Source organism: Heterocephalus glaber, unplaced genomic scaffold, assembly GCF_053883595.1.
Source record: "Heterocephalus glaber isolate CG9 unplaced genomic scaffold, H.glaber_assembly_v1.0 deba00001729, whole genome shotgun sequence".
Lineage (NCBI taxonomy): Eukaryota > Metazoa > Chordata > Mammalia > Rodentia > Bathyergidae > Heterocephalus > Heterocephalus glaber.
The window spans coordinates 15821000-15890554 of NW_028258440.1; the positions used below are offsets into that span (position 1 = coordinate 15821000).

The window sequence follows — 69555 nt, forward strand, 5'->3', positions numbered from 1 at the left end:
TGGGCTACAAGATGGCCTTGACCCCTGAGATTTCCAGCACAGTCTGTGAAGCTGGGTAGAGTCCCAGGCTTCGGTGGAGAGGCATCTCCTAGGGGAGCGGGCCTCTTCCTGGCTCTCTGTCTGGAGACTCTTTGGGCTGCAAAATGGCTTTCCTTGCTTTTTGTGAGGCCTTTCTGTTCTATGTCATCCTGTACCCCTCACGGAACTTCACAGCTGACTGCACCCAATCCTTGAGCCCCGCCTGACTGTGCTGTTCTAACTCTGTCTACCTCCTTCTTTGGGCATGATTTTCCTGGGGATAACTTGATCAGCCTCTCTGGCAAACTCAAGATCCCCCACACAGGCTTCTCTAAGATCTCTCCCTTCTCACTGGTTCTGCCCCTCCTTCCTTGCCTTCACTGGCCTTGTGTCCTTTAAGATGGGCCATGCAAGGGCCTCCCTCCTCCATCCCTTACTGTGTCCCTGCCAGACATTTCCCTTCCCACTTCAGCCCCTCTGCTGTCTACACTCACTTTCTCTTTGGGCCCTCTGACCCACTGGGGGCTCATAAGGGAGTGAGGGTCCCTCACCAGGCACTCTCAGATTCACAAATGGGAGAAGGCTCGTGGGAAGTAGACGGACTGTTCTACCACTTAGGTGGGCTGTGGAGCATTCCAATAGCTGCCAGATGGCAACTCAGTCCCTCCACTACAATGGAGTCCAGCACCTCTGCAAGATTATGGAACAGGGTAAAACAAAAGCTTGAAAGTGTTCTCCAAAAATGTTGCTAGGCAAAAAAAGAAGAACATATATAGATGCATGATCCACAGATATGATATATATTTTAATTTTTTAAAAAATGCTTATTCTAAAAGACACATTGCCAAGAATGAGAGGATGAGAATGGTGGAAGTGAGGGGATGATTTTGAGTATTGTGAGGAGGATTAATTACAATGCATCTTTTCCAATCCATTTTTTAATTCAACATTCTCACCTTCTTTTCTTTTAGGACAACTTTTTATTGCTACCAGAGGCTTTTGTCATCGCTCCATGGTTCTGAGTGCAATACCTTCCTCAGAAGGCAAAGGGAGCTCAGGATTCAAGTCATTAAAGGAAGTACGGGCAGGTTATAAGACATGGAATAATTTTTATCAGAAAACCCTAACAGCCTGACATAAAATGAGGGTTCTGAATTGCATGTTACAGACTCAAATCGTAGCGCTGCCCCAACATCTAGACAGACGCCTACTGATTACAAAGGAGTAAAAACAGATCAGTTACAAAAATCTAATGATGTGAAATATAGGTTTATTTGGTGAGGCCCTGGATATAGTAACTTTGTCACAAATTCTTTCATACAAATATCAAAAATGATTTCAACAAATCTAAGTGTTCTACTTACATGCCATTTTAAGGTTTAAGATAAAGCAGTAATTTTGCTTTTAAACTCTGAAAGTTGAAATGAGAAACAAAATCCATGTGGTAATGTGAGAACTTTGTCTATTATCACCTCTGACTCCTCTGCACAATTCCAAAGTACACTTTCCACACTAACTGGAATCTAAACCATGGATTAAATATGGCTGTCACACTAATTTTGCTCAAAAACAAACTCGGGGGATTCCTATTCCTTGGAAGTCAGAGAACATAGATCAACATGCATAAAATTTATTAAGTATTCAAAGAAGAAGCAGGCAAAAGCAAGAGGAAAATAAATCAGGATGCTGGGGAAACGAGTTGATAGCTGTGAATGTTGGAATTTTTTTTCAAATACTGTAATTTTTTGACATGGGGAAAGCTACATTTTATCAAAGAAAAGAACAGAACTGACATACTACAAAGAAATTTACTTTCAAAAATGTTTTGGTCGTTATTTTTTTGGCCTTTAAACTATGGTGAATTATAATTAACTGCACAAGTAAATGAGGGTGTATTTTTTTTCTAGCTCACTTCAAATCAGCCTGATAAGGTACATATCCCTCCATAGCCTTTCCTATTTTTACATTCTGTTCCCAAAGTAGCCAACCTTAGTTTGCACCGGAACGTAACACATGTTGAAACTACATGACAGAAACAGGCTGCAAAGGTGGACAAGGGCAAGCATGTCCCTCTTGTCTTGATAAATCAGTGCCGCACACAGAAGCCCCATTTTCGGCGCATCATCTTCATTACAGAGCCGTGTGATTCCATCATAGAAGTCATCCACCTCCATTTCCTCCACTTTGCGTTAAGCAGAGGTGTGCTTGCACCCACTGGCAGCTGAGAGATGATGGTAGAAGGCTGCTGGACCTCGGACTGGCACTTCTGGCTTGCTGTTGTCCTTGGAGAAATCCGGTCCTGTGCTTTCTGGAGCAGTTCCATAGTAAGAGGAAGCCAATCAGGAATGAGTTTCTCCATTTTCACACTAACCTTGGCCAGAGCAAACACGGAACCTTTGAATTGTAGAAGTTGGTTGCAGGCCATACAGTGAAGTAGCTGTTTGATAAGGACTGCCAAATGTAGAGACGGGCTCAAATTGGGCAAACTGAAAAGTAACTGTGGCCTAGTTGACACTGCAATGATGTGGAAAATGTGAAGAAAATCCAATGGTGTTGCTGTGTGAAGATCCCAATTCAACTTATCCAAAATAATTCTCTCCATTCTCAAAATTTCAGAAAAGGAACATCCACAGAAACTGTCTCTTGCCAATACCTTCAGAACCGGAATTTTCTCATCCTTTTCAACAGTCTTGGCAGCTAGGACAAAGCACCTCACTGCAATACACCTTAAGTATTTTGGGTGGGCCTCTACAGTAGCTAAAATCCTGTCCAAAAGACTGCTAGCCAGAGCAAATGTTTCTGGGTAAAGGTTGAATTGGTACTTGAGTTTGGCCAGCCACTGAATTACTTCATCTCTCTGGGATGGAAAAACACTCTGATTTGTAGGTATTTTCCACACATTCACCTTCCACATCTGGGCTTCCCTACAGATTGCCCTTTCCAGTAAGAAAGACAATCTCTGGTTTTCCGAAGGTCCTGGAAACTTCATGATATCCTTTGGATCTGCCTGCCACCCAACTTGATGGAACTACCTCCTCCTCTTCATCATCCTCCTCCTCCCCAGTGGAGCTGCAGGCCTCCCAGGGGCGATGGCGTGGGGTGTATCTGGGGCATCAACTCCTGCTTCCCTCCAAGCAAGGGCCAAGGACCTGACTAGCCAAGGAGGGAGAAGCGGGGCCAGGCCCATGGGCGCGGGGCGCTAGCAGGACACACCACTGAGGCCTGGGTCTTCAGTGACTCAGTTCCATGACGACCCCAGGCCTGAGGCTGCCGCCTCCACGGGTGCCCCAGTGAGGAGGGGAGTCCCTCTCCCCATAGGGCTGCAGGGGCATGGGAGGCATTAGGGGTGAGACTGGCTCTGCCCCTGCCCGGGGAAAGCGCCTCTGAGAGGAAATGCTGGAAGGCTGAAGGGGAAAAGAAAAGAAAAAGAAGGGAGAAGGGGGAAAAAATAAGAAAAGGCAAGAGCTAGGCGCCACAGGGTCCCCTGACCAGAAGGCTGGGGCCATTCTCGTGTTCTTGGATCACCCCTTGCGGATCCACTACGTGCATCAATTTTTGTCACGTACAAACTTACAATGTATCGTCACTCACGTTATTCGCGGGTGTGGGTCCATGTGACTTCTGCCTGGTCCTCAAAGTAAAAATGATGTGAAAATGTAAACATTTAAATGAATTCAGGACATCAAGGCAGCCACAACTGCACAACTAAAGAGACCAGAGAGAACTGTCAGAAATGCTCCAGAAAGCAGAAAGAATGATGATATGTGTGCTCAAAGCAAGGGGGAGTGCTCTGAGAGGGATTCATGGCAATGAGTACTTTGTGGCAATAAATTTTAAAATATACATACATACAAAATGCAGATATATATACCTAAGAGAAACAGGTGAATAAGTTTGGTATGACTGATTCATGATTAACATTTTAGAATAGGAGATATGTCTTTGTGTGTGTCTCCATCTCTCTACATAAATGGACATAATAGTATCTCACCTGTAGATAGCATTAATTAATAAATTTATAAAGCCCCTTCAGGGAATCCTCTTCACTTTATGGAAATATCACACAATTATGTAAATATTCCATAAACGCTAAGGACTAGACAAACACACCCAGGTATTTTTCAAGGTCTTGAAGATCTGTCGGTTCAGAGCTCTGTGCGCAAGGAAGAATGACAAGCAGAGTGAGTCCAGAGGTGAGTGGGAAGCTTCACTGTGCTCGGGTATTGTTTCGCTCCACTTCCTGGCCTCACAGGAGTGTTCTAGGTGACTCAGGGCCCGGGAAGGAGAGGTGCTCAGCTTCTGAGCTGGGGAAGCGGCCAGGATTTGCCTGCTGGCCCAGGGAAGGGACAGAAAGTCACAGCAGCCTGTCTCTGGCCTCCGTGGCATGCATTCTTAGGGTTGCTTTGAAGCAGCAGGACCTCTGCTCCAGAATCAGCCCTAGCCCGGGCTCTACTGCCCAGCCAGGAGGATCCTGAGGAGAACTGGGAGCACCGCAGATGACTGTGCGTCTGCCCCTTCCCACTGACCGGTGAGGACCTCTTGGGGAGCTGCTCTCAGAGTCCGGGGGGTTCCCACTGAGCTGCTCAGCATGACTGAAACCCAGCCCCGTCTGCGCAGGGTGTGCCCTCACCAGGGACTTTCCCTGGCCTTTCTGCACACAGTGGGGGCCCCCAAACCATGGAGGAGTGATGGGGAAGCCATGGCCGGGCATGGGAGCACAGGGACTTGAGTACTGAATAAGGGTCACTGACAGCCCACCGTGGCACTTAGCGGACTGATGTGCAGGGGCTCTTGATGGGGGTTCGGGGGAGCCCCCCATGACAGGAGTCCTCAACATCATTCCACCTGAATGGCATTTCCAGACCAATTCACATTCATATTGTACTAACCCCCAAAGGAACAGGAAAGCAAACACACTGAGAATTCAAGACTTCATTGCTAACATAGTGCTTTATTGCTAACTGGTGGTCCTGACATAATGCCAAGAGAAAAACTCATCTGCAACGGGGTCTCAGGAGAACGGTCACATGCCATTGCTGCTCCGGGATCTGCACATCATTCTGGTCCTAGAATTCCGGTGATACAGATGTGCTCCTTGCTTACTGCAGATTTTTCCTGTATTTGGCTCTCCTATACTTGAACCAAGCCTGTGATCAGAAGACAAAAGGGCCTGGGTTAGTGTACAGAAGAGTTGCTCTCATACTGAGGGAACACATCATGTGACTCCATGCCCCACCGCCATTTCATGTGCACATCAGAAGCTCATTTCTTGCTGTTCCTCCTGGACATGCAGAGCCCCACCCCTGTCCCCAAGGCACAAGGTGGAAGTGCTTTCCAGGAAGAGGGACCCCAGCAGTGAGGAGTGGGAGGGGTCAGGGAACAGCTCCTCTTTACACCTCTGCCAAGCATTACACTGCAGCCAGACCCAGACCTGTGTCAGATGCCACTGTGCTCTGGACAGGCTCTCCACCTCCCAGTTCCCGAGCATTCCCAGGACCTAAGCCCATGGGAAGCTCCCATCCTGCAAACTGTAATGACACCAGGGCCTTCTCTCCCTGCCTGATGCCCGCTGCCCGACGTGGATACCCCGGGTCACCCAGCCCAGAGCAGCAGGACTGCTGTGGAGAGGACTCACAGGTTCCCCTGGCGCCCCCTGGGTGAACACACAGGCCTGCACAGCACACCACTGGGGCGGGGGCTGACAGGAGGTCTGTTTCCCAAGCCTCATTTCCCACCAGCCCCTTACCTTTGCACAGGGGAGCAGAAACCGGGACTAAAGCTTCTTGGGAAATTCGTGCTGCAGAGATTGGAAATACTGAGGACTTTTCCCTGGTTCCTTGGTTTGCTGAGGCTCCTGTTGCCTTCGGGAGCCCAGTGAGAGACACCCACTCCCAAGGAAGGAGAAAGCACCTGGCCAACCTCGGGTCCTCTCTTCTTCTGACTTTGTCCAGCGGCCTGAGAGAATACTCCGCACCCCACCCCACATCTCCCAGCTGACTCAGCTGCGTGGAGCCTGGCCTGTGGCATTAGGAGGTCAGCACTCAGTGGCCTGCTTTGTTGGGCTGCTTTTCTGGACCCCACCAGCAGATGTGCAGCCCATGTTCGCCCTGCTCTCTCTCGTGCACTCTGCACCACAGCTGATGATGAGCTCCTCCTGGCTGTCTGACCGCATTCCTCCTTTTTATGGGGCACCTAGCGGGGTTTCTGCAGTCTCTTCTAGCTATCCTCTGATCCCATGATCTGCCCACCTGTTGCTCCTCCTGTCTGAAGGAATGGGAAGCCCTTGAAATTAAGGCAGGTACAAATCTACTCCCAAATGAGTGCCATGCCCCCAAAGTATATCCCAAAACCCATCTGCACAAAGTAGTACCACAGAAAAGGAAAAGTACCGCTCTCCATGAGAAAAAGTACACTCAAAGAAGCCTCCCTTGTGAAGTTAATTGGCAATCTTTACGGTGTTGTTTATTGTAATTTTTCTCTATCCTTTTCATGTCTCTTTTTGGTTAACCAAAGTTCATCGTGCACCACTGCTTTTGATTGTTTCCCTGTTTAAACTAATTTCCAAATCTGGCAATCCTATGCTCTTTTGCAACCAGATCCTTACTAGTTTGGAACTCTTTTGGGGGTGGACACATAAAGGTTATCAAAAATTTAAACTGAGGGCTGTCACAGTCTATAGCACTTTCCCCAAATTTACACAGCAAATGAGGAAGACTACTGCCCACTTGGGCTTTAAGATATCCTCCCACCTCCGCATCACCGAAAGTAGAGATGCATTCATTACTCAGATCGAGTATTCTTAGAGGTATTTATTCTCACATCCCAATATTTACCAATGTATTTGTTTAGCTACATGCTTTTACGTGATTTTAAGTAGTTGAGTACAACTGGAACTTCCTACAAGCCCGGGATTCCCTACATCAATCTGAATACTTCCACGGTCAGACTGTGGCCCAACATGACTGCACACAGAAGTCCTCCCCAAAAGATAGCCTTTTGGAGAACGTTGAATTTTATATACTGAATATATACACACGCATTACATATTTATATAATTATACACATCTACATTATATACATAGATTACTTTTTAGACTGAACATGCGAAGCAAAATAAGTTTGCCAAGGTGAAAAAAAGAGATAATAACAACACACCCACTTCAACTTGTCTAACACAAAGCTGTCTACATCTTGAAGTTTGTTTTAGCATAGTTGCCCTGCCAAATTACTTTTTTCAGATATACTGACCTTTATTCGACTTTCAGCCACATATATGCGTCCCGCAAGCTCCCTTCTGTGGAGAGAAAACAATCAGTGTTCAGTACTGAGCGTTATGGATGAAAGGAAATGTAGTATGTAAATTCTGTCCTTATTTTAAAATTAACAATCTCCCCTTACAACTCCAAAGTAGTCCAGGTCATTGAATAAAAGCATACAATGGTGGTTCTCAGGGCCTGGGGTAAAGGAGAGTGCAGAGTTAATGGGTATAGGTTCCAGTTTGCCCAGATGAGTATTCTGGAGATCTGTTAAACAACAACATGAAAATTTTCAACACTGCTGAAGTGTATACTTTAAAAGTGGTTTAGGGCCGGGGATTTAGCTCAGTGGTTTCGCCGCCTGCTGGACATGCGCAGGGTCCCGAGTTCGATCCCCGGTACCAAAAAGAAAAAAGGTGGTTTAGATTGTACACTTTATGTTTCTATATATTCGCCACAATTCAAAAACAAAACATCAGCGGCTACCAACCAGTTTCCAGACTTGATTCATACTACGTGACCATGTTGACCTTTCTCCCCACAAGATAACCGCCCCATTGCCTGCACAAAGGCAGGGTAAGTAAGACTTGTGTCGCTGGGGCCAATGAGGGAGGGGGGAAGTCACCTAGAAATGAGCCTGACTGACAGGTCTCCCACTACCCCAGCAGCTGTTATGTATAGTAGCTGCCCTCTTCCTATGGTGCCTTGCCCCCTCCCCTGTGTGACGTCACGCCAAGATGGTGGCTCCCACCAAAGAACAAACCCTTCTTCCCAGCATGCCCCTGTTCCCACTTAGGCTAACCTAATACTGGCTCACCTCCCACCACCTAGTGACCGCACCGGCTCCTCCATTCCCTAGCCACTGCCTCACTGAGCCCCACCTCAGCTCCGACAAGCCCCACCCCCGCTCCTATAAAAGGCACTTGCTGTCCTGGCCATATTGCTTTTGTCTCTCCTTTGCTCAGAGACAGCCCGGCAGATCTGTTCCCTTAATAAAGGCTTGCTGTGGCCTGGTCTGGCCTTGGTTTTCGGCCTTTGACCTGACACTGACCACCTGAGGGGTGGGTGTACACACGGCGCGGCGAGCCCCTTACCTTTTCCATATGTCGGGGTAGTGAATTTCTTGGAAAACACTTTCCAGTTCCTGCAGCTGCCTCTCCGTGAACTTGTACTGGATTCGAGGTCGTCTACGCCTGGGCTGTGGAGCTACAGCCTGCGAAAGGCCTGGCTCCTCCTGCTGCTGCTCCTCCTGCTGCTTGGGCTCTTGTTCGGTGTCATCAGCTTCGGCGTTCCCATCACCTCCTTGTCCTTGGCTCGCGGTAGCTTCTGGGTTCTCCTTACTCTCCTGCCGCTGGCGAAACATGAACCTCGCTGCTCCTCTGAGGTGACCGCCTTCTTCCCCTGGGGCGTCTAGCCCAGGCCCACGACTGAATCTTTCCATCTCCTAGAGCATCAACCTATAGTTGTCGAGCTCATAGCTGAGGTTCGGCCCGAGCCATGCCTGGAATTCTCCAGAAGCCGGGAGTGGCTAAAAGCGTCGCGGTATAGGGGTACCGAGGGAAGCGCTCCTCGTCTTCCTATTGGTTACTGGGATCAGCGGCAGTTAACGGTCACATTTTGACGGTTGGTATTGGCTATCGGCACACAGCCACCTGCAGTAGGTGGGGCTTCATTGCGAAGGCATTGAGGTACTGCCACGAAGGAAAAAAAAGAAAAGACAAGAAGAAAACAAAAGAAAGCGGGGGTGCGGTGGGGGTGGGGTGGGGCTTCAGGCCGAGGAAAGACCTGGGCGTGAAAATACAGGGCGTTGGCAGAATGGGGGCCAAGTTTGTCCCCAGCTAGCTGACTGCGCCCCCCGCCCCCACAAGGATAACTGAGGACAGGACTGAGTTGGCTGGCAAGCTGATTGGACGGGATGAAAACTCACACTGCCCCCAGGACCTCGTGTGGGGAGGATGGAGTCTGTCCCTTGCTCCAACTGCCACGCATCACTGTCTGCACAGAGCAAGCAAGGGCTCCGAATTCGGCCGGCCTGACCCCTTCGGGGCTGCTGGCTCCCATTCCCCCAGTGAGGCCGAAAGCAGGGCACGTTTCCCTGCCAGAATCCCCCACCCGGTGGGGACCTGTGGCGGAGTGGGTGCTGAGAGGCGCTCATCCCGGAACTCCCGATTCCCGAGGGCGAGTCTACCTGCTCCAGCTTTTGCCAAGGAATCCTCTGTGGAAATGTACAACCCTGCCCAGGGCGCCTCCCTCCGGGAACCCCCACTGTGCACGCAGTGCTCCCTGTTTCTGTTGTAGTGACGATAAAGGAGTTCACTCTCAGGAGGCATTAGAATAAAACATTTCCTAGAAGAAAATGAAACAAAGGAGAAGGGAAAAAGCGCCAAAGTTCAGGAAAACGTTTCTTGGTTACATGGGATATTAGCTTCCTAATGTCTCTGTTCCCATTCGCTAAGGTCCCCGACCCTTCCCCGCCTGTCAGCTTCCTCCTTGAGGCTCACAGGAGCAATCCGGGCGCCTGCTGATTACTCTGAGGACTCTTGTCCCAGACACTTGTGAGGCCTTGGTGCTCCGTGCTCAGGAGGGAGAAATCAGAGCCGAGGAGAGGAGCATGGGAGATAAAGGTGGAGAAACGTCAGGCAGGGAGAGAGCGAGGGCAGAAAGAAAAGCATGTGTGTCAGCAAGACCTGTGACAATGGCTCAGGAGAAAGCACTGGCAGTTTAGGAGTGCGGGAGATTGTGCTCCTCGTGTATATGGCACACGCAATGCATTTGTGCCCACCTTACAGACTGGCTTCATTAAGAGATTCCCTAATACAGTGGTACCTCAGTTCACAAACTGAACTCTTTCCATGATTCTGATCGCAAACCAAATTGGACAAGAACCGAATCAAATTTCCCCATAAGGTCACCATTGAACCTAACCATAGAATTTGTTTCAGTTCTCATCCAGTTGAGTTTGTGACCAGAATTCTGGAAAGAATTAGATTTGTGAACTAAGGTACCACTCATATATGTGTGTGTGCGCGCATGTGTATGTGTCTCTGTGTGCATGTGTATGTGTCTCTGTTCATGCACAAATATGTAGACCGTGCCTTACTTACTTGTATTTTATGGCACGTGTCATTGGCACAATAATGAGGTAGCACTCATACATACTCGTGTTGCATACAGGGAGAAGCAATAGTAGTTGAGTTCTATTCTCTTGGCTTTTTTGGTTTTGGGTATCAGGAACCCGCTGTGAAAGAGCAGTTTCCCAAAGCTGTTGCTTCCTTATGTCATTTTCCATTTACAAAGGCTGCAACGTCCAGACTGCTTTCCTGAACACGGAAAAGGGAAGAAAAGCACACCAACTTCAGAATACTTAGGACAAAGTTCTCCAACTCCTGAGCAGATTTAGAAAGGCAGCCCTGCCAATTACATTTTCAGGCAGTGACCCGCACACTAGTTTCAGGCCCAGTCATGCAATTTGCAAGCTTTCCCCTGTCTGAGCTGGGAAAACCATCAATGTGGAGTACTTGTAGTTGTGGGTGAAAAGTAAGATCTGCAGTATTACCTACAAACTTGCTATCATCATCATCATCATCACCATTAGTTTTTTGAGGCAGAGTCTTACTATGTAGCTCTAGCTGACCTCAAACTCACTATGTAGCCCATGCTGGCCTAAAACTCAAGGCGATCCTCCTGCCTCGGCGTCCTGAGTGCTGGGATTACAGGCATATGCCACCACGTTGGGCTCCAGGCTTGCTTTTAAATTCCTATCCAACATTACCTCTTCTTACCCAGAATATTGTCCTGTAATACCTAGATGATTATGGCTGCCTTTAGGGATGGTTTTCCTCCCACACTCAACTGAAAGGGGCATTTTCAACCCAGAATACCAGAAGAACACTATCTTCGGCACTGTTTGGAAAAGTCTAATTTGCTATGAATGTATCATCAAAACTGTAAATAAAAGCAGAATCAGACCCTCCACTTGCACTCCCACGCTGTACTCACTGCACCCTGCTCGGGGCCTGTTTCCAGTCTCATTGTCTTGTCAGAAACCCAGTCTGAGGCCAATGTTTCTCTGCTCGGTTCATTGAAATACTGGGAACATACTTACCTTGGGGCCCGGTGGACACTGTCTCCACCATAGTGCCCAGTGGGCACTGTCACAACTCAGCAGCCTCAGATCCGCTAGGTGTCCTTTGGCTCAGGAAGTGCAGAACGCGGCCTTAGGAGAGCGAATGAGGCCTGGGCCGAGCCCCTGCTCCCTGAGAACCATGTTGCCCCGGAAGTGGCACTGGGCCTGCAGCCTGGTTCGGGTGTGGGATGGCTTGCCCGATGCTCTGCCAGTACCGCAGAAGCAGGAGATGAAGGCAGTGAGGTGAGGGGGCTGCTGCTGTGCCCAGGCTGCCTGAGCTCATTGCCTCCCCTGCCCTCAAGGCCCTTGGTGCAAGGGGCCAGGAGACCTGAGGCCAGCATAGGCTGCTGATGCGGCTGCTGTTCCTTCCTGACCTTTGGACGGTATTTTGCCCTCCTTCCCTGCTCCCAATACATTCAGCGAGTTCTCAGGGGCCAGGAGCCCCAGTCTGCCCAGGAGGAAAGGCGGAGGGGGACCAGAGCTCTAGAGACCTGGCCTCAGGGGCAGAGCCAGCCAGAGGTCCTGCTCTCAGTGCAAGCAGCGGCCAGAAGACTGAGCTGCCCTGGGCCGAAGTCGTCCTGCAGCTCATGGAGCACCCCTGGCTGTCCTGGCACTGACGGTGGAGCTCTTCATTGTCCTCCTTGACTCCCAGGCTGTGGAGTCCAGTCCTCAACAGGTCCCTTCCGCTGAGGCTCCATGCCCTGGGTGCCTTCCGTGAAGCGGTGTGCCCTTGCAGATTCAGGGCTGGGATCCACAGCACCGAGTAGCTGCTCTGATCCCATGCCTGGTCAGGCTGCCACCATGCCTGCCTCTACCTAATGCGAAGTTACCAGTTTTTGCATTGCAGCTTTTGGCTTTCTCCAAGAGCCAGCTGCCAGGCACAGGAACTGCTGGGGTGCACTTGCCCAAAGCCATGGCCACTCATCAGAGGGATGGACGTGAGCAGAAGGCGGCCTGGGCCCATGCCTCCAGAAGAGGGACTCTGCTGTGCAGCAGCTGGCGACACTCCAAGCTGTGGGGCGCCTGCCCCGTGGGAAGAGCTTTGCTCCATTGTGCAGGGCCAAGTTGGCTGATATTTTTTAACCCAGCCTTCCAGGTCCAGCAGCCAATAATGCAGCACTGGTGAGTAAGCAGAGGGAAAGGATTTGTGAAGAGGTAGGTGGTTCTGATACTTGCAGTGATGCCAGCCTCAGAGCCCTCCACAGGGCCAGGAGCTGTGGGAGTGAAATCTTAGGCTGTGTGTGCCCAGCATGTAGGGTGCTCAGAAGCCCCATGCAAAAAGCCCGAGCACCTCTTGAGCAAGTCCAAGGACTGCAGACTTTGAGGAAGGAGCCCAACACCCCAGATTGCAAGCTTAGACCTCAGTTCAGAGCAACCCAATTCCTCCCGCTGCACAGGCTCCGGACCCACCAGTGGCTCCCACAGGCTGTGCAGGGCCCCATGTGGGCGCTGCTGGCTGCAGGGCCTCCACCCAGGCTCAGGGCTTGGGTGTGCTGCGCATCTGCTGTGAGCCTGGGCCAGTGTCCACCTTTTCCTGCTTCCTCCTCCATCCACACCCTCCTCTATGTCTGGAAATATGCACTGGATCTCTTACTGACAAATAAAACAATTTTATAGCCAATTATAGAACTCTGGGGCAGTTTATTGGCTCCAGTTCTCTTTTCAAGAAATACTTTGTGCTTGCTCTGAGAGGAGATACTATCCTGCATCCTAAATATAATATTTTTGGTTCTTTGTTTTTGTTTTGTTTTTCAGGCAGGGTCTCACTATGTACTTCAGGCTGACCCTGAACTCCCTGTGTAGCCCGGGCTGACTTCAAACTCATGGCAATCCTCCTGCCTCAGCTTCCCGAGTGCTGGGATTAGAGGTGTGTGCCACCATGCCTGGTTAAACAGAACTTTTAATAAGTGTGTCCTATGGGGTTTTCTTTCAAGGTATTGGAAAATCAATCCAGCATCTTGCACTGAGCTACATCCCCAAGCACTTTGGTTTTACACGGTAGACAGAGTCTCACTAAGTTGCCCAAGCTGCCCTTGAAATTGCAATCCTCCTGCCTCCGTCCCCCATGGAGCTTGGCTTACAGGCACAGGCCATTGGCAGGTTACAGACTGAAAGCAGTAGGCTCTTCAGACACCCTGCAGCAAAGATGAAGAAACAAAATAATCATTTCTGTCCAAAATGCACCCAGAATGTTTTAATAAGTATATAGCACCACTTCACAAAAACAATGTTTTGTGAGATGTCCACCCTCAGATATATCTCCACATTCCTCCTCCTCACAGTTCTCTGGGGTTCATTTATTTATTTATTTATTTATTTTTGTACCGGGGATGGAACTTGGGACCTTGCGCTTTCGAGGCAGGCAGCTGCACCACTGAGCTAAATCCCCAGGCCTCTCTGTGGTTTATTGCAGTGATTGAACTTGTTGAGGGGGCGGGGAGGTGGTTGGGAGACTGGCAGGTGAGCCCTTACCAGCACAGTCCTTGATAACCATCCCACACATCACTGCCCGGAGTTTTGTTTTATATTCGGGTTTTTTGTTTTGCTTCTGGTTTGTTGATGTTGTTGATGATGATATCATTTAATGACCTGGGCAATCCTGTCCTCAGTTTGAGATCCTCTTTGATTGTGCTTACACCATTCCATTTTTTATGAGTACAGGTCTCTCTTGTGGAATCAAATACATGCATTTTATTATTATTATTATTTTTTTTACTGGGGATCTAACTTGGGACTTTGCACTTTCGAGGCAGTTGGCAGAACCACTGAGGTAAATCCCCGGCCCTACATGCAATTTCTGACCTGCAGATTCAGACCAGTGAATAATTTCAGATATAATTCTTCTAATTTAATTCAAGGCCTCAAAGGCAAGCTTTTTGAGCAACAGCTGTGTGACTATGGGACAAGGCCTTTAGTAGTCTGGACATTCTGTCAGATGAACGTTTTGCACAGAAATATTCCCTGGGGCACTCTAGTGCTCTAGCACCAAATCACATGAAGAATATTTTTGCACTTATAGGCATCCCCACTCCCCCCCCAAAAAATGTTTGAGATCTCTCTAAGATTCTGTTAACACTGACCATCCCCAACCTCACTGAAAAGCCTTCTGTCCACACTGATCACACTTTCAAAGTACTTGGGAAAAATTTATGCATGCTTCCTTGTTCACTTCCCTCCTACTTGCACAGGGTTACTGAGGCCCAGCTATAGTTCTAACTTCTTTCTGAAGATGAATCATTTATGGTCACTACAACAGAAACAGGGAGCACAGCATGCACAGTGGGGGTTTCCGGATGGAGGAGCACTGGGTAGGGTTTTACATTTCCACAGAAGATTCCTTTGCAAAAGGTGGAGCAGGTAGACTTGCTCTCAGGAATCAGGAGTTCCGGGATGAGCGCCTCTCAGCAACCACAGCGCCACAGGTCCCCACTGCGTGAGGGATTCAGGGAGCGTGACCTGCTCTGCTTTCAGCCTCACTGTGGGACTGGAGCCAGCAGCCTTCTAAGGGCTCTGGCAGGGCAAATTCCTAGCCTTGCTCTGTCCAGACAGTGCCACACTGTGGTGAGCACCACAGAAGGGATCAAAGGGCCACGCAAACAGAGACACTCACACTGGGATCGGCTCAGGCACCACAAGGTTTATTTCACAATCTTTAAGGTCACATCACTCAAAGGGTTCACACAAAGACCTGTACCTCTGGAGCTGGGGATGTAGATCAGTGGCACTACATCTGCCTGGCAAGTGCAAGGTCCTGAGTTCAATTCCCAGCACCCATACACACACACACACACACACACACACACACACACACACACACACGAAGACCTGTACCTTAGCCCAGCAGGTCCAGCACAGGGTGTGTGGCTGCATCACCAGGTGGAGGCACAGGGCGAGCAGAGGAAGTACTGCCCAGGATTGGAGGATTGCTTGAAAACACAGTGTCAGGGATCCAGGATGAGAGCTGGTGCATCCCTAGAGGAACCGCCCGGCCACCAGGAATGTCCTTGCTCACTCAGCCGCACTCACTCCCGGCTTGATATCACAGTTGCCCAAGGAACTCATCTACATGGGCCGTGCTGCTCTGCAAGCTAATCACACGAGTGGCCCGCACATTTCCCAGGCTTTAGAGTCCCTCCCTGTTCAATCTTGCTGATATATCACCAGCTACCAGTGACACTCCCACACTTCGTGTCAGGGCCCTGGCTTCGTCCACGTGGGCGGCGCTGCTGGGAGAGCCCACACTCTTTCCCGAGGACAGAGTCCCTGTGGCCCACAGCCTTCCTGCCCAGGCTGCGCTGCTGTGCAAGTTAATCACACAGGCAGACAGCGCTTTTCCAGGCAGACCCGATGGGCCTATGTGTGCATCGCGCCGGCACAGCTACGGGAGCTAAGCACAGCGTGGCCAGTGGCCTTTTCCAGACCGAGCCCACGCCACTTCTGATGGTGTCAGGGTGGACACGAGCTGGAAAAGCTTGGGTTTGTATCTCCTTTCTCTTGGGTGAGCCTGCTTAAGGCAGGTGGTGATCTGCAACGCCATACATTGAGCTGGCTCAGGGTTAGAACATCTGGAGTTACCAGCTTTTGAGCGTTCGCAGTCATGTAGCAGCAGTGCAAGGGTCATGCTCATGACACACGTGATGTGACGTTTTGAGACGGAGGTACCTAAGCCGCGGCGCTGAAAACATTGTACTATGCTCGGCTACCGACAGCCAGCCTGGAGGGTGGGGCGAGGGCCGGTCTCCAAGGCTTCCCACAAGAGCGCCTGTGGGCAGTGTGAGTTCTCGCCCCCTCCCCTCCACCTCCTATCAGCTTGCCCTCCAACCCAGTCCCCTCCTTAATTATGTGTAGGCCGGACTGGGCAGTGTCAGAAAGCCCAGGGGCAAGCTCGGACCCCATTCTGCGCAGGACCAATCTCCAGGGTACCGTGTGTGCCGAAAGGGGCTCTTTCTCTGGCCACGCCCTATCACCTTTTCTGAACTGTAACCCCAGGCTCTGCAGCACGTTCTAAGCAGACAACCAATAGCAGGCGTCAGGAGAGTGCATGTGGACTGGACCCTGCCGAATGGGGTGCAGGATCCCTGTAACCAATTGCAGCCTCAGGCTCCACCTTTTGCCCCCACGCTATTCCCAAGAGACACTGCGTTTGCACTTGTTTTGCAGAGGAGGAGGCTTCGTGGCCTCTGGTGCATTGCAGCCTTGGAGGAGGAGCGCTACTACTATGATCCTGGCTACTTCGGCCTGGAGTTGTGGGAACTGGAAGCCAGCGCGGGTCCTGCACCAGGTGTCCCCGCTGCAGCTGCAGGTGGCCACTTCAGTGAAGGAGCTCCCGGCCTCACGGAGGACGACCGCCACGAGGGCCACCTGGACCACGGTGACGACCACAACCCGACCCAAGAGGTGTACGTGAGCCAGGGAGGTGACACTGACCGGCCTGCTGGTCTCCATGATGACAATGCAGGGCAGAGACCGCCTGCCGAGCAGGAGCTGTCTGATACCAGAGGTGGGTGGCAGGGCTGGCCCAGGAGGCCACGAATCCAGTTCAGCTTCACGCAGTGGCAGGTGCAGGAACTAGAAAGTGTCTTCCAAGAAACTCAAGACCCCGATGTCCTCACAAGGTCAGTTGCAGGCGCGGGGTGCACCCAGACTTTGGGGGGCGGGCTCATTTCCAGGTGCCTTTCTCTCTCTCTCCTGCCGCCCTCTTTCCCCTCTTGACCAGAGACCCCCTGGGGTCTTCGCCTGCCTGCCTGCCTTTGTGCCGGGGTGGGATGGCACCTTGCATGGACCAAGGTGGGGATTTTCTTGTGGTATTATTGGGATTCCTGTCTGGAAACTTGTTGATGGCCACTACTTTGTTTTGTTTGCCCAATGTGACATGAGACGCACAGGTAGAAACTCTGCTATCTGGACCATTTTCAAGCACAGACATCAGCAATGTCAGGGATTTTCATGGTGCTGTGCAACAGATCTCCAGGACTCGCTTCATCTTGGAAAATCACACTGTGCATGGGAAGCACCCCCCATTTCTTCATCCCCCCCAACTCCTGGCAATCATGATTCTACTTTTTTGGTCTGTGAGTTTGAGTTTTCTTGGAAATGGGTCTAAGTGAATTCACAGGCTGTCAGTGGTTTCGTGCCTGGCTCAGGTCGCTGCATTCATCCTGAAGGTGGATTCGTGCGGCAGCATGCATCAGAATTTCCTTCTTCTAGGCCGACTAATATTGTGTTGTACAGATAGCTTGTTGATCATTCATCTTCCGAGAGGTTGCATTTGTCAATAGTGCTGCTGTGAACATGGCTGAACAAAAAGGTCTGAACACCCGGGCTTTCAGTGCTTTGGGCACATCCTCAGAAACCGAATCATTGGCTCACATAATTCTATGTCTAGGCTTTGAGGCACCAGCAGATCCTTTGGTGTCCTGGCTTCACAATTTGACATTTCCCGGAACAGTACACAAGGGTTTTCCCTGTGCTCAGCAAGCTTGTTATTTCCCAGGCTGTGATAATGGTTCAGACGATGGGTGTGATTGCTAGCACTGTGGCTTTGATGTGCATTTTGAGGGTGTTTCCTCTGCTTCCTGGTCATCTCTATGCCTTCTGTGGAGAAATGTTTCCCTGAGTGCTTTCTGTTGCTTCAACCTGAGTGGTGTGTTCTGCTTATGGACTTGGGAGAGGTGTTCCTGTATCTCTGTATCAGGCAGGCATTGCAAATAACTTCCCCCATTCTGTGGCCTTCTTTTCAGTATCTTGACTGGCTCTGTTGATTCACAGAAGTGGTTACTTGTGACACAGTCCACTTGATCTGTTTTTCTTTTATTACCTGAATTGGTGAGTTTATTTGTAAATAAAACTTTCTGGACTCAGGGCTGGGAGGATGAGGTACTGTCATGCTATAGGCTTCCTGCATTTAAAATGTACAGGATTTTTTCATTGTAGATGTTTGCATTCATTTTTAGTTTTGGAAAATATACACTAAATACCTCTGAGTTGTTAATGCTATCTTAAATTTTGTGAGGTGGTCCAACATTGCTTATGTGAGACTTTTGCTCTGGGAGGTACACAAACATATACTTGGAGCACTTTGAGGGGGGATTATAAAGTTTAAAATCCAGCAGGGAATGTATAGTTACTTCATTCATCCAGAACACGGAATCCTTCATCCGCACCACTGAAATGGAACACTTGTGGTTTTCTCTCCACAGACTGCAGCTTGCAAGTGACATGAACATGCCTGAATGCAGAGTGCTGGTCAGTACAGCCTTGGGAAGCCAGGTGACAGGGCGGTCAGCCTCCATCCTGCTTCAGGACACAGCTCTGTCCTGGACATCGTGAAGCTGGGGTTGTTTCTTGTCCTTTGTTACTGTGACAAGCAAGAATGGAACTTAGGAGGATTCATACATAGATGATGGATAAGGAAACCTGAGCCTGACTTTCCTTCCCGTCAACAGAGGGAACATCATTTTCCAAAGGGGGGGGGGGCAGACGAACAAGCCGCTTCTCTCATTCTGTGTGCACAGTTAAATATACATGTGTGCATGTAACATAGAGATGTATAATTTTATACATGCATAATCCGTGGATATAAAGACTGTAAAGTTCACCTCCTTGGAGGGCTGGCATCCTCTCGGGTGGGCTTCTCTGTGTGCAGCCAGGCTGGGGCTCAATCTCACTTTAAAGGTATTCAAATGGGATCAGCGAGAAGCACGTTTATAAGAGGCTTCAGCTGTAGGAAATTAGTTGAAGCCAAACCTACAAACTTAGCTAGACAAATGAATTTATAAAAACTCATTTCATTGGTTTTTATCTTATATCTTGATTTCCTTTTTTGGTGCTGGGCATAAAACCAACGACATCACACACAAAAACCCAAGGGCTCTAACTCTAAGTTATATCCCCAATGCCAAATTCATAAATATGGAGAATCGGGAGTAAATTCCTAAGGAAAATATGCTATGAGCAAGTTATGGGCATCTATTAAGGTGAGATTGATGAAGGTAGCTGAAGAGATTAGTTGGTCTCCTCCCGCCCTCCTTGACTTTTGTAAGCTTGGTCAGGTAATAGATTGAGTAGAGGTCAGAATTTAAATGTTTCTGCATAGGGTGACATACCCATGTGAAACGTTCTCCAAATAGTCAAAATCTGGTTGTGTAAGACACAGGACTGCAGGCTTTGGAAGTTGGTTTAGAGAGAGAAATAAGCAAAAAGTGTAGTATGGAATGAATTTTAGTTAACCTAAGAAAATGAGGACAGAAAAAAGTTCCAAACAGCCAAAAGATGCCTTAAAGATGTAGCATTAAACACATAAGTAGGTCTTCTTTGATTATCTTTTTAAAGAAGAAAAGATGTAGATTTCTTTTTCAGTGGCAAGAGTTGAGGAAATGCAGTGAGCTGGCTTTGTTCTGAGCTTGGGAAGGCTCGAGGTGTGGCAGGTTGGGGAGAGCAGGAAGGACACTGGAAACCATGGCCAGGGTCTTGTCCCTGAACCCTTGGGCGGGCAATGGTTTGTGGAGTTTCAGTTCCCTGAGGATGAGTTGGCCTCAACCTCTCTTACACCACAGGCCACAAATCAAAGCAGAGTCTGGGCTCCCCTGCCCGACTGCCTTTAATTCTCAGGGGCTACAGAGGATGCAGGGTCCTCACCTATCCTTGGAGGGAGCCTCTGTCAAGGAGGCCCACATCCTCTGTCTTCCTGATTATTTACTTCTCACTCAAGTTAGGATTTGTATACTGAGAACTGTTCTTTCGCCATGGGACTTTAAATACAGATCGGGGTTGTCATGGCAATGCCCCCAAACTTGGTGAAACTATCCCTGGTGAGGAGGGGCAAGAGTCAGCTGGCCGGCCTGGGTCAGCAGTCCAGATGCTGTGTTGCTTCATCTGCTTAGAAGACACAGAGCTAACGGCGGGCACCTGGAGCGGCTTGTCACCTAGGCCTGCACCCCACACCTGGAAGCAACCATTAGAGAACAGTGAGTTGGGAGGACAGGCAACACCTTCTGTGCCTCTTCCTGAGCAGGGCAGAGACCTGCTGCTCACTAAGGGTGAGATGAAAGGTGAGGTGTGGTGATTAGTTTCCTATAGCTCTTTTTGCGTCCTGCTGCTTGGGCTGGAACTCAGGGCCGAGGGCAGGCTGGGCCTGTGCTCCTCCACTGACCTCACCCCCAGCCCTCTAAGGTATTTGAGCCCGAAGAAAATAGCTTCCCTGGTGCAATCTAAGTGTCAGAGGCATAGAAAGTTACGTGATGTGTTTTTTTCCGTTATGATAGCCCCTTCTGTCTACTAACCAAGCCTCTTTGCCCTCTGACCTCAGGTTTGGTCTAACAATCAGAGAGCCAAATACAGGAAAAATCAGAGGAAAGCAATGCTGAGGAATGCACCACCTGATTCTCAGGACCACATTCTCATGGAGGAGGAGGAAGAGCTGTTCTAGGAGGCCGGCCCCTTCCAAGATGCTGATTGTAGCTGGAGCTTTATGTTGACAGACACCTGGGTCAACCGTAGGTGCCCATGGAATAGTTATCTCCATAGAACTTATATTTGCAATGAAGTCTTGAGTTCTCAGTGTGTTTGCTTTCCTGTTCCTTCTGGGGTTAGTAAAATAGGACTGGGAATTGATCTGGAAATGCCATTCAGGTGGAATGATGATTAGGATTCCTATCGTGGGGGGCTCCCCCGAGCCCCCATCAAGAGCCCCTGCACATCAGTCCGCTAAGTGCCACAGTGGGCTGTCAGTGACCCTTACTCAGTACTCAAGTCCCTGTGCTCCCATGCCCGGCCATGGCTTCCCCATCACTACCCCATGGTTTAGGGGCCCTCGATGTTTGCAAAAAGGCCAGGGCAAGTCCCAGGTGAGAGCACACCCTGTGCAGACAGGGCTGGGTTTCACCCATGCTGAGCAGCTCAGTGGGAACCCCCTGGACTCTGAGAGCAGCTCCCCAAGATGTCCTCACCGGTCAGTGGGAAGGGGCAGACGCACAGTCATCTGGAGTGCTCCCAGTTCTGCTCAGGATCCTCTTGGCTGGGCAGCACAGCCCGGGCTAGGGCTGATTCTGGAGCAGAGGTCCTGCTGCTTCAAGGCAACCCTAAGAATGCATCCCACGGAGGCCAGAGACAGGCTCCTGTGCCTCTCTGTCCCTTCCCTGGGCCAGCAGGCAAATCCTGGCAGCTTCCCCAGCTCAGAAGCTGAGCACCTCTCCTTCCCGGGCCCTGAGTCACCTGGAACACTCCTGTGAGGCCAGGAAGTGGAGCGAAACAGTACCCGAGAACAGTGAGGCTTCCCACTCACCTCTGGACTCACTCTGCTTGTCATTCTTCCTTGTGCCCAGAGCTCAGAACCAACAGATCTTCAAGACCTTGAAAAACACCTGGGTTTATTTTTTCTTGTCCTTAGATTTTATGGAATATGTACATAATTGTGTGATATTTACATCATGTGATGAGAATTCCCTTAAGGGGCTTTATAAATTTATTAGTTAACACTGTCCACACTTAGGATAATATTATATCCACTTATACATGAATATGGAGACAGACACATAGACGTCTTATAGCTTTACTCTAAAATTTTGGTCCTGCAACAATAATACAATGCTCATTAGTTCATTTCCCTTTGAGACATATACAGAGTCCACGGAAAAATAGTACCCACACTTCAGATAAAGAAAAATAGTATGTTTCTTCCACAAATGCTGTTACCTTCATATGGGGGAATCCTAAAGAATGTTCTATATTGCAGAAAACCTACTACACTGCTGGCCCTTAGAGAAGAATTTGAAAATGCATGTGCAGCAATCTCAATGACCAAAGCTACCCAAGCAGCAGTTTGGCATAGTAATAAATGTCTGGAACCTAATGGCCACCACTTTGAGCACCTCTTGTAAATGTAGAGGCCAAAGGTACCTTGTATTAATCTCATGATGTCTCAATAAATTTAATATTAAAATATTGATAGGAGTTTTCCTTTTCCTTAATGTGCATACATTTTTGGGCTGACTTTGTATACACACACACACACAGACATATGTGTATATGTGTGTGTGGGGGGAAGGGGTCATGTATATAAATACTATCATAAAATTTATTCCAATGGAATACACATTGCCATTGATGTCCCTCAAAAATTTGCCCTATTACTTCAAACACACTTATAATGTCATTCTTGCCACTTTCTGAAACATTTCTGAATCTCTCCTTGTCTGAGTGTCTTTAGTTGTGCTGTTGTGGCTGTGTTGATGTCTTCAATACACTGAAATATTTATCGTCCTTACCATTTTGATTTTGCAGACAAATCAGAACTTGTGGTCCCAGATGTAAAGAATAACGTGGATGAGGATGGATTATAATTTTTTTTTCAAAGAAATTCCTGTAAATATTTCATCAAGGAATGATGACCAAAAAATCTGTGAAAGTTTAAATAAAAAATTTAGAGTAAAAGCCACACTGCAATTAATCCTTCTCAAAATCGTGCCATAATTTCCCACATGCTCATTCAATCATTCATAGCAATGAGTTTTTAGTATAATAAGTATTTTTTATTTAAGCTTTCACTGCATCTTTGCATCATCAGATCTATATTTATACATATTCTTTCTGAGGAATATTTATGGGACACACTTTTGAGGTTCTCTTTTATCCTGATATGCTATCTTTCAGAGATGGTGCACTGCATTGTAAAGGAGGGACTGAGTTGTCATCTTGCAGCTATTGGAATGCTCCACAGCCCACCTAAGTGGTAGAACAGTCCATTTACATCCTATGACCTTTTTGCCATTTGTGAGTCAGAGAGATCCTCTGACTGAGGGACCCCCATACCCTCATGAGCCCCCACTGGGTCAGAAGTCCCAAAGAGAAAGTGAGTGTAGAAAGCAGAGGGGCTGAAGTGGGAAGGGAAATGTCTGGCAGGGATACAGTAAGGGATGGAGGAGGGAGGCCCTTGCATGGCCCATCTTAAAGGCCACAAGGCCAGTGAAGGCAAGGAAGGAGGGGCAGAACCAGTGAGAAGGGAGAGATCTTAGAGAAGCCTGTGCAGGGGATCTTCAGTTTGCCAGAGAGGCTGATCAAGTTATCCCCAGGAAAATCATGCCCAAAGAAGGAGGCAGACAGAGTTGGCAGAGCACAGTCGGAGGGGTCTAAGGAGGGGGTGCAGTCAGCTGAGAAGTTCCATGAAGGGTACAGGATGACATAGAACAGAAAGGCCTCACAAAAAGCAAGGAAAGCCATTTTCCAGCCCAAAGAGTCTCCAGACAGAGAGCCAGGAAGAGGCCCGGTTCCCTAGGAGATGCCTCTCCACCAAAGCCTGGGACACTACCCAGCTTCAGAGACTGTGCTGGAAATCTCAGGGATCAAGGCCATCTTGTAGCCCAAGCTTGTCTGGAGCAAGTGTCGAGGCATGTGGCGAGTCAATGGATCCCAACTCAGTCTGTGAGAAAGGAGGGAAAGGACTCACACGTGTGCACTTGGGGTCCTGTGGGGAGAGGCCCTGGAGACTCACGATGAATCTGATTCTGTTCAAGTCACAGCACCCATAACTGCTCAAGTGAAAATGATAGCCACTGACTTGGTGGCACATGCACTGTGGGAGTCTGAGGCAGGACTCAAGTTTGAGGCCAGCCTGGGCAACTTTGTGACTGAGCCAGATGCTGTCTCAAAATAAAGAGTAAAACTTTATATGAGGGATAGAGCTCAGTGTGAGGGCCCAAGGTCAAACCCCAATACTCGAAAACTAGGAAAACTTTCATTGGTGAGAGTTGGTGAGAGAGACTGTCTTCCAGGGGGTGCTGTCCTGACAGGAGTATTCAGTGATGGGGGAATATGATCCACTTCTTGACCCTCTCCTGACTGTGCTCTGCTTTCTTCAATGGGGGACGATCGAAGCAGAGGACAGGAGAGGAGAGGAGAGGAGAGGAGAGGAGAGGAGAGGAGAGGAGAGGAGAGGAGAGGAGCACAGGAGCAGGGCTGGGCTGAGGGGAGAGCAGACCTGCAGCCCAGCCTCCCTTTGGCCCAGACGCCTTGAGCTTCCATGGTCTGTGCAGCCCCAGGGGAGAGGCTCAGAGGGTTGTGGGGATCAGAGAAACAGGGTCGTGCAGTGGTGCAGAGACTGAGGTCACCTGTGTGCAGTGTGCACAAGTGGGTATGCACAGCTCTGACCAGGGTGGGGCTCAGGACATGGAAATTATTAAGGCAAGTGTCCGGTGTAATGGAGGGTTCTGGCTAAGCGACCTAATGGGATCCTTGGCCAAGCTGGACCAGCTCGATAAGACATCCCCAGGGGGAGGGAACTGGTGAGCAACCGACCAGATACTAGCAGGGACCAGGGATAAGGAATGCTACACTCCCTCAGCGGGAGTTCTGCTAAAATGGGATCCTGCAAAAAAAAAAAAAAAAAAAAAAGCGTGACTGGTTCTGCTTTCAGCCTCACTGGGGGAATGGGAGCCAGCAGCCCAAAGGGTCAGGCCAGCTGAATTCAGAGCCCTTGCACTTTGCAGACAGTGCAGCATGGAGGATGGGCCAAAGGACGGTCTCCAAGCCTCCCCACAAGAGATCCTGGAGGCAGCATGAGTTCTCGTCCTCTCTGGTCCACTTGCTAACTAGCTTGGACTCCAACCCAGTCCCTTCAATTATCCCTGTGATTCAGGGGTGCAGTCCGCCAGCTGAGCAGCAAGTTCAGACCCCATTATGTGCATGCCCAGTCTCGGTACCTTCCTTGTTTGTGATCTGGTCTGCTTCTGCCAGCGCCTCATCATATCGCTACACTGTAACCGCATGTTCCGAGGCTGGCTGTATGTAGACGGCGAATCAGAATCATCAGGAGTGGGCCTGTGGACTCCACACTGGCAAATGGGGTGCAGGATCTCTGCAACCGTTTGCAACCCCGGGCTCCGCCATTTTGCCATCTCGCTGTTCCCAGCATACGCTGCTTTTGCACTTGCTTTTGTGACGGAGGCTTCATGGCCCACATTCATTGCCGCTACGGAGACAGAGTGCTACTACTATGATCCCCGCCACTTTAGCGAGGAGTACTGGATGCAGAAAACCACTGCCTGGCCTGCACTAGGTTTCCCTGCAGCAACCCAGCATGGCTGCTTTGGAGAAGGAGCTCTCGGCCTCATGGGGGCCTATAGGTGCAACGGGGGGCCCCTGGAGCACGCTGCCAGCTACCACCCGGCTCAAGTGGTGAACGTGAGCCAGAGAGGTGATGCTGACCTCCCCACCGATCAAGGTGACCTGGAGCCCCTGCAGCAGGTGCCGCTGGCCCAGCAGGATCCTTCAGATGCCAGGGATCGGCGTGGGGGCCGGGGCAGGGGCCCACGAATCCGCTTCAGGAAGTGGCAGGTGCAGACACTGGAAAGTGTTTTCCAAGATACTCAGTACCCAGATATGATCACAAGGTGAGCCGCTCTCCCGGTGCACGCAGGCTTTCGGGGACAGGCTCATTTCCAGGTGCCTTTCTCTCTTTCCTACTGCCCTCTTTCCCCTCTTGACCCGAGACCTCCTAGGGTGCCTGCCTTTGTGCCGAGTGTGCAATGAATGTGTGGAACAAGGTGGGGATTCTCTTTTGCTCTTGTTGTAAATTCAGTCTGGAAACTTGTTGGTGGCTACTACTTTTGTTTCATTTGGAAAGTGTGACTTCGGACCCACAGATAGAAATTCCGCTACCAGAACCACTTTCAAGTATAGATGTCAGAGATGTTAGGTACTTTCTTGTTGCTCTGCAACTGATCTCCAGAATGCTCTTCATCTTGCAAAATCAAACTATGAACATGAAGCACCTTCCATTTATACCATTCCTGGTACTTCTTGAAATCATGAGTCTACATTTTTACTTTATGAGTTTTAGTTGTCTAGGAACCGCAGCTAAATGAAATCTTAGCCTGTTAATGTTTTTCTGCTTGACTTACTTCACTTCACATATCTTCGTGGTGAATCCATGTTAGTGCATGTTTTAGAACTTCCTTCCTTTTCAAGGCTGAGTAATACTGCATGCATGGATACAGCCATGTTGATCATTTATCTGTGGAGAGGTTGCTCTGGTGAATAGTGGTGCTGTGAACATGCCTGACAAATGGCTCTGAACACCCAGGTTTTCAAAGTTTTGCGTGCATCCTCAGAAAGGAATCATTGGATCAGAGAATTCTATGTTTAGGCTTTGAGGCCCCAGCACACAGTTTGGAAAAGTGGCTGTGGAATTTGACCTTTCTTCTGACAGTGGTCAAATGCTCCAGTTTCTCCATGTGCTCAGCACACTTGTTATTTCCCAGGCTTTGATAGTGGTTCAGATGCTGGGTGTGATTGATAGCACTACGGCTTTGATGTGTGACAGTGATGAGTCATTTTGAGTGTGTTTTCTCTGCTTCCCGGTCATCTCTGTGCCTTCTGTGGAGAAATGTTTCACTGAGTGCTTTCTGATGCTTCAATCTGGGTCTTGTGTTCTGCTTATGGACGTGGGAGAGGTGTTCCTGTATCTCTGTATCACACATGCTTTGCAAACATTTTCCTCACTCTGTGGTTCCTTTTCAGTGTCTTGACTGGGTCTGTTGAAGCACAGAAACATTTACATTTGACACAGTCCACTTTATTATGATTGTGTTGCCTGAGTTACTATCTGCTTTTGTAAATAAAATTCCTGTGCATTGCAGTTCTGCAGAATTAGATATGTCATAATGTAATCTTCCTGTATTTTAAATTTCTACTCTTTTTTCAACATAGGTGTTTGTATTCATTTTCCTTTTTCAAAAATGTGTTAAAATTGCTGTGAATTTTTAATGCCACATTAAATTCTTGTGAGTACTTCACAACATTTCAATAGAGAGTCTTTTTTTCTTGGAAATACAGAAAGATGTACTTGGGTCACTCTGAGGGGTGATTTCAGATTAGAAAAGCAGTACAGAATGTATACATGATAGATAATTCATTCATCCAGGACACTGAATCCTTCATCCAATCACTGATTATGGAACACGTGTGGTTTTCTCTCCACAGACTGGAGCTTGCATGCAACCTGGATGTGGCTGAAAGCAGAGTGAAGGTCAGTACATCCAGGAACAGCCAGTTGGTAGGGCAGTCAGTCTCCATCCTGCTTCAGGACATAGCTTTGTCCTGCACATTGTGATACTGATGTTATTTCTCATCCTTTTTCATTGTGATGAGCAAGATTTCAAAGTAGAAAATGGGATAAGGAAAAGTGGGCATGCGGTTCCTTCCCATTTCCAGGGGGATCAAAGTTTCATAAAGGAAAAACAGAACAAATCGTGAAGCTACTTCTCCCATTCTAGGTGCACAAATGAGCATACATAAGTGTATAACCTACAGAGAGCTGGAATTGCATACATCCTGATACACGGATGTGCACCTGCCTAGATTCATTAAGTGAAGGTCACTCTCTGTAGAGCTGGTATCCTTTAGGCTGCACCTCTGTGTGCCCTCCTGTTGGGCCCCAGTCCTACTTGAAAGTATTCAGATGGGTGCTGTGAGATGCAAGGTTAAAAGGGTTCATTTGACGGAAATTATCTGAGACCAGGCCTAAGAATTTAGGTCAGCATGAGCTTACAAATATTTCTTCCCTTGGTTTTGTCTTCATCTCTTTTGTTTCTCTTTTTGGCCCTGGGCATAGCACCCAGAACTTCACACATAAAAGCCCAGGGCTCTACCACTGAGCTGTATCCCCAGCCCCAAATTCATAAATATTGGGAAGTGAGAGTAGACTCAGAAAGAAAATATTCTTAAGAGCAAGTCATGGATGTCTGGTTGAGCTGAGAGTGATGAAGGAAGTTCGTTTGAAAGGGCAGTTGCCGGGTCTTTTTTTCTTTCTAAGTTTTGGTAAGGTAATGCAGAGAGTGGAAGCCCACAATGTAAATTTCTCCTCGTACAGCACATTCTCCCTGGGAAATAATTCCCCAAATAGTCACAATCCTACTGCCAGAGGGCATATGATTGCAGGCTTTGGTAATTGGTCCAAAGAGTGAAACAAGCAAAAAGAGGGTATGCAATTGATTTTGGTTAACCTAAGAAAGACAAAAGGATAGAGCAAAATTACAAAGAGTCAAAAGATGCCTTAAATTTTCATCATTAAATTCATAAGCAAGTCGTCTTTGAGCATATATTTTTATTATGGAGAGATATACTTTTCCTCTTCAGTGGAACTCTTTTGTGGAGGTGGGTTTTGTGGAACAATTTGGTGATGTTGCCCTCATTTTGGGGTAGATTTGTACCTGTCTTAATTTCAAGTACTTTCCATTCCTTCAGGCAGTGAGGAGCAACATGTGGGTAGGTCATGTAACAGGTACCTGCCAAGCCCCTCAGCTGCCTGTTTGAGGGGTATGGTGGAGGATAAAAGACAAAGACAGTTTCTCAGATAAACCGGGAGCTGGGAGGTCAGTGCTTCATGTTAGATTAAAGACAAAAGACTCTCCAGCCCTGCCAATATTTATTGAGTACACATAAGGAGATGGGGTGGGGAGTGACTCAAGTAACAGTGATGGTGTGTGCCACTGGCTAGTAAAAGAAGAACAAAGCATTTTTTAAGAGTTGAATATAAGTTAATAGAGAACCAGAGTCTTCCCCTAAAGTGGGACTTTAACCTCTACCTCAGTGTTCCGAAGAATCCCGTCCTCAGCAAATGTTACCTTGCCCTGTGAGTGTCAGGGCTTTATTTGTCTTCCTGCAGTGACTGGGAGTAAGTGCGGCCTCTCATACCAACTCGGCCACAAGGCAAAGAATGCATGGGTCTCAAACTCCCCTAGCATCAATTCACTGACTGTGGGCCCAGACAGTTCCCTCTTTCTGTTTATTTGATTGCAGAACTTGGATCAGGGTGAGCTATAGTGTCGGGGCCTCTAGGCGTCAGTTGGTTTGAGTTCCTCTGTGGCAGACTAAAAATAAGACCAGAAGACATAAGCAAATTATCACAAGTATTCCAATATAAAACCAGAAGTGAGCCCTGAGGTAGTTGAAGGGATTAAGTTGATCAAGGACATCCGAAAATTTGTCTCAATTTTGAATTTCTTCATCAAAATTATGAGTTTGTTGAGACATAGATAAAACTTCCTTTTGAAGAGCATCTGCATCAAAGGTTAAATTTCTATATGTTGCTCCTTGGATGTGTTTGTTAATATGTTCCCAGGGATGAGCAGATTGATTATAAGGTAAAGGAGTTATACAGAATTGAGTGACATGACATTTGTGGCCTTGTTGTAACTTTAAGCTGTCAATTTGATTCTCCATCTATAGCACAGTGGCCTCTAAGATACTAATTTGAGAAAGTAACTTTGCATCTGTAGCATGTTGTGTTTTCCTGGCTTCATCAGCAGTTTTTGGCCAATTATCTACAAAGTGTGCTGTCTGTGCAGAATGGGTGAGAGCAACAGAATAAACAGCCACACTGGAAATCAGCAGAAGTAGAGAAACTGTTCTAGTGGGACTCGGTACTATCATTCTTCTTCCCCCACCCCCATGGCACCGGGGATCGAACTCAGGACCTTGCGGTTGCCAGGCAGGCACGGTGCCAGTGAGCTACATCCCTGGCCCAGTCCTATCATCCTTTTAGCTGTATGTATAAGGTGATCAAGCAGGGACTGCAAAAGATATACTAGCGGTGTGTGGGAGCAAGGTGCTGTTAAATTTGCAGGCATCCATACACTGGGTATGCATCTTAGGATTCATGAGGTCTTATTAAGGACATCCCCAGCCTTCATAGAATGACTTAAGATATGTTTTCCTCAACGAAGGGAGATTTGATTCCACTCTGCAGTTCCACGGAGAAAGACATAAGGATTGTAAATATATTCTAAAATTCTGCTAGTGTTATTTTGTCTAATAAGCAAGGCAACCGTGCCTGAAGCAGGATTTACATCATAACCTGTTCATTTTTCAGCAACAAAGCAAGGTAAGGCAAGTTTCCAAATAGTCTTTTCTATAGATCAGGGTTTGCCATTAATAATAACCTCTTGGGCCGGGGATTTAGCTCAGTGGTTTCGTCGCCTGCTGCGCAAGCGCAAGGACCCGAGTTCGATCCCCTGTACCAAAAAATAATAATAATAATAATAATAACCTCTAGTAGGCAGGCCCATCAGCTAGCAGCCCGCCCACCTCACCTTCAGAGATCTGGCCATATTTAGAGAAGACCTGCTCCAGCGACTGCTCGTTGGTATGGAAACTCAGCCCTTCAACGAAAAGCTTGCCTTCATCCAATGCCATAGTGGCCTGCGGCAAACAGCACTGGACCTCTTAATGTGTTCGCAACAGGACCGTAACTCCTGTCTCACTGCCAGGCAGCTCGAACTGGCAGTAGAGCATGCACGACTGTCCCATGCATGACTGCTCTACTTCTATACCAGTGGTACCAGCCACCCAGTAGGAGAGTCATGAGTTACCACTGCTGGTTCAGCTGGTGGGAACCCGTTAAGCAGCACAAAGCTCTCAACATCACCCTTCCTATTTTACACAAGTGCTAAATTCTTTCTGGGAAAAATCAAGGAATAAAAAAATAATAATAATAGTAATCTCTGGTATTGGCTGTTGCTCAGAAGAAGAGAGGATCCGAGGTTGGCTAGGTGCTTTCTCCTTCCCTGGGTGTGGGCATCTCTCACTGGGCTCCCGAAGGCAACAGGAGCCTCAGCAAACCAATGAACGAGGGAAAAGTCCTCAGTATTTCCAATCTCTGCAGCACGAATTTCCCAAGAAGCTTTAGTCCCGGTTTCTGCTCCCCTGTGCAAAGGTAAGGGGCTGGTGGGAAACAGACCTCCTGTCAGCCCCCGCCCCAGTGGTGTGCTGTGCAGGCCTGTGTGTTCACCCAGGGGGCGCCAGGGGAACCTGTGTGTCCTCTCCACAGCAGTCCTGCTGCTCTGGGCTGGGTGACCCGGGGTATCCACGTCGGCCAGCGGGCATCAGGCAGGGAGAGAAGGCCCTGGTGTCATTACAGTTTGCAGGATGGGAGCTTCCCATGGGGTTAGGTCCTGGGAATGCTCGGGAACTGGGAGGCAGAGAGCCTGTCCAGAGCACAGTGGCATCTGACACAGGTCTGGGTCTGGCTGCAGTGTAATGCTTGGCAGAGGGGTAGGAGGAGCTGTTCCATGACCCCTCCCACTCCTCACTGCTGAGGTCCCTCTTCCTGGAAAGCACTTCCACTTTTGTGCTCTGGGAACAAGGGCAGGACTGGACATGTCCAGGTGCAGCACAGGAACTCAGTGCCCTGCCAGGCTGGTCCAGGACCTGCAAGAGTTGAGGAAATGCAGTGAGCTGGCTTTGTCCTGAGCCTGGGAAGGCTCAGAGGTGTGGCAGGTTGGGGAGAGCAGGAAGGACACTGGAAACCATGGCCAGGGACTTGCCCTTGAACCCTGGGGTGGGCAATGATTTGTGGAGTTTCAGTTCATCGGGATGAGTTGGCGTCAACCTCTCTTACACCACAGGCCCCCAACCAAAGCAGAGTCCGGGCTCCCCTGCCTGACTGCCTTTAATTCTCAGGGGCTACAGAGGATGCAGGGTCCTCACGCATCCTTGGAGGGAGCCTCTGTCAAGGAGGCCCACATCCTCCGTCTTCCTGATCATTTACTTCTCACTCAAGTTAGGATGTGTATACTGAGAACTGTTCTCCTTGCATAGGACTTTAAATACAGATCGGGTTGTCATGGCAATGCCCCCAAACTTGGTGAAACTATCCCTGGGGAAGAGGGGCAAGAGTCAGCTGGCCGGCCTGGGTCAGCAGTCCAGATGCTGTGTTGCTTCATCTGCTTAGAAGACACAGAGCTAACGGCGGGCACCTGGAGCGGCTTGTCACCTAGACCTGCACCCCACACCTGGAAGCAACCATTAGAGAACAGTGAGTTGGGAGGACAGGCAACACCTTCTGTGCCTCTTCCTGAGCAGGGCAGAGACCTGCTGCTCACTAAGGGTGAGATGAAAGGTGAGGTGTGGTGATTAGTTTCCTATAGCTCTTTTCGTGTCCTGCTGCTTGGGCTGGAACTCAGGGCCGAGGGCAGGCTGGGCCTGTGCTCCTCCACTGACCTCACCCCCAGCCCTCTAAGGTATTTGAGCCTGAAGAAAGTAGCTTCTCTCTTGCAATCTAAGTGTCAGGGGCATATAAGTTACATGATTTGTTTTACTGGTTATGATAGCACCTTCTATCTACTAACCAAGTCCTTTTTCCTTCAGGTTTGGTTTAACCATCGGAGAGCCAAATATGGGAAAAGCCAGAGAGAAATGCTCATGAATGCACCACCTGATTCCCAGGACCACCGTCCTAGTGAGGAGGTGGGAGAGCTGTTCTAGGATGCCATCCCTTGTCAAATGCAGATCGTGCTTGGAGTTTTTGTTCCCACAGTCACCTGTGCCACCAATGGGAGCCCATGCTACAGTTATCTGCACAGCACTTACATTTACAATAAAGAAGTGAATTCCAGTGTGTTTGTTTTCCTGGTCTTTATGGAGTTAGTTAAATGTGGATGTAATGTATTTAAGAAATGTCATTTAAACAAAATAACCAAGACAACTCATTTTATGAGAGGACTCTTGAGTCACTATCAAGAGGCCTTGCACACCAATCTTCTAAGTGCCATGGGCAGTGGCCAATGACACTTATTTAATAGTGACGTCGCTGTACCCTGAAGCCCAATGCACCATGGCTTCCTCACCACCACTCTGTCATTTGGGGGCCCCCGCTGTGTGCAAAAAGGCCAGGGCAAGTCCCTGGTGAGGGCACACCCTGCGCAGACGGGGCCGGGTTTCACCCATGCTGAGCAGCTCAGTGGGAACCCCTGGTCTCTGAGAGCAGCTCCCCAAGAGGGCCTCACCTGTCAGCGGGAAGGGGCAGACATGCAGTCATCTACAGTGCTTCCAGTTCTGCACAGTGTCGTCCTCGCTGAGGTGCACGTAGGGTGCAAGGGATGATTCTGGTCCTGAGGAAAAGAAAAGGAAAACTAGGAAGATTAAAATCCTAGAGCAAAATTTAGAGAAAAAAGAAACAAAAACAAAAATAGTCAAACAAAAAATAGCAATGCAGAAAAGAAATAGAAATGTGTCCAAAACTTTCTCCACAGTTTTGCATCGTCGGTTTCTTTCAGGGGTCTATAGTATTGGAATTCACCGGATAATGGGGTAGGGATAATGAACAGAACTGTGTCTCATTTGGTTTCCATGCCTGCTTACTGCTGAGTCCTGCCCTGCCTTTCTTGCTCGCCATGGTCAATGAGGTGGTGTGTGTCTCAGGGCTCCAATCACTGCAGCAACTTTTACTGTTTGTGCCCTGCTGTATGCCCCAAGTCACTCCTGTCTCCAGAGGCTTCATGGCCTGAGGGCTACTGGGATACGTCCTATGCTCCAGAGTGCCCTCAAGTTTGTAAAATTCCTGAAGTGGCTCTTGTCTAAACCAAGATGTGTCCTTAACCGCATTGGCAAATGGGAAAAGCAAACTGATAGTTGAACTCTGTGATGGAAGTAGACGGGGGAGCATGCAGTCTGCTGGCCTTAATGCCATCACTTTCAGACCAAGCCTCTTCAGAAAATACCATGACCCTGGACAGGTTTCCCACCACAGAGCGTGGGACTACTGTGTCCCTCACAACCTGAGCAGACCTGCTTAAACTTCTCAGGGGATCTGAAACTGACCCATGCCTTCTCTGTGCCTGTCTGTTACGGCTGTCTCCTACCCAGTCACTGTGGTAGGGTGACCCCAGAGACCCTGAAATGAAGTTGTTCTGTGAACAAGTCTAGTTTGTTCAGAAACTATAATCCCTTTCTCAAGGTGGCTTCTGATTACATCCTTACTAAATATGGCAGTGGTGCAGTGAATTTCTCTCCAACCCTAGCCTGACATATGAAAAATTCCCTTTCTGAGTAAAACCATATACTATGTATGCACCAGTGTATGTATATATTATATATCATTTATTTTTCTTTTCTTTGAAGTTCCAAGAAAAATAAGGAGGATTTAGTGTGATTAGGGGTGAGCCATGGCATCTAAGCTCTCATGCTGTCCAGTTTAAAAGGAAACAAATTCTGTTAATGACGTGAGCCTGATGCTGTCCTATGAAATTCACAGCCCAGAGAAAGGCCGCGTACTTACTGCCCCCTTTGACCACCCGTCTCCACCAATTTGCTCTAGAAAAAGGCATTTGGAGTCCAGTCCCTTAAATTAGTCCACCTTATGCTAGCCCAGCAAATTATGGTTAATGGTAAGTGCATATATTAATTTTACACTGCATTTAAAGAGCATTCTAATACTAATTCCGCAGATTTGGATTTTTGAATGCCTGTAGGTTTGTTTGGAAATTCCAAATCCAGTCTAGCAGTATCTTACTTGCCTCAGAGATTTTCTTCAGAAATAACTCATGAGACTGTAAAAAGTACTTTTTTAATTTAAAGTAAGTTGTCTGTGTTAGCTAAACGGTGATGCCCCATAAAAGAACACAGCACCACCCCAAATTTTGCATTCAGGCAGGACCTCCAGGAATAACTACAAAGGAGAGTCCGAGTCATGTTTTTTAAGCTGGGTCTTTTATGGATAGGGTTAGTGGGATGAGATTAGGTGGAGTAAGGTGAAGGGGGGTCGTGATTAGGGGAGCATGAATAGCTGCGTAAGGGTCGGGGATTTTAGCTCAGTGGTTCTAGCACCTGCCTTGCGAGCACAAGTTCCTGAGTTCGATCCCCGGTACTAAAAAACAAACAAACCAAAAGCAGACAAGAATAGCTGCATGTGTGCCCATAGCCACAGTTAATATTCTGTTGTTGGAGCACTGTGACCTAGCAGGTGGGTCAGGTGTGCTGGCCCTGTCCTATCAGGGTAGGCATTGTTCCCTGGACTCAGGCAGCTGGGAATCAACCATTCCAGGAACTCAGGCAGCTGGGGGTGCGACAGAGGGTGCCCAGACCTATCAGTGTGGAATAACTTTAATTGGAAAAAATGGAACATGCTGTTGGATATATTTTATGTAAACCCAATAAGTCATAGGGCAAAATCAACTGAACTGAGTCAGAGAAATTATGTGATTTGAATGAGGATTTGGGAAACTTTCTAATAAGAACATTTGCAGTGGAAAATCTGCTGCCTAGCCAGGCACAGTGAGATGTGCCTGTAATCTCAGCTACCTGGGAGAAAGACGCAGGGAAATAACTTGAGCCTCTGTGTTCAAGGCCAGCCTGGGCAATATTGGGAGATCCTTTTTCCAAAGAGAGGGAGAGACTGGTCAGCGTCTGTCTGAGGTGGAGGCAGTGCCCCACGTGTCCAGAGTTTCCTTTATATCCTGGCATTTGACCTTGAGCGATTGGAACCCTGAGCACCTACAGTGTGTGCTTGGTTGGCCCAGCTCTGTGGGGTTTCTGGCTGCAAGGTGACGAGGATTTCAACATGCCTCTGACAATCTCTAGTCTAAAACATGGTGGCAAGGCATCCCAGGCAAACGTTAGAATAGGAGGTGTGCTCCTCAGCATTGACGGAATAAGTGCAAATGGAATGACTCATCTGGAAGCCCAGAACAAGATTAAGGGTTGTACGAGCTCCTTGAATATGACTCTACAAAGAGCATCTGCCACATCCAAGCCCGAGCCAATTTCTGTTCAAAAGGGAGAACCTAAAGAAGTAGTTAGACCTGTGCCCATTACATCTCCCGCTGTGTCCAAAGTCACTTCCACCACCAACGTGGCCTACAACAAAGCACCACGACCCTTTGGTTCTGTGTCTTCACCAAAAATCACATCCATCCCATCACCATCGTCTGCCTTCACCCCGGCCCTTGCAACCACTTCATCACATGCTTCCCCTCCACCTGTGGCTGCTGTCACTCCTCCCCATCCTCTGCATCTGGGCTGCATGTTAATGCCAGTCTTAGTACTGACCGGTGTTCACCTGCGCTGAGCGCTAGTAAAGCTGCAGTTAATGGCCCACGGAAGCCCACAGTCACCGATGTGTGTTCCGAGACTGCTCAGGAGATAGCAGGGGGACAGAGAAGAGGCTCCCAGGGTGACAGTAAACAGCAAAATGGCCCACCAAGGAAACACATTGTGGAGCGCAATATGGAGTTTTACCACATACCCACTCACAGTGATGCCAGCAAGAAGAGGCTGATGGGGGACACCGAAGACTGGTGTTCAAGGACTGGAACACCTCAGTCCCACTCTTTCTGCATCCTCGCCCAGATCACTGGGACCAAACATCTGAAAGAATCTGAAACTGATAATACAGAAAAGGCAAATTATATTCAGGGGGCTTCTCAACAGTTAGCTCCACCTGCGGCTCTAACTCAGAGTGGGCCTGAGCGCTTGGAGAGTGCAGGCCCCAGCAGACCGGGGCAGCCAGCCTCACAGCGGCGTTCAAGGCCCCCCCAACCCCTGCACCGCGGGCTCCACCAGCATGATCAAGTCTCCAGGCTGGCAGCAGCTAGACCAAGAAGCACCTTCTACTGGACGAATGTCAAACAGTGCAACTTCCTCAGGAGCAGGGGCACCAGCGAGCTCAGTTGTAGGGCAGTCCCAGCCAGGTGACCAACATTGAAAAGAACTCCAATGTGTGCCCACTGTAAGCAGGTCATCAGGGGACCATTTCTAGTGGCACTGGAGAAATCGTGGCACCCAGAAGAATTTAACTGTGCTCACTGCAAAAATACAGTGGCCTACATTGGATTTGTAGAGGGAAAGGGGGCACTGCATTGTGAGCTGCGCTATGAGAAATTCTTTGCTCCTGAATGTGGTCGATGCCAAAGGAAGATCCTTGGAGAAGTCATCAATGCTTTGAAGCAATCTTGGCCTGTTTCTTGTTTTGTGTGTGTGGCCTGTGGAAAACCCATTCGTAATAATGTTTTCCACTTGCCATAATTCTTTCCACAGTAGGGTTGGTGAACCCTACTGTGAGACTGATTATTATGCCCTTTATGGCACTATCTGCCGTGGATGTGAATTCCCCATAGCAGCTGGAGACATGTTTCTGGAAGCTTTAGGCTACACCTGGCATGACACTTGCTTTGTGTGCTGAAACACTTCTTTTTCAGGTATGTTGTGAAAGCTTGAAAGGACAGACAGTCTTCTCCGAGAAAGACAAGCCATTCTGCAAGAAGCATGCTCATTCCGTGAATTTTTGAAAGTCAACAGTCAGGGAAAGAGAAGAAACTTGAAGAAAAAAGAGGAATATTTAAATCACCAATTAATGTTTAGATATAATATTTATGTGGAGTTTTGAAAATAATAGTGGCCCTGAAGGGATAAATTCCAAAATTAAAAACCAAGTCTATGATGAAATATTTGGCTTCGTAAAGGAAAGAGACAGTTTGGCATTTTTTATTACTTTTTCCTATATTTTCTGCCCATAAAATGACCTTTATAAAAATCATTTTCCTGGTTGACTCTTAAATTCATCTTAGAATAAATTAGCAAAGAATTAAATTTTAGAAGAAAAACCCCAGCCTCTATGCTGAAGTAATTACATTTTCTTTCCTTGTTAGGTAGTTAGGAGTAAATCTGCAAAGGGCAATGAAAATGCCTTAAATTTTATTAATAAGAGAATCATTTAAAAAAAAAAACAACCTGATTATCTTTAAAACAGCAAGTAGGAGTTTAAACAGAATTTTATCAGCAGGAAGTGTCAGTTTTTAAACAAATGGGTATACTGTTTTGTGTGTGTGTTACAGTTGATCATTTCACTAAGAAATGCCAGGGAGAGTTTTGATCAGGACGTGTCACGCCTGGAAGAGATGTGGCACTCTCCTTCCTCTTATCCCCTCTCGGTAGTTGCTGTATAGTTTATAAATCCCAAATGTTTGCCTTTATTAAAATGGGACTACTTTACTCATGGTGTAGGCTTTATCACCTGTATTAGTCAAACTTCAGTTTTTCCCTTTCCTCCTAGTGAAACAGAGCTAATGAAATACTTTGGACTCTGAAGAGTCTTCTCTCTTTAAAATGAATAAATAAAGAACATGGTTATGAATTACGGTAAATGAGAGGATTGTACCTTAAAAAACACAAACAAAAACTCCATTTCCTCCTTCTCAGACTATAAATCAGATCATTTTTAGAGTTGGGCCACTGACCAAAGATCAGAGAGCTTACTCTGCAGAATCTTTGCACTTGCGAGGCAGGCAGTGAAACCACTGAGCTAAATCCCCTGCCCGCTCTGCAGAATCGGTTTTTTTCTTCATTTTACATTAGAATTGGCTGAGGGTTTATGATAAAATCTAGACTTTTTTCTTTTTTGGTAGTTCTCTCAATGATGAGTGAACCACTTCCAAATTTGATCATGAAGTCTGGAAACCTTTTATTCACAGAGGTTTGGTCATATAGGATGGAAATGTGATTAATTACTCAGACTAGCCTCTAATTTGTTTTCCTCTTTTGTGCAAAGAATTATATAAAGCTCACATAAAAATAAGTCTTGTTTGGGGCAAGGCACTTTTAAAGTCAAGACAGAGTCCCCAAGTCCTTCCTGTGCCATCACTCACCAAGAACTTCACTTCCTTTGTGTGCATATTTGCTATAGAGGAGACTCTAGGCTACATTATTTGTTTAACCTCCCTGAGAATTTGCAAGACATCTGTCCTGAAAGCTGTTAATTTATGGTATAACAGGGTTATTTTACACCATATAATAATTAAGTGGGGATAAAAGAATAGGATTGGGTGACACAGAGCAGCAAAGTGAATGCTTCTCCAGTAGCAACCCTGACTACCTCCTCACCCTGCATTATGTAGGGAAGCAGGAAGTTTCCTTTAAAATAAAGTGCTAGAAATGAATTGTGCATTAAATCTCACTGGTGCTGAAACCACCTATAGATGACTTGCTGGCTGATGTGCATCTTTACATATCTTCTTTTTTTATATATACCAGGGATCAAACTCAGGACCTTGTGCTTGCGAGGCAGGCGGCGGAACCACTGAGCTAAATCCCTGGCCCTTCTTCACATACTTTAATGTCAGTCTTTTACTTTATACAATACAAAATATTGGTGGTTTTGTTTTGATATGATAGTTTTTTGTTGTTTAGTTTTACCATGATAGTATTTGATAAGTTAATGGCACTTGACTATTTTCTTGCAAGAATTTTATTTGTTCTGATTTCTGTGAAGCTATCTTTCTGTAAGGATATCTTTTTTTTTTTTTTCTTTTTGGTACTGGGGATCGAACTTGGAACCTTACACTTGCAAGGCAGGCAGCGGAACCCCTGAGCTAAATCCCCAGCTCAAGGATATCATTTTTATTAGACCTTTTATCCTTCATGTTATTCATGGAGCATTTCTCCACATTTTAATCCCTAAAAGGATTGCTTCCTAATTTATTACTTTTCTTTGTGTTTTGTCCATCTCTTCTGTGGCCAGGCTTTATATCTGTTCCTAAAGCAGTTAATTATGGGAAATAAATATTGGCCATATTCCAGAAGGATCTCTGTACTTCCCAGTAGGGAATGCCATATGTAATTCACCAGCATTAATCTTTTAATAACTGGCAGAGCACTTTATTCTTCTGGTGAGCTCCCTGAGCATTTATTTTTCTGATAACAAATGTCCTGTCAGTAGAATTTTTATTATTTTTCACTGTAGAGCACTGAGTTTTAGCCTCTCTGGATGTGTATTTTGGGATGCTATACTTGGTAAGACAGAGATGAACACTATCATACATGAATAAAACTCCCTTACTTGTATTTATCATTTTCAAAAATTTTAGTGATGGCTTCAGATGTGTAGTATTTCTGTGGTCTAGACTGACTTACATGTTGCCCACTGAGGTAGCAAATGAAAAATTATCCCTTCTGCTCATATTTACAGCAACATACATATTTCCTATTGATTAATGGATTAGAGTTTAAAACTGAAACCTAATCATTTGGTTACATAAATACACATAGAAATAACAGTTAAAATCTTCAAAATGTTAGTGTCGCCTTATGTTTAAAATTATCTACAACAAAAATGTGCCATTTTCAAGGAGTACTGTATTAGGAGCATTTTATAGAAAATAATTCCTTTCTTTCCTCCTATTCAAGAGTGAATCCAGCACTTGAATTTTTGTGGCATTTGGCATTAGTTATCCAAAAACTCACAGAAGGGTTTCACAGTAATCTGACCTGGCTTTGGTTTGTCCTCCTCGCCCCCAAGTGTTTGAATTGGATTCTTAATGTATAATTTGCTTCATCTGTTAATCTGTCTTCGGTTTACATTTTAAGTTTGTATATGTCTGCTCTTTTGGTTTGGGGTACATTTTCTAATGAAAAATCACATGAGAAATATAATCAGTAGAGTGATACTTTAATGTGCACATAATAAATAAATGACTGCAATGGCAAAAAAAAAGAGAGAGGGAGTGGGAGAGAGACCCATACACAGAGGGAAAGAGGAAGGAAGGAAGGGAGGGAGCGAGGGAGGGAGGGAGAGAGAGAGGGAGCGGAGGGACAGAAGGGACAGATTGAAGAAAAACCTACTGCCCCTATCTATTGTGATACCAAGCTGTACACATTTGCATTAGCTGCATTTAAACTCTAATTTTGCAACAGTGGTTGCTCTACCTGCCCCATGCCTGGTAGTCTCTTGCTTTAGTTCTAAAGAGAAAAACTTCAGTCTTGCACCTCTGCTTGGCATAATGCTCTTCTTGGTCTATTTCCTGGGAGCACCCTGCATTTCTTGAATTGGAAGTGAAGGGAAGCCCTGAAACACGGGCAGGGACAGTGCAAGTGGAGCCGGGCTTGCAGAGGTTGGGTGCTGTGGAAGCCCAGCGCAGATCAGACAAAGAATCACCTGCACATAACAAATCCATCCTTGGCAGGGATGAAGTCGTTTGTGTGCTATGGGCTATGTGGGCAATCAGCTTCAGATCCTGACCCTCTTTGAAACAGCAGGCTATGCAGTTGCCTGGGAAGGTGCATGGCTGACCCCGAGGACTGAGACAGGGATCTGGGTGGTGGAAATGGGGGCTGAAGGAGCAGAGACAAAGGAGACTCTTTCATAGTTGCTGCCCATTTGAAGTCGAGGTATTTTCGATTATAGCCACAATCCTTACCAGTTAAATGTTTTTAATCATTAATTTCTTTTGAAAGCATCTACACACTCAAAAGCTGAACTAGACAGAGGAGGAGGCTTCTGGATCAACGTGCCACAGCTCCCAGTGCAAAGTAGGAGGCTGCTGGGCCAGCTTGCCCCCGCTCCCAGCACAGAGAAGGTGAGCCGCACAGGCACCATCAGCAACCCCTGCACCCCCCCCAACTCCCCTTCGAAATGAGAAGGCACGTAAACAAGCCCCAGAACCATACTTCCAGATCACCTACAACAACCTCAAAGGGAAATGAGATGGAACACTCTGATACTCAACCACCTGGACTCCCTGAACTAGCAACAAAAGAGGATCTGGAAAAAATGAAATCAGAAATAATTTATCACATAACAGCAGAGATTGTGCCCATAGTGCAAGACATGATTAATAAATCTAGAGTGGACACAGATTAAAAAATAGAGGAGCTGAAGAACATGATGGAATCCCAACTTGGGACACAAATGGAATCCATAAAACAGATGCAAACAGTTTTCCAGGAGATTAATGACTCCATTGAAAATCTATGCAGCAGAATGAGCCAATGTGAGGACAGAAATTCAAATATAAAAAGTAAGACAGCAATTAGTTACCAGGAAAAGAAAAATTGCTTTAAAATTGTAAGGGACCACGAGAAATCAATCCAGCACCTGCTAGATGATGCAAAGAAGAATAACATAAGACTGATTGGAGTCAATGAAGAAACAGGAGAGAGTGCAGATGACAACAACAACAACAACAAAACTATTCACAGAAGTGATGGCAGAAAACTTCCCAAGCAGGGGAAAAGAAATTGACGTACACATAAGTGAGGCATATAGGACTTCAACCAGCCTTGATAAAAAAAAAATGTATACATAGGCATATAATTGTTAAGATTCCAGAAACCCCACAGAAGAACAAAGTTCTACAAGGAGTTAGAGAAAAGAAACAAATCATATACAAAGGAAAGCCCATCAGAATCACAGCAGACATCTCAATGCAAACCCTCAAGGCAAGAAGAGCTTGGAGTGACATATTGCAACACCTAAAGGAAAACAGCCTCCAACCCAGATTGATGTACCCTGCAAAACTATCTTTCAAAATTGATGGTGAAATAAGATACTTTCATGACAAAGAGCACCTTAGGAACTTAATGAATGCCAAACCAGCACTCTAAAACCTTTTAGACAAAATCCTAGGAAAAGAAAACAAGGATCACAACCCCAGGAAGCCCAGCAGAATGAATCCATTGGGCCTGACAAGAAATTAAAAGCAAAGGGGGAGAATCCAACAACAAAAAGTCATGACAATGATAAGTCAATATGAATCGGTTATAACCGTCAATGTTAATGGTCTCAATTCAACAATCAAAAGAAACAGACTGGCAGAATGGGTCAAAAAGCAAGATCCAACAATATGCTGCATACAAGAAACACACTTAATTGAAAATGAAACTCATAGACTGAAAGTTAAAGGGTGGAAAACAATACTCCACGCAACAGGAAGCCCCAAAACAGCAGGAGTAGCTATCCTCTTTGCAGATCAAGTGGATTTCAAACCAACACTGATTAAGAGTGATGAAGAAGGATACTACATCCTTGTAAAGGGAATAATCCAAGAGGAAGGGATGACAATCATAAATATCTATGCACCAAACACTAGTGCGCCCAACTATATGAAACAAATACTACCAGACATGAAAAATCATATAAGCACTCATACAATAGTAGTGGGGGACCTCAATACCCCACTGTCACAAATAGATAAATCAACTAGACAATAAATAAGCAAGAAAATACTAGAACTCAATCAAACTCTTGAACAAATGAACTTAATAGATGTTTACAGAGTGTTCCACCCTGCAAAATCAGAATACACATTCTTTTCAGCTGCACATGGGTCATTCTCCAAAATGGACCACATACTTGCTCATAGAACATATTTAGGTAAGTGCAAAGCAACTGATGTATATTTTCCGACCATAGTGTGATGACATTGGAGATCAATAACAAAAGAAACTGCAAAGATTTCATGAACACTTGGAAATTGAACAACACACTTCTGAATAATCAATGGGTCACAGAGGAAATTGAAGAAATCAGACAGTTTCTTCAATTAAATGACAGTGATAACACAACATCTCGGAATCTATGGGACACAATGAAAGCAGTCTTATGAGGGAAATTCACAGCAGTGAATACACATATCAGGAAAACAGAGTGAGCCCAGTGAAACATCCTGATGCTGAACCTCAAGCTTTGAGGAAAAAGAAGAGCAGGACAAACCCAAAGCTCAAACAAGGGAGGAAATTATAAAGATGAGAACAGAAATAAATGCAATGGAGACTAAAAGAACAATACAGAAAATCAATGAAGCCAAGAGTTGATTCTTCGAAAGAATAAACAAAATTGACAAACCCTTAGCCAACCTTATCAGAAAAAGGAAAGAAATGGCCCAAATCCATGCAATTAAGAATGAAATGGATGAAATTACAATGGACCCAGCAGAAATCCAGAGGATCATCCATACCTACTTCGAGAACCTATAGGCCAATAAGATGGAAAACACAGAAGAAATGGACAGATTCCTGCATACGTATGAATTACCAAAGTTGAACGAAGAAGACCTAAAAATTCTAAACAACCCAATATCAATCCATGAAATTGAAAACGTAATTAAAAACTTACCAACTAAGAAAAGCCTGGGTCCTGATACCTTCACTGCTGAATTCTACAAGATGTTTAGAGAGGAACTACTGCCACTACTCTTTAAACTCTTCAATAAAATGGAAAGGGAAGCAATACTCCCAAATTCATTCCTGGAACCAAGCATCACCTTGATCCCCAAAGCAAAGAAAGACCCAACTGAAAAAGAGAACTATAGGCCAATCTCACTAATGAACATAGATGCAAAAATCCTTAATAAGATACTGGCAAATAGAATGCAGGTGATCATCGAGAAGATCATACGCCCTGACCAAGTGGGATTCATCCCAGGGATGCAGGGATGGTTCAACATATGCAAATCAATCAATGTAATACACTATATCAATAGAGCCAAGGACAAAAACCAAATGATCACCTCCATAGACGCAGAAAAAGCATTTGAGAAAATCCAATACACATTTATGATAAAACCCTACAAAAAGGTGGAATAGACCGTCTCTACCTCAATCTGATAAAAGCCATCTATGAAAAACTAACAGCCAATATCATCCTGAATGGTCAAAAACGGAAATCCTTCACACTAAAATCAGGAACAAGACAAAGATGTCCACTATCACCACTCCTGTTCAATATAGTTTTGGAAATATTAGCCACAGCAATTAGACAAGGGAAAGAAATAAAAGGAATAAAGCTAGGAAACGAAGAAGTCAAATTGTCATTATTTGCAGATGACATGATACTCTATATAGAAGACCCCAAGAACTCCACCAAAAGTCTTCTAGACTTAATAAGCAAATTCAGTAAAGTAGCTGGATACAAGGTCAACACACAAAAATCAATAGCTTTCCTCTACACAAACAACAGACTCACTGAGAGAGAAATAGGGCAAACAATTCCTTTCACAATAGCATCCAAAAACTGACATACCTAGGAATCAACCTAACAAAAGAAATCAAAGACCTCTTCTCTGAAAATTATAGCACTCTGAAAAGAGAGATTGAAGATTATATCAGAAAATGGAAAGGCATCCCTTGCTCCTGGGTAGGAAGGATCAACATGGTGAAAATGGCCATACTTCCAAAACTGCTATATAGATTCAATGCAATCCCAATTGAAATCCCAGCAGCGTACTTCACGGACCTTGAGAAAACAATCCAAAAACTCATTTGGAACAAGAAGAGACCCAGAAAAAGCAATTCTAAGAGACCCAAAAGCAATTCTAAGCAACAGAGACATGGCAGGGGATATCACAATCCTCAACTTGAAACTATACTACAAAGCTACTGTGATAAAGACAGCATGGTACTGGCAAAGAAACAGACCTGAGGACCAGTGGAACAGATTAGAAGATGCAGAAACAACTCCAGACACACTCAGCCACCTCATCTTCGACCAAGGAACCAAACACCCTCACTGGAGGAAAGACAGCCTCTTTACTAAATGGTGCTGGAAAAATCGGGTTTCAACTTGCCAAAGATTAAAACTAGACCTGTATCTCTCACCATGCACTAAACTAAAATCGAAATGGATTAAAGATCTAAATATTAAAACAGAAGCACTAAACAGGCTGGAAGAGTTTAGGAAGAACTCCTGAAGACATTGGTGTAGGAAAAGATTTTATGAACAAAACCTCAGTTGCCCGTGAACTAGCACAAACAATCAACAAGTGGGATCTCTTCTTATTAAAAGGCTTCTGCACAGCAAGAGAAACCACCAGCAGTGTGAAGAGACAACCCACAATGTGGGAAAAAATCTTCATCTGCTTTTCCTCAGACAAAGGTCTACTATCTTGAATCTATAAAGAACTTCAAAGAATCAGACCACCCAAATTTAAAGCCCCAATCCAAAAATGGGCATCTGAAATGAATAGACATTTCCCAGGCAAAGAAATAGAAATGGCAAATAAACATATGAAAAAATGTTCAACATCACTGGTCATTGGAGAGACGCAAACGAAAACAATGCTGAGATTCCACCTCACACCAGAAAGAAGGGCTGCTTTCAAGAAATCAACCAATAGAGTCTGGAGGCGCACCGCAGCGGCCAGGGCGCCCCCCGCAGGAGCCCGCAGCCTCAGGGACGCGTCTGCAGCCTCGACGCCTCGGGCCGGGCACGCTGTGCCCGGGGCTCCGCGGACCCCGCGCCGCCGCCGCCTCTCCGGGCTGGTGCGGCCAGGACTGGCCGGCGGGGCGGCCCGGGCCCAGCCCGCCTCCCCAGCGCCCGCCCGGCTTCTCCCCCTGGCAGTGGGAGCCTCCGCGGCTGCCAGCTACAGGGAGCGCACTGGAGCTGGAGCCGAGCCAAGCCCAGCCCGAGCCACCGCCGCCGCCGCCGCCGCCATTCCGGGGCTCCCTGTGAGAGCGCCAGGGTGTGGGCTAGGCAGGCAGGGGGCGCGCCCCGGGTCGGCCCCAAGACCGGACCGTCCGCCGCAGGGATGTCGCGGATCTCTGTCCTGTTAAGTTGAGCTGCAGAACTTCCCTGTGAATTCTCCTAGCCTTCCAGGACTCTGGCGAAGATCGTTATTTTGCATGTGGAAGCGTTTTGGAAACCATGAAGCACTCTGTAGATGAAAAAGTCTTGATGTAACAGCCCTGATCCCCTTGTATGAAGGTGAATGTCTCCAGAAAATACAGTGGCCGTATGCACAGGAAGTAGATGAAAGTCAACTAAAAGCCTCCACTCTCTTTCATGTCTCAAAAATGGGTCAATGTTCGCATAGCTACATGTCCTTCCTCACAGGGGGGATAATAGCCAGGAAGAAAATACTTGAACATGGAAGACTGAAGCTGCTGCAGGACAGTGCTGCCTAAACTTTGATTTGCATTTGCACCCCTGGAGGATCTTGTGTCAAGACAGATTCAGATTCAAAAGGTTTGGGTTAGGTCTCAATATTTTTTTTCTAACAAGATGATGCCAGGCTGCTGTTCTGTGAATGCCAAGAGTTTAGAGCCCTTCCTTAAGCAACTCCTGTCCCCTGTGTGCAGTCAGCAAAAGGAAAGCACTTCCTGGTCAGAAGCTTAAAAAAAAAAAAGAAACAGGAAATACACAGCATGTATTTGGATGAGACTAGAAACAAAATGAACAAGTTAACAAAGAAGAAATACGTTCATCAAAACCTGACACTATTACTCACACTGAGATGGAATGGAGTCAAAGGTGGACTACCCAGGCATTCAGTGTTTAAGTGCAGCTGCTGTTGAAATTTAATTTTAGGGTGTAACAAGAACCATTGTATCTAGTTATATCCTTCCCTAGAGAGGAAAGTTCAAGTTTTCATAAAGGAGGAACTAAAGCTCTCAGAATTACTGAGTTGTAGAGTGCTAATTTATATGAATCTGCACCTTCCTCCATAAGTTTCTAATGATTATGGTTTCTGGAAAATAATATATCATTTTTTGATGCATATTCTTAGTCTACAAAACAAAAAACTTCCAAAAATTTAAACTAGAAAAACATTTTAGAATGTTTTACAACACTTAGGATGTTCTGTCATAGGCAGAGAATGAAGTGTCATGTGTGTATGTGTGTGATTATTCTGTGTTATTAGAAACTTCCAGAGCATAGCATGCATTTTCAGAGACACTGTCTTAGCATTTCAACAGCAAGGCCTTTTCGTAGAAGCCCTCTTCTTGCTCACCGGCAAGCCCTATAGATAGGTAACTCTGGCAATCTTATATGTGATTTATTAATATGTCATGGTCTTGACCAAGTAAACCTGATTTTGCTAATTACTTATTAGATCTTTTACCTTGTATTTCTTTGGTTAAGAAGCAACATTGCTTGTTTTACCAAATATATATTGTCCAACTTGCAGAAAATACTAATAATATTACAGATAACAAAATGAGATGATGTGTGCAGATCCCTGCATCCTGGTGGGCACGGTCTTGTTTAGTAATGGCTTTTCCTTGGGCTGTTGCCACTGCCAAACAGACTGCTTATGAAATCTTTGGCTTTCTTAATGACTCTTCAGGGATCACTGAAATGTTTCTTTTTTCCTAGATGCCAACTTCATCTCCTTTTAAGAATATAGTATTAGTTTAAAGAGATACTCAATTTAAAGCAAACTTGTAGATTCAGTCACTCATGATTGATATTAGGCAAGCAGAAAAAAAATAGGTTGATTTTTTATCCTCTACCTTTTACATCTTTGATGGTGAAGGTGAGTACTTTTTTTTAAACTATAGCCTGGTATGTATTGTTTGAAAACTTGTTCGAAAGTTGTCTTAACCTATATCGTTCTTCTGTTTTTATCTATAGAAATGAGAAAACATATATATCAGCTACTTGTTTCTTTTAAGTACTCAAATTAATATTTTTCTTGAAATAAGTAATAATTACAGTTTTAAATTGTCACATTAATACTTTACATGAAGTAAGCCCAGCATGTATACACAGCCTCGCAGTAAAGACATCTTGAATAATAAGTAATTCGTGAAACTAAGTTTGAAATTTAAGCACTGCTAATATGTCTACATATTTGTATTTCTTCTCTTGGACTTGGTCTGTTTAAAATAATAATTATGGCCTATTGTGTTATTTGTTATTCTGTCATTTAAAATGTAAATTATGCTGTCTTGAATTATTTGTGTAAAGCTGAGGTTTTTTTGTTTTTTGGGGTTTTTTTTGGTACCGGGGATCGAAGTCAGGTCCTTGCGCAGCAGGCGGCAAAACCACTGAGCTAAATCCCCTGCCCAAGCTGAGTTTATAGGTAAGTTTATAGTACAAATAAACAACCAGTGATTACAAAAAAAAAAAAGAAAGAAAAAGAAATCAACCAATAACAAAGGCTGGCGGGGCTGTAGGGAAAGTGAAACCCTCCTCCACTGCTGGTGGGAGTATAGACTGGTGCAACCACTGTGGAAATCAGTATGGAGATACCTGAAAGAACTAGGACTGGAAGTCCCATTTGACCCAGCTAGTCCCCTGCTGGGGATCTTCCCCAAAGAATTAAAAATTCATACCACAGTGATATATGTGCGCCCATGTTCAGAGCAGCACAGTTTGTAATTGCTAAAACTTGGAAGCAGCCCAAATGCCCATCAACTGGAGACTGGATAAAGAAAGTGTGGGTTTTTTTACAAAATGGAATACTACTCAGCCATAAAAATGAGAAATTAGAGACATTTATTGCTAAATGGATGCACATTGAGGCCATACTCTTAAGTGAAATAAATAGGACACACATGTGTAAATACCAAATAGTTTCTCTAGTGTGAGAAACTGAAAGTGTAAATAAGGACTAAATGGTATAATAGATAATGTGAAATAGGAAGAAAAGGGGCAAAGAGGAAGGGGAAGTGGGAAGGGTAGTGGAAAGGAAAGAAGGGAATGGAATTAATATGAGAAAATGAAAAACTGGAAACAAAGTCTTTGTAGATAGGGAGGAATGCAGGGGTTGAAGGGAGGGCAGGGGAAGGGGGAAAAAATAAGAACCAAGAGAGTATGTAAAGGTGAATATCTCCAATGATGAATGTCATTATATTGTACACCTAAAATGTACCAATGAAAGGATATACAAAAAAATAAGAAAATGAAAAAATGGAAACTAAGTCTTTGCAGATTGGGAGGAAATGGATTGGTTGAAGTTAGGGCAGGGGAAGGGGGAAAATAAGAACCAAGAGAGTATGTAAAGGTGCAATTTTCTAATGATGAATGTCATTATATTGTATACCTAAAATGTACCAATAAAATAATATTTTAAAAAAATATTTTAGAGGTATGTAATAGGAGAATTCATAGGGACAAGGCAATGTAAAAGCAAAAAAAAAAAAAAAAAAAAGCTGAACTAGATACTTTAAAAACAGTTTTGTTCCAGAATACTTCTTCATCAATAAAGACTTGTGATCAGCAGTTGCCAGGAGATTGGTGGGGGAGGGGGGCTGAATGGGTGGAGCACAGGGCTATTCAGAGCTGCGAACCTATTCTGACATTTTCCCAGGGGTGCTGGCACTGTTAGTCCCTCTTGCACCCAGCTTAGTAGGATGCCTTCTGCAATAACGAACTGGGGCGACATCTATAGGAAGAAATTTGATGATATTAGGCCTCTAGATATATGGAAAAATTTTCCAACTTTTGGGTCAGACTTAATTTCACACTGCAAAATGGATAACTTTCTCATTTGATCACATTGGGAGAACCTGTGTGTGTCAGTGTGTGAAAATGTGTCAGGCGTGGGTGGAGATGTTCTGATGACAAAAAGAAGCACAGGATGAGACAGCGTGACAGGACGATCCCTGGATATATTTGACTTAAAAGATCGTGTTGCACAGGAAAGATAGGGAAACGTCAAGTAAAGCGGCGCCCACTGCATGGCGTGGATGAAGAATTTGAGTGCTCTGCTCCCCAACAGGCTCCTAGGAGGATCTGGTGATTGCCGAGGGGGCCTGGAAGGAGGCAGCTTCAAAACCTGCCTGACAGCCCGTACTCAAAGCACAGCCAATTCTTGTCTCACAGATTCCAAATAAATACCAGCAACTACCAGTTTGCATCTATGTGTGAAAAGCCAGAAAAAGGAAAGAGGTTTGGCTACAGAGGTTAGTGAGACACAGCCCCCTGCTCCTAAATTGCTTCAAACTCCAATTTACTGACATCCCTTACTTGCAGCATGCAGAGTACAAAACTTGTTGTGCTGATCTTTTTTTAAAAAGCGTATTTGTGCATTTGCTGTTTCTTTAAGGAAAACACTTTAAACATGGAACTATGGCATTTGATTCTCCCAGGTGGCTGTTTTCTCCCCTCCACCTCTCCCTCCCCTCCCCTCACTTTTTCTTTAGCTTTAGAAATGAAAGAACAGGGTTTCCTCTAAACAGAGTTTTGCAAAATTTAATTATATGTTGCATGAAATAATTTTTAATCTATTATCAGATAAACCACACCAATAAACCAAAACCCAAAATAGGTGCACCTTGAAAACTTGAAACTCAATGAACAGAGATGCTAACCATATTCATCCTTTGATCTTGTCTTGAAAACCATGTGGTACCTCTCATCTGAGTAAGGCAAAGTACAAACGAAGAAAAAAATAAAGGAAGGCTAGAATGAGACAGGGGTATAGATCTCTTGCGGATGGGAAGAGGTCCAGGAGGCCAAGGGTAAGGGGTGGGGGGGGATGGGGAAATAGGTAGAGTGAAGATATGCCACGTACAAGGTCCAAATAACCTCAGTGAACACGGATATTATACGCCATAAACATAAACTAAGATTAATAATGTCAACAAGAATGAAAAGGGGGAAAGGGAAACTAGAGGAGGAGGGAAGGAGGGGAGGGAGGGGATTAAAAAGGGAAACAAGCTGTATTATGTACATGTATCAGCTCCCCAAGATGACTGTAAAATGCATGTACTGCAAACATGTACTCATAAAATAAAATTAAAATTAAAAATAAATGGGCTTCATTCTTTATCTTCATGGTGCTGGGGCTCCAACTCAGGGCTTTGGGCATGCTAGACAAGCCACATGCCCAACCCAGTAGACTTTAGATTTAATAGCCATTTTAGATTTACAGAAAAATAGAGCAGAAAGTACAGAATTCTCATGTACTCCTTTTCCTTCCTCACTCACTTTACCCCACAGCTTCCCCTAATATTAACATTGTGCTTTGGTGTGGCAAGTTTGTTATAATTGGTGGGCCAATATTTATATATTACAGGTAACTGAAGTCTGTAGTTTACTTTAAGGTTCATTCTTTGTGTTGTGCATTCTACGGATTTTGTCAAACGCAAACTATCATGTATCCACCATTACAGCATCATGCAGAGTAGTTTCACTGCTCTAAAACCCATGGTGCTCCACCGATTCACACTTCCTTCCCCACCAATCTCTCAGCAAATGCTGATTGATTGATTGATTGATCGATTGATTCTTCTGGTAGTGAAGATTGAACCCAGGGTTTTCTCACTGAAGTTCATCCCTAACACTTTTTAATTTTCTTTTTCTCTTTTTTTTTTTTTTTTTTTTTTTTTTTTTTGAGAAATGGTCTTTCTGTGTTGCTAAATTGTCCAGACCAGGTAGGAAAATGCAATTCTTTTGCCACAGCCTACAAGAATGTAGGCATTATAGCCACGCACCACCACACCTATTATTTTATTTTCCTTATGATTGTAGTTTTCTAGAATACCATACAGTTCCAATCAGTTCCTACTGGTTTTTTCCACTTAACAATATGCATTGAACACTCCTCCATGTCTTCTTATGGCCTGACAGTTCGTTTCTGTCTATTGCTGATTATTCTATCCATGGATATGCCACAGGTTCTTCATCTCTTCACCCATGGAAGGACATTTTGGTTGCTTCCCAAGCTTTGGCAGGTATAAATAAAAGTGCCATGGATATTCTCGTGCAGGACCATTTATTGATGAAACTATCCTTTCTCCTTTGCAATGCCTTTGATTTCTTATCAAAGATTAGCAACTTTGGGGCTGGGGATTTAGCTCAGCAGCTCTGTGTCTGCCTTGCAAGCGCAAGGTCTCAAGTTCGAACAAAAAAAAGTTCGGTACAAAAAAAAAAAAGATTAGCAACTTTATTTGTATGTGTCTATTTCTGAGCTCTCTGTTTCATTGATCTATTTGCCCCAATACCACCCTGCCTTGATTATTATAGTTTTATGATAGGTATTAAAGCTAAATAGTGTAACTTGGCTATTCTGGGTATTTTGCTTTTCCATATACACTTTAGAATCAGTTTGCTAACTATCACAAGGTAACTTACTGAGATTTTGATTGGAACTGCAGACTACAGACCAAGTGGGGAACATCAGACCTCTAACAATATTGATATTTTCTATCCATACAGAATCTCTCCATTTATTTTGATATTTGATTTCTTTGATCAGAGTTTTATTTTTTCTCACATAGATAGTTATGGCACACATATTTTAGGTTTATACATAAAAATTTAATTGTGTGGTGATGACATAAATGGTTTGTGCTTTAAAAAATTGGTGGTCGGGATCAAACTGAGGCCTTTCCACATGCTACACAACACTCTACCAATGAGCTATACCCCAACGGCCACATCTGTTTTGAGACAGGGTTTTGCAATGTTGCCTAGACTAGTCTTCAACTCCTAGGCTCAAGCAATTCTCCTGCCTCAGCCTCCCAAGTAGCTTGGGACTATAGGCACATGCCAGCACACCTTGCTATGGTTTATGTTTTTTATTTCAAATTTCAATTGCTTAGGGGTGACACGTGGGAACATGAATGACACTTCTATTAGCCTTTAATCTGTTGTGTAATCATGCTATAACTGCTTAGTAGTTTAAGTAATGTCTGTGTGGACGGTACCTTTTTTCTTGAGACAGAGTCTCCCTGTGTTGCCCAGACTGTTTTTGAACTCATGGGCTCAAGTAATCCTCCTGTTTCAGCCTCCTGAGTGGCTGAGACTATAGTTGTGGCTTCCAGAAGTGTTTTGTTTGTTTGTTTGTTACTGATGTTGACCTCCTGGGAATTTCTACATCGATAATTGTGCCATCTGCAAACAAAGACAGTTGCATTTCTTTCTTCTCATCTTATAACTTTTATTTTCTTGTCCTATTACATTAGCTAGGGCTTCCAGTATGAATTACTGGAGTGCTGAAAGGGTTCAACCTTGCCTGATATTAAGGGGAAAGCATCTAGGTTCTCACCATTAAATGTGATGTTAACTGTAGGTTTTATAGGTAGGTGTCCTTATTATGTTGGTGAATTTCTTCTGTAGTTTAGTTTTCTGTGAGTTTTAAACATGAACGGGTGTTGGATTTTGTCAAATGCTTTGTCTGTGTCTATTGATCTGATCAAATGATTTTTGCTTTTCTGTCCATTAATGTCATGGATTACTTTGAGTTTAAATGTTGAGCCACCTTTTCAGAGGTGCAATTTGGATGTGATGAATAAGTTTTTTCTGCTACACTTGGTATTGTACCTAGGGATTTGTGCATGCTATGCAAGAATTGTATAGGGGTATCTCCACCTCATATGAATTTTTGAATTGTTGGATTCAATTGGCAAATAGTTTGTTGAGGATTTTTGCATCTATGTTCATGTGAGGTACTGATCTGTAGTTTTCCTATCTTGGAGTGTGGTTTTTTATTTGGTGTTTGAGTAATGCTGACCTCACAGAATGAGTTAGGAAGTTTTTCCTCTGCTGCTATTTTCTATAACACAATATAGAGAATTAGTATAATTTCTTCCTTAGAGAATTTCCCAGTGAAACTATGACTAGTCTTTTCTGCTTTGAAAAGATATTAATGATTGATTCAGTTTTTAAAACTTAAAACTTATTGTTCATTTCTGAAAATTTCTCTAGTTTTAATTTTATTAGTGCATGTTAGTATTGCATGATGACGGGATTTGTTTTGGGAAGCTGTTACAGGCATTTAAAAGTTATATAGGCCTCTGGATCGCCTGTTTCTCCTTGCATGAATTTTAGTAGATTGTGTCTTTCAAGGAATTGGTATATTGCATTGAAGTAACCAAATTTGTGTCCATACAGCCGTTCATAATACTCCTTTTGTGCTCATGAGATCAGTAATGATGATCCCTCTTTCATTTGGACATAGGACATTTTTGCCCTTTTTTATAATGGGGCTGGAAACTAAGGCCTTGCTTCCCAAGCACTGTACCATTGAGAAACATCCTATACTTTCTTATTTTTTATTTTGAGACAGGGTCTCGCTAAGTTGTCCAGGGGGGCCTTGAACTCTGGATCCTCCTGCTGCAAGTAGCTGGGATCACAGGCGTGTGCTACCATGCCCCAGTAACAATAATTTATGTCTTCTCTTTTTTTTCCTTGATTAGCCTGCCTGAATATTTTTTAATTTTGTTGATATTTGCCCTGAGTTTTCCAATATCTTTCCTTCTTCTTACTTTGAATTCAATTTGCTTTTCTTTCTTTAGTTTCTTAAGGTGAAAGCTTTGAATATTAATATTAGATCTTTCTTCTTTTCTAATGTATGCATTAAATGCTCTGAATGTCCCTCTGCGAATTGCCATTGCTACTGCCAACAGATTTTGACAAGTTATATTTTCATTTTCATTTAGTTGTTTATAAAGTACCTCATTTAAGGTGTTTTGTTATAGCAGCCTGAGCAGAATAAGATAAGCAGCAAAAACAAGACTTCTACCAAATAATTTCTCTAGTGTGAGAAACTGAAAGTGTAAATAAGGACTAAAAGGTATAATAGATAATGTGAAATAGGAAGAAAAGGAACAAAGGGGAAGGGGAAGGGGAAGGGGTAGGGGAAAGGAAAGAAGGGAATGGAATTAATATGAGAAAATGGAAAACTGGAAACGAAGTCTTTGTAAGAAGGGAGGGATGGAGGGGGTGAAGGGAGGGCAGGGAAAGGGGGAAAAATAAGAACCAAGAGAGATTATGTAAAGGGGCAAATTTCCAATGATGAATGTCATTATAATGTATACCTAAAATGTACCAATGATTAAAATGAATAATTGATAATGCGAAATAGGAACAAAAGGTCCAAATGGGTAGGGGAAGTGGGAAGGATAGGGGAAAGGAAAGAAGGGAAAGGAAAAGTTATGAGAAATGGAAGAAAAGGAAACAGAGTCTTTATAAATAGGGAAGGGTGGAGGGGGTGAAGGGAGGGCAGGGAATGGGGAAAAAATAAGAACCAAGATGCATCACGTAAAGGTACAGGTTCCCAATGATAAATGTAAACGTATTGTATACCTAAAATGTACCAATAACAGAATTTAAGGGAAACAAAAAGACTTTCTTGGCTATTTACCTTTTCTTGTAATAAATATGCAATTCTGTGAATTCCCTAATAGTTTCCTCAATGACCTCCATATTGTTATCCTAATTGGTTGTACTAAGTTACATTCCCACCAGCAATTTGTAAGGGATTGCTACATTTATTCTTTTTCTTTTTTATCATAAGCATTTTAGCTGAGGCGAGATGGTATCTCATTTTGGTTTTGATTTGTATTTCCCCCAAAAAACTAAAAATAGAACCATGGTAAGATCCAGCAATTCCACTATTGGGTATTTATCTAAAGGAAGTAAAATCAGTATATAGAAGCAATACCCACATTCTCATGTTTACTGAAGTACTATTAACCTCAGCCAAAATATGTAATCAACCAAGGTGATCATCAGTAGATAAATGGATAAAGAAAACATGATACACATGCACAACGTAATATTTTTCAGCCACAAAAATAATGAAATCTTGTCATTTATGACAACACGGTTGGAACGTGGTTGGAACTGGAGGACATCAAGTTAAATGAAATAAGGTAAGCATAGGAAGGCAAATATGGCACTTTCTCACTCCTTTAGAGAACTAAAAAAATTGGATCTCAGAAAAGTAGAAGAGTGGTCACTAGAGACTAGGAATGTTACAGGGAGAGAGGGGATGGGAAGTTAGATAATGGATAGCAAAACACTGTCAGGTAAGAGAAATTCATTCTGCTCTTTTATAGCACAGTAGAGTAACTATGGTTTATAGTAGTGATGGCGAACCTTTTAGAGCTTTCAATGATGCAAACAGCCCGCTAGTGAAGGAGTACTCTCTGGCTTGCAGTCTCAGGGTGGCAAAGAGACTAGAAGGGGGCAGAAATCAGTCTGAGAATGTCTTGTGGCCTTTATTTGTGGAGATCTCATGGCTTTGATTTGAAGATACTTAAAACCATCCAGGAAAGGAATGTTTTAAAAAGACAGGAGTTGTCAGGTGCGCGGTCAGGCATGTGCAGGCCCAGCTACATGGGAGGCGGATGTAGGAGGGAGCTTGCGCCCAAGAGTCAGAGGCCAGCCTGGGCAACAGCTAAGCCTTGTCTCTAAAAAGTAAGTAAATGAAATAAGGAGGATGGGGTCAAAATTGGGAGATAAGAAATTTCAGTTTCAAATGCTCTGAAAGATGCCAGTGGGTATGCAAGGTGTATTCTTAGATGTTCCTCAGTACCCCGAGGCCCTGGGGCTTCCAAGTAATGATAATCTGTATGCAGAAGGCCCACGTTCTGTGCAAGCGCTTTGCTGACTAATATCCGCATGATCGAAGGCTGCAGAGTATTGGGGAGATGCCCGACCACCCGACTGAGGCTACAGTAGAGGATGAAAGAATAATAATACAAGAAATAGGGCTGGGGATTGAACTCAGCAGCACAGCGCCTGCCTGGCAAGGGCGAGGTCCTGAGTTTGATCCCGGTACCAAAACAATAATAATAATCATAACAAGGATGATAATAATAATAATACAAGAAATAAGGAGCAAAAGATTATTTTATTATGTGAGGCCCAGACCTGATCTTAGCTCTTCTTTGCTAAGACCACAAGCTCCAGACTTGTCAGTACTGATTGACTGCACAACCCAGCAGGAGACATAAAGGCAGGTGTTAGAACAGCGGTACTAAGGCACTACTGAGCCAGGCTTGTAAAAGGGAGGAAGGTTGTATTCTTGCGAAGGAGAGGTCGTAGTTAACAAGCCACCTGTGTTATCATTGGCTAACATTTGATCTGGGAGAATGGCTGCACAAGAGTCATAAATCGCCAGCTGCAGTGTCATCTTCCTTTCAGAGATGTCACAGTATCATCAGTCATTAAGAGCTCAATTTTGACCGTTGCATAGGGAGTTCTGTTTGCCTATGCCAGCTGAAGGCTCATCCAGCACGTCCCACGTAGGTTTGGGACAGACGCACAATTTAATCAATAGCCAATTTATAAGCCAATTCAATAATATTTTATAGCCTGCTCAGTGTGGTTTTGAGATGGTCTCCTGCAGGACAGCAGAGAAGAAAGGGGTTAAACTAGTGGGCAACACAGCATGAGACTCTCTGCCAAGAACAGAGAACATTCTTTACACCTGAGGGATATGTGTGATGAGACCGGGGATTGAAGAACCCCCAAGAGGAAATTAGGATGTAACTGTAAAACGTCACCTTAGCCATCACCTCACAGTGCAAGCTGGTGTTCACTGTGAACCACACCTGGCAGCTGACTGCCTTCCAGAGTCCCTGACGTGCTAGGGATGCCTCAAACACAAACACTATAGAGAAACGTTTCATGTTTTTACACAAGTGGACCTGGTATCCTGCACTACACCCAATTTTTGTTGTTGTTTTTGTTGCTGTCTACTGTGGCAAATTCACATAAAAGAGCTGGGTGTGCTGGGCAGGCACAAAACTCTAGAGCTCAGGAGGCCGAGGCACGAGGATTGTAAGTTTGGGCCCAGCATGTACAACTTAGTGACTTAGTGAGACCCCTGTCTGAAAAGAGAAACGAAAAGTCTTGGTGATATATGTGCCTGAGTGAGAAGGCCCTGGGTTCAATCCCCAGGACCGCAAAAAATAAAACATGAAAGTCAGAATGCTTGCTTCTTTGCAGTGAAGGTTCTGGTTCTTTGCTTGGGGACAATCTCTTGGCTTCGACCGGCACTGAAGGAAACGAGTCCCCTCCATGTTTCATTAGCAATAATCAGGGTTTTCTCAAGGATGATCACAGAACAGCTGAAGGTGGGGTTATGTTTTCAGTTGAGGGGGTGCAGGCACACCCTCTCTGGCCTGGGGATGGGGAAGAAAAGGGAGAAGCCCTCACTCTGGCTTTGGTGGAGGCTTCCATTGTGTTTCTCTGAAGCAGCAGGACCTGTGGGCCAGAATGCTCCCTTGCCCGTCTGTCCCCCACAGAAAGAGAGGTCAGTGAGCAGAACTTGCAGGGGACCAGAAGGACGGTTGCTGCCCCCTTCCCGTCAAGCCCTCCGAGTAGGGTCTCAGGAAGGGTCCCGAGTTGGGCCTGAACACTCCTGTCGGGATGGACGGGCTCTGCTCTGCCTGGCAACAGTTCTCTCGCTGGGGATGCACCCCAGCCCACCTTGCACAAGCATGTGAGCCCAGAGTGGCAGAGTAAGGACGGGGTGACCCACAGCAGAGGAGACAGTGTACGGGTCAAGGCAAGGACGCTGTGGGTATTTGGCACATTTTGGTGAGGTGCAAGGGCCTAGGGACAGCGCTTCAGAGACGTCACCGCCTGGAGAGGGACCTCCCCCACCGTTCTGTTTAAAAGACATTGCCTTACCAATTCCTACTCATAGGCTACCACCTCCATTCCATGTACAAAAGCTATCCTGCTAAGGATTTGATCTGTCAGAGAAAAATAAAGAATTCATGATCCACCAAAAGGAGAAACAAAACCAAATCTGCAGAAACAAACAAATCAAAAAAGGCAAAAAGGAGGTGCTGAATGTTAGATTTACTGAATTCGTGTAGCAGGCATCTGGGGAACCCACCCTTGATAGCATGTTATGTGCGAGTTGAATCTGGCAGAGTGAAACTTTGGAAAAACTGCCTTGAAGAAGACACCTTAGCAACAGAGGGCAACAGGAGGTCTGCTGCGGATGGTCCCATGCCAGGCCAGCTGAGGAGGACATGGGTACAGGCGCATGGGTGACAGTGGCTCCAGAAGACCCACCCCCAGTTAGGCTCCAGAACAGGGTGGCATCACAGAGCCCACCGAAGGTGACACCCACAGGTGGCCCGCGGCACTGGGGGACAGATTTCTGGGTGGCGCTGGCCTCTGCCATGGCCTCCACTTGACCCTCCTTTACTTAAACCAAACCTTCAATCAGACAGAGAAAGGGATTCGTGGTGTGTAACAAAAAGCTCCTGTCATGAGGAAAGAAGTCCACAACACGTGGCCCTGTCCCGCAGACTGTAGACTAGGCCATGGGAAGCCGTTTCCTTGCAGGTCCACTATCTGAGGGAAGTGCACGCTGTGCACACCTCTCTCCAGCTCAGCTGAGGACTGAGCTTCGTGCTGTGCCTCTCCCCTCACATCTCCCCATTCTTTGAGGGTTTCGTTCCACTCTTGGACACAGTGTCGCTGACAAGTGCCTCTGTCCCTGCTAACGCTGTGTGTGGTAACAGGATGCAGAAAAGCCTGCGTCCTGACAGCTGACCCAGTGTTCAGCGGCCTCTCCTCCCACCTCATCAGGACAGGGAAGTGAGCAAGGGCAGGTGGGCACTGTTGAGTGTCACTGAGGGGACAGCCTCCTACTGAAAAGCCCCTGTGCTGTCCCAAGTCACCGAGGAGGAGCAGGGCAGCTTTGTAAACTGGTTTTCTCAAGGGGGTCTCAGGGCTGTGAGTCAAAAGGATTTGACAAGGAAGGCTTTGGGATGGGGGACCCAGAGCATTTATGGCTTGCCCTGCTGAAGCAGAGGAGGTGTGGACGCCCCCTCCCGCCCAAATGCTTTGGTGTTACAGCCCAGAGTCAAGGGAATGTAGCAGAACCGGGTTCAAGTTCACTGAAACCACCTCAAAGTGTGTAGCTCCTTTCAGTCACTGAGCTCACACACGCACTGTGGAGAAAAGCTAATAAACACATCCAGGAGCCAGTCGGGTCAAAAATATTCTTAATATAACGCATGGCTGTGTATGCTCTCAAATACTACTACTGCGATCCCGGGACCTGCAATCAGGAGTCACTGCCAAACCAGCAGAAAGCATCCAATTGCACACGGCAAGAAGCTGATCTGACTTGCGATCCTCTACTCTGCTCTACCAAACAGGTTTCCCAAAACCCAGTGTTTGAAAATCCTACCGCCAAAATCGGAAAATCCTTGGGTCTTGGAAATGCCTTGAGAGCATCATCTCTCACACAGCTCAATTTGTGACACAGCCTCAAGGTATTTACTTGAGTTATGCAATTCACCTTTAACCTTTTTGTCCCTTAGGTCAGAGGGACTGTATTCTACAGTGGTGTTTGTTCCAGTTTCAGACAAACCTCCAGTTTGCCAACGTTGCCCTCAGCCTCCACCATAACCATAACGTGAGCATTTGAGCAATGCTTGCTCCTTCCTGACATGCCACACCCCGCCCAGGAATTAAACTTGAGGGCTCCCTACACCGCTTTAGGCCACACTTAAAACAACAGCAGACAACCAGGCCCTTGCACCTTTAAGCCATCTCCTCCCCACAGCCCGGGCAACACGACTAACCCTACATGAATTACTCACTGACACAGTGTATGCTCTGTGTGTGGATGATTTATTCCCTTTCCCAATGCCCACACATTTATACATTCACTCATGCAGCTGCATCCTCACGTGGCTTGAGTATTTTTAATAGTTTAAGGGCTGAACCCTCTCATAGCCTAGCTCCTTGGTCATGACTTTGCATGCTTCCCAGGTCAGACTGAACCCAGCATGACTCCCCACCGAAGTGCTCCCTAAAAGACACCATGGTTAGAAGGAGTTGAGCTTCATTTATATTTCTTTGGGACAAGGAATTGGAATAGCGATTTGGTCCTTTAATTTTTTTCCATTAGTGAGTCATTTTCCTTTTGGTGATGACAAATTTCCACATGCTGGGGTTCACTTATCCCATCCTTTGCTCCCTAACGCTCCCAAGTTCAAAACTTTCTTCACAAACATACTAAAGGCAGTGAAAACACAGCAGGCCGAAACTGCCTGGGAGAACAGTGAGGACTTCTTGAAGCGGGTTCGAGAGCGGCTTTCACAGTGAATCGTCTTCAGGGTCCCCGGGCTTCACCGTGGCTTCAGTGACACACGTGGGTATTGAAATCTCCTTTCTGTGGAGCAGAAAACAGCAAATGTTGGGCCAGTGTGGAAGTTCTGGATCAAATGAAATACTTGGAGGCACAGTTGATGCTTCTCACTTCTCCTTTCCCTGTTGCCCCTGCCCAGTTTCTGTAAAACCTAGTTCCAAACTTGTTTTAAGAATGGGGTTTTCTTTGTATGCAGAATTGAAGGAGGTGCTAAGAGAAAGTCTCAGGTTTTCACTTTTTTTTTTTTCCATACTAGAGACTTGAGTCAGGGGACTCAGCCAAACAAGGCAAGGGCTCTAGGGCTCTAACACTGGGCACCACCAGCAGGCAGCCCTTTTCAAAATGTCTGAGACAAGGTCTCAAATAAAGTACACCAGGTGGCCTCAATATTGGGATCCTCCCGCCTCAGCCTAGAGAAGAATGAGGATTACAGGGGTGTGCCACTATACTCAGCAAGGTGAATACTCTTTAATGCAGTATTTCCTTATTTTTACTTTTTTTGGAGACAGGGTCTCAGTATGTAGTTCAGGCTGGCCTGGAACTCACTATGTAGCCCCGGCTGGCTCGGAACTCTCAGTGATCCTCCGGTCTCAGCCTCCCTCCCGAGTGCTGGAATTACAGGCCTGCTCCACCATGCCCGGGTATTTTCTTTTAATTCAGGATCTTTCTATGTACTTGAGGCAGGCCTTGAACTCAGTAGCGTATCTAGCACAGGCTGGCCTTGAGCACATGGGGATCTTCCTGCCTCAGCCTTCAGAGTACTGAGATTACAGGGATTTGCCACCAAAGGCAGGAAAAAAATTCTATGATGATGAAATGGTCACAATCTTAAATCAAGGCAAGATCTGACCACTCTCCTCACCCTGATGTCAATCCCGACTCCAACAAACGTTCTGTACAGTTGGGCGTGGTGGCACACACCTGTCATGCCAGCTACTCAGGACGCTGAGGAAAGAGGATGGCCAGTTTGAGAGCAGCCGAAGTAATTCAGAGCTACCCTGTCCCATAATAAAAAATACCAAGGCTTGGGGCTTCAGCTGTGGAGCATGGGTCAGGGCTGGGAGACACCAAAGCTCCCCAGGGAGGAGACCCTGTCCTGGGGAACCAGGGTCCTCCAGGGCCAGCTGCTCACCTTGCAAACACATCTGGGTATTGAGCGCGCTGGAAAATGCGCTCCACCTGCTGCAGTTGCAACCTGCAGAACACATCACTGGAGAGGCAGGGCCCCTCCAGCTGCTGCTGCCCAGGCTCCTGCTCACTGCCTCTGCCCTCCTGCTGCTCCTCCCCCTCCTCCTCCTTGTTGGGGCAGTGGCTTTCTCCTGCTGCTGCTGCTGCTCCCAGCTCAGGGAGTTTCTCCCGGTCCTCCTCACTGTCTTCCTCCTGCTCCTCTCCTGGTACAACCAGGGAGGTCACCCTTGGCTTCACATCTGCAAAGGAAAACCAGAGGCAAGGGGTGGGAGTGAGGAAGGAGAAGGGGTGGGGGAAAGGGGAAGAGGACAAGGAGGGCAAGGGAGAGGCAGGAGCAGGGAAAGGGTGGGGAGAGCTTAGACAGGAGAGGGGAGGGAGCAGAGCCGGACAGGAGGGAGAAGGGCGATGGGAGGGCAGGGACAGGAGACCTGAGGGGAAAGGGGACACTGAAAGAGGTCAGAGAAGACAGGAAGGGGAGGGGTAGAGAGGGACACAGGAATTGGGAGAGAGTTGGGAAGGGGAGAAGGTGGTGAAACAGGACGGGGAGGGGGAACAGAGATGGGAAAGGGGGAGAGGGGAGATGGGGAGAGGAGAGAGAAGAGGAGAGGAGAGGGGAGAGAAGAGGGTCCAGGGGAGACAGGGGGAGGGGAGAGAGGGGGAGAAATCAGAGAGCGAGCTAGCAGGGCTTTCCAGTGGGGGGGCAGACATGGTCACAGCCCTGTCAAGTACACAATGACATCACAGCACCCTGCAGCTTAGGCAAGGAACTCCTAAAACTCTAAGACAGCAGGGCCCAAAGAAGCTCATGGGTTTCACGGAGAACAAAGGGGCAGAACGCCACAGCTGGAGCCCCAGGTCAGATATGTGGAGAGTATCACAAAAACCACATAAATGAAAAAGTGGAAACAAATTCTTTGTAAATAGCGAGGGATGGAGGGGTGGAAGGGAGGGCAGGGGATTGGGGAAAAATAAGAACCAAGATGGATTATGTAAAGGTGCAAATTTCCAACGATGAATGCCATTATATTGTATACCTAAAATGCACCAATAAAATACATTTTTTAAAAAACAACCACATAAAGAGAGGCACCCAGAGCTGCAAAGCACACAAGATCTCCTCCAAGGAATGGCCAAGCTGCTCCTGAGCCAGCAGTCTAGCCTCAAGGGACACAGACTGCAGGCCTCCTTCTGAAGGGCAGCTCTCCCAGCTTGCCTCCACTTGGTCCTGAATCCCTGTCCAGTGAGAGACCTCACCTCCACTTGGCCTCATGCACCTACGGGTGCCCGGCATGGGGACCTTACACCTGTTCGTGTGTGCACTTACAGAAGCAGTGTTTGATGTGCAAGAAACCCTGCATTCTAAAGACTTTAGCTGCTGCCTGAGTGTCCCTGTCCCTTACTCTGCTCGAAGGTGCTCCAGGGAGGGAGAGGGGGGCAAGGGCAGCCACCCAAGGAGCCACAGCTTGGCAGGCCGAGGTGCTGGCAGGACAGCAGCCTCCTGTCCAGCCCAGTCTCCCGGAAAGAGTGTGTTCTCCTGGACTTCACTCCACAGCATGTTTCCCTGGCCAGGCACCGTCCCTGCAGTTTACCACTGTCCCTCCGGGTCTCCTTGTCTTCACTCTTGGGGCCAGGAGCTCCCAGGCCTGTCATGCAGTCCCCTTCTCCTTCTGCTGCTCCCTGCTCAGGGAGTTTCTTCCCATCATCCTCTCCAGGTTCAACCAGGGAGGTCACCCTTGGCTTCATATCTGGAAAGGAGGAAATCCAGAGGAAGGGACAGAAGGGAGAAAGAAGATGGGGGAGAGAGGCCGAAGAGGGGGGCTGTGGAGGGGGGGTTAGGGAAGATAGAATTCAGGTAGAGGGGTTGGAAGGAGCAGTGAGAGAGGGGGAGAGGAGACAGGCTGAGAGAGAGGGGATAGAGCGGAAGCAGATGGGGAGATCTGAGATAGGAAGGGATGGGGGGCCAGGAAGGTGGGGGAGGAAGAGGACTAGGCGGGGCGGGGGGGGGGGAGAAGACAGAGGGGAAGAGATGGAAGGCGGGAGGGAAGAGGGGGCATTTGAGAGAGAGGGGACCAAGGGGGACAGGGGAGATGAGAGACCAGACAGGAGGGGGGGTCAGCGGGGGGGGGGGAGACAGGAGAGGGAGAGAAGAGAGGGAGGACAGAGGAGAGAGGGGGCAGGGGAGAGCCCGGTAGAAATCAGAGCCACATGGGGGCGTTCAAGCCCAGGGCAGGGGCAGAGGAGGCCAGGGGCTGCCACCCAGGGAGCCTGGGTATCGGCACTGGCCAGTGGCAGCGGTGGTGATGGCGCAGTGGCCTCCCATCCACTGGCCTCTCCCAGAAAAAGTTTATTTTCGGGTGTCTCCGCCCTGCCACAGCTTGTGTCCCAGGCTGCGTACTGACCCTGCCCTTCTCCGCGGAGCTCCAGGACTCCCAGGCTCTGAGAAGCCTCGTCCTGCAGGCTCCCCTCCTGCGGGCAGGCCCTGCCTTGAACGCACTTCCGGCGCAGTCTGGGTCTTCCAGGCAGCTGTGCGCCTGCGCAGTCCTCACCTGTGCACTGTTTCTCGCTCCTGGCCTGGGCTACAGTGAGTCCCAAGCTCCCGCCGCCCTGCTTTCCAGCTAAGTTGCCCTATGCCTGAAAGAGTACATCCTTTTTCCTATTTTCACTCTCCTAACTACCCCTGTCATCAGACACATTTTATACACTAAATTAACCAGCCGGGTGCGGTGGCCCGTGCCTGTGCCTGCACTTCCAGCTACCTGGGAGGCTGAGGCAGGAGGCTAAACTGAAGGCCAGCCTGGGCAACTTGCTGAGGTGCTGTCTCAAAATGAAGTTTAAAACAAGGGCTGGTGGTATAGCTCAGTGGTGGAATTTTCCCCAGCATATGTGTGGCCCTGGGCTCAATTCCCCGCACAGAAGGAAAAGAAAACAACAACAACAAAACCCAAACCGGGTTCACAGGCCTGTAAGTGCAGCAGTGGACCAACCCTTACCTTGCCTGCTGTGCCTGACAGAGGAGAGTGAGTCTCTCCTGCTTCCTGTCCTTCCCACAGGGTGGTTGGCAAACATGCCTTAGGATGGTTGCTTGACCCATCCGTTCTGAAAGAGCTTCCAGGTGATTTCACCCCACAGCCTCTCCGTGCAAAGGCTGCACATCCTCCTCTAGCCGGCTCCTGTCTGCCGGCCTCCCCTCTCAGGGACAGCTGCTCTGCAGTGGATGTTGGCTCGGGTTCAGCTGGAGAGAGAGAGAGAGCCAGAGCCACAGTAGTTGTCATACAGGGTGTGCACTGGGCTAGCTATGATATCTGCCAAAGTCTGAGTCCTGTGGAGCTGGGTGTGGGCGCAGGGGCCTGTGAACCCAGCACTCGGGAGGATGAAGCAGGACGCTCGCCAGGAGTTCCAGTCCAGCCCGGACAACAGGGTAAGATGCTGTCTCGACAAACAAACAGCAGACTTGAGTCCCGTGGTCTCGCACACCTGAGGCTTCCACGATTTCCTCCAGTGCTTTCTCACCTTCACCACTCACATGCCCCTTTGGTGACTGTTGCCTACTGGGGCAGCAGCCAAGGTAGTAGTTACTGAAAATTTGTGGTCAAAAGGGTTCATTTCTTGAAAGCACTCCATAGCTAATCTAGCCCCGTCCAAGCAAAAATCGACACGTGCCACAGTGATCCCGTCCCAGATTCATGAGGCGAGGGCGCTGACGCCAGACTGCTGCCATGCCACCACGTCGTGGCTCTGGGGCGCAGTGCTTCTTGGTCAACCCGGTGAGCTGCTTTTCCTCCTTCTGCTTCCGTTTCTTCCCGTGTGGTGTGAAAGGCAGAACAGTACCCACCTCCTAGGGCTGCTAGGAAAGGAACAGTAGCTCACACTCTGCTAGTTCCTGCCGCCTTGGAGGCAGTGCGGGAGAGATTTGTTCCTATTAATCCACTTCCTCCGCTCAACAACCCGGTAGTCTCGGGTGCGTCCTTCTCCTGGCTTTTCGGGCGATGTCGTTGAGTCACCAGACCTTAGGTATCTCGCTCACACTCAGCCACGAGGGAAATGGCCAGCGTCGGGATTGACAGCCAACTTTTGAATGCAAATCCTCGCACGGAGGATGCGTCAGTAATGTTTGCTGCTGTGCTACACTCTATTATCACTCTATTCTAGTAACCCGTTCACTAGAGATAAGCAGAGAGAGAAGAATCTTCTCAGCTCCGATTCCCCTAACTTGGTGACTGGCTGATTATTGCCATAGATATATAGTGGTACTCGGATCGTTAGAAACCAGGGGATAAAAGGTGATACCCAGAAAAATGAGAGGAAAGCAAGAAAGTAGTTGAATTTGGAGCAGGGATAGACATTCTCAATAAAGCAGCATTCTTGTCTACAGTTGGAATGACTCAGTACCGCAGATAGCTATGTAAACACAGGACACTAATGAATTGGCGACAACTAGGGAGACATGAATGAACCCAGAGGGAGGAGAACGCATCGCTTTCGTGACCAGCTTCTTGTTTCTCAACAGTAAAATGAATTAGTTCTGTGGAGCTGGGGGAACATGGGTAACTCCCTGACTGGGGAGGAACACAGTGGGCCTGACATGGGAACTACTTGGGTTACGACTGGAATTTCCATTTTAACTTACAAACAGACTCTGGAGTGAAGACCCAAACGCTGGCCGCCTGTGCTTCCAGATGGCCTCAGATACAGATTTAACCCTTAAAGAGTTCTGGAAGGAACATGACAACATCCTTCCCTGTGTGGGGTTCATTGAGAGATCCTGGACCAGTGTCTCTCTAAGGACGCTGAGATCTGCCTATGTACAGGAGAGAGACTTTGAAGGCTGTGTAGAGGAGCCTGAGCCTTCACTTGACGAACTTGAGTTACAACCAGCCCTCGAGAACGAAGTGAGTTCGTAAGGTAAGGGTCCACTGTACAGGTACCGTAAGTGGAAACCCCCCGAGAGGCTGGGACCCTGGAAAGAAAGCCACAACAAATACAAATTCTTCTCTTTCCTTGAGAAAATGAATTTGTGCTATAGCTGTCTAGCGGCATCCCGATCAACAGCAAAACGGAATCAATTTAAAACGAGGAGGAAAAAGATATGAAGTTCTGTCTCAAAATAAAAAAGAAGGGCTGGGGATTTAGCTCAGACACACAGTGCCTGCCTGGCAGGTGGGAGGTCCTGAGTTCGATCCCCCATCCCCAGTACCAAAACTCTAAAAATGAAAGTAAAGATGCATCAATTTGAAAAAGAAAAAGGGTTGGGATGAAGCTCAGTAACCCACACACGCTCTGCAGTGCACACACACGCACGCACACACACAGAGTACATGCAGGCACGTGCACACACGCACAGACACAAATGTGTGCACACCCACCCACACGTGCAAACGCGCCCGCGCATGCATGCGTGCTCTCGCACACATGTACACACACAGGCACACGCATGCACACGTACACCCACGTTGGTGATGAGGTCTTTTTTCTGTTCGTGTTTTCTGAGGCAGGCTGGCCCTGAACTCACTAGGAAGCCCAGGCTGGCCCTGAACTCGCGGTGATCCTCCTGCCTCAGCCTCCCGGGGCTGGGATCACAGGCGTGCGCCACCACGCCCGGCTGGTGAGAAGCTCTTCAGGAAAGATTACTGCTCTCATTGGCCCGCTCAGTTCCTGGGAGAGTGGGCTGTGGTAACGGGAGTCTGGCCTCCTCCTCCTCCGCCGCCTTGTCTTTGCGTCTTTGCCTCCGCAGTCCTCTCTCTTGCACGTGCTGCCCCCAGGCGGTGCCCTCGCCCTCTTGGAACTCAGCTCGGGGCTCTCCCTAAGATCCAGGGCCTGTGCCAGGGGCTTGGACCTGCACCAGCGTGAGCTAATTAAACCTCTTTCTCTATGAAGGAGCTGAAAGGAAAACTGCGAAGGAAATCTTGCCACGAGCTCGCACCCTTTCCCGCTGGTAGCGGTGCCAGTGCCCCTCATTACCTGGCCTGGCTTCGTCCTGCTGGTACAACAGACCATCCAGACCAAGAGGCCCTCAGCTTCAGAAGAACAAAGAACCTTGCGCAACCAGGAACCCGACCGCGGACTAAGACAGACGAGGCGACCCCAGAGCAGCTAGTTCCCAGCTTCGTCATTCTCTGCCACCCCTTCTAAACCCCTGCTCTCAGACAGCTGCTATTCTGCCGCTTCAGAGCCAAGGGCCCCTCTCAGATCTTTATCTCATTAAAGACTCTCTCTCCTTTTTATTTCTTACAAAACCAGCTTTTCCTAAGCTGTTATAGAAACACAAAACAGACTACGACAACATCTTTTTCCGCCGTGACTTTCTATTGCGTGATGAAATCATTTGTAAGTCCGAGAGTTGATCAGCTAGACCTAGGTAACTAATTGAGAGGAGATAACTGGTGGTAATCAGAAATCCTGTTTGAAGTCAGGAAACAGAAAAGGGCATTTATCTCAACTTTAAATTCTTCTTTCCCTTGAAACAATACGTTAGTAGTACAGGTATGCACTGGCATGTAGACCGGTGTTTGAATGTCGAGAACAAAGTTAACTGGAGTACTCAGTCGAAGGCCGGAAGCTGAAAATCATGCTCGGTGCACGTCTGTATTTTTATTTCCTTGGTGGAATAATGAGTTGATGAAAGAACTAGCCAGTAGGATCTAGATAGGTTTTGTTGCTGTTTTTTCAGGACAAGAAGTAACCCAGGGCCCTGGCACTGAGCTACATCCCCAGCCCTTCTCAATGTTTTTAAATCAAGTCCTTGCTAATTCACTCAATTGCCCACGCTGGGCTGGAGCTTGGGATCCCTCCCGCCTCAGCCTCCCACAGTGTTGAGATTAGAGGCACGTTCCACCATGCCCGGCTA

General features: G+C 46.6%; 5 protein-coding genes and 1 pseudogene across 5 annotated transcripts; 3 read left to right on the top strand and 3 right to left on the bottom strand.

The window, feature by feature from the left end:
- Positions 1-2025: 2025 nt before the first annotated feature.
- On the bottom strand, positions 2026-3056 carry LOC147821604 (cyclin-I-like; annotated as a pseudogene).
- Positions 3057-4949: 1893 nt separating this feature from the next.
- On the bottom strand, positions 4950-8871 carry LOC147821605 (uncharacterized). The gene is made up of 3 exons (XM_087199788.1): positions 8369-8871; positions 7267-7312; positions 4950-5165 (listed from the first exon to the last, which is right to left on the bottom strand). Exons 1-3 carry the CDS (start codon positions 8713-8715, stop codon positions 5118-5120), a joined length of 441 nt encoding a protein of 146 aa, XP_087055914.1. The 5' UTR covers positions 8716-8871; the 3' UTR covers positions 4950-5117.
- Positions 8872-11539: 2668 nt separating this feature from the next.
- On the top strand, positions 11540-22306 carry LOC147821606 (rhox homeobox family member 1-like). Its single transcript, XM_087199803.1, has 4 exons — positions 11540-11638; positions 16390-17015; positions 18600-18645; positions 20708-22306. Exons 1-4 carry the CDS (start codon positions 11540-11542, stop codon positions 20825-20827), a joined length of 891 nt encoding a protein of 296 aa, XP_087055929.1. The 3' UTR covers positions 20828-22306.
- Positions 22307-25100: 2794 nt separating this feature from the next.
- Positions 25101-32751, top strand: LOC147821607 (rhox homeobox family member 1-like). Its single transcript, XM_087199827.1, has 3 exons — positions 25101-25784; positions 27376-27421; positions 32542-32751. Exons 1-3 carry the CDS (start codon positions 25159-25161, stop codon positions 32656-32658), a joined length of 789 nt encoding a protein of 262 aa, XP_087055953.1. The 5' UTR covers positions 25101-25158; the 3' UTR covers positions 32659-32751.
- Positions 32752-33478: 727 nt separating this feature from the next.
- LOC147821608 (PDZ and LIM domain protein 5-like) lies at positions 33479-46390 on the top strand. Its single transcript, XM_087199804.1, has 4 exons — positions 33479-33483; positions 35662-35974; positions 36358-36570; positions 46097-46390. The coding sequence occupies exons 1-4, from the start codon at positions 33479-33481 to the stop codon at positions 46388-46390; spliced, it is 825 nt and encodes a 274-aa protein (XP_087055930.1).
- Positions 46391-60600: 14210 nt separating this feature from the next.
- Positions 60601-65215, bottom strand: LOC147821609 (uncharacterized). The gene is made up of 4 exons (XM_087199787.1): positions 65111-65215; positions 64301-64456; positions 62656-62950; positions 60601-61547 (listed from the first exon to the last, which is right to left on the bottom strand). Exons 2-4 carry the CDS (start codon positions 64452-64454, stop codon positions 61472-61474), a joined length of 525 nt encoding a protein of 174 aa, XP_087055913.1. The 5' UTR covers positions 64455-64456; positions 65111-65215; the 3' UTR covers positions 60601-61471.
- Positions 65216-69555: the final 4340 nt, after the last annotated feature.

Excerpts from the sequence above, each read along its gene's own strand:
- LOC147821606 (XM_087199803.1), top strand. The coding sequence starts at position 11,540 with ATGTTGCCCCGGAAGTGGCACTGGGCCTGCAGCCTGGTTCGGGTGTGG. Across the intron at positions 17,016-18,599 it reads GACCCCGATGTCCTCACAAG|ACTGCAGCTTGCAAGTGACA; the intron begins GTCAGTTGCAGG and ends TTCTCTCCACAG. Across the intron at positions 18,646-20,707 it reads TGCCTGAATGCAGAGTGCTG|GTTTGGTCTAACAATCAGAG; the intron begins GTCAGTACAGCC and ends CTCTGACCTCAG.
- LOC147821607 (XM_087199827.1), top strand. The coding sequence starts at position 25,159 with ATGTTCCGAGGCTGGCTGTATGTAGACGGCGAATCAGAATCATCAGGA. Across the intron at positions 25,785-27,375 it reads TACCCAGATATGATCACAAG|ACTGGAGCTTGCATGCAACC; the intron begins GTGAGCCGCTCT and ends TTCTCTCCACAG. Across the intron at positions 27,422-32,541 it reads TGGCTGAAAGCAGAGTGAAG|GTTTGGTTTAACCATCGGAG; the intron begins GTCAGTACATCC and ends TTTTTCCTTCAG.
- LOC147821608 (XM_087199804.1), top strand. Across the intron at positions 35,975-36,357 it reads CTAAAGAAGTAGTTAGACCT|CAAAATGGCCCACCAAGGAA; the intron begins GTGCCCATTACA and ends GACAGTAAACAG. Across the intron at positions 36,571-46,096 it reads AAACTGATAATACAGAAAAG|GAGCCCGCAGCCTCAGGGAC; the intron begins GCAAATTATATT and ends CGCCCCCCGCAG.
- LOC147821609 (XM_087199787.1), bottom strand. The coding sequence starts at position 64,454 with ATGAAGCCAAGGGTGACCTCCCTGGTTGAACCTGGAGAGGATGATGGG. Across the intron at positions 62,951-64,300 it reads GGAGACCCGGAGGGACAGTG|ATGTGAAGCCAAGGGTGACC; the intron begins GTAAACTGCAGG and ends TTTCCTTTGCAG. Across the intron at positions 61,548-62,655 it reads TACCCAGATGTGTTTGCAAG|AAAGGAGATTTCAATACCCA; the intron begins GTGAGCAGCTGG and ends TCTGCTCCACAG.
- LOC147821605 (XM_087199788.1), bottom strand. The coding sequence starts at position 8,715 with ATGGAAAGATTCAGTCGTGGGCCTGGGCTAGACGCCCCAGGGGAAGAA. Across the intron at positions 7,313-8,368 it reads TACCCCGACATATGGAAAAG|AAGGGAGCTTGCGGGACGCA; the intron begins GTAAGGGGCTCG and ends TTCTCTCCACAG. Across the intron at positions 5,166-7,266 it reads TGGCTGAAAGTCGAATAAAG|GCTTGGTTCAAGTATAGGAG; the intron begins GTCAGTATATCT and ends TTCTGATCACAG.